The sequence below is a fragment of the Solanum lycopersicum genome, chromosome 12 (assembly GCF_036512215.1).
Source record: "Solanum lycopersicum chromosome 12, SLM_r2.1".
NCBI lineage: Eukaryota > Viridiplantae > Streptophyta > Magnoliopsida > Solanales > Solanaceae > Solanum > Solanum lycopersicum.
In genome coordinates, this window is record NC_090811.1 from 5,814,192 (window position 1) to 5,886,280 (window position 72,089).

General features: G+C 34.5%; 3 protein-coding genes, 1 long non-coding RNA gene and 1 other non-coding gene across 6 annotated transcripts; 2 read left to right on the plus strand and 3 right to left on the minus strand.

Annotated features, from left to right (window-relative positions):
* The first annotated feature begins 1,814 nt into the window (after positions 1-1,814).
* GPI (glucose-6-phosphate isomerase) lies at positions 1,815-15,669 on the plus strand. Of its 2 annotated transcripts, none has more exons than XM_010315325.4 (23): positions 1,815-2,022; positions 2,100-2,176; positions 2,257-2,338; positions 2,410-2,457; positions 3,104-3,259; positions 3,333-3,429; positions 3,541-3,583; positions 3,752-3,819; positions 3,917-4,001; positions 6,116-6,164; positions 7,358-7,430; positions 7,575-7,635; positions 8,198-8,264; positions 9,185-9,241; positions 9,321-9,374; positions 9,460-9,588; positions 10,475-10,538; positions 12,858-12,931; positions 13,029-13,100; positions 13,175-13,243; positions 14,339-14,428; positions 14,521-14,628; positions 15,401-15,669. In XM_010315325.4, exons 1-23 carry the CDS (start codon positions 1,972-1,974, stop codon positions 15,449-15,451), a joined length of 1,725 nt encoding a protein of 574 aa, XP_010313627.1. In that variant the 5' UTR covers positions 1,815-1,971; the 3' UTR covers positions 15,452-15,669. The 2 variants fall into 2 exon arrangements, with proteins under 2 accessions (XP_010313627.1, NP_001265881.1); NM_001278952.1 differs by having other exon boundaries at positions 1,912-2,022; positions 13,047-13,100; positions 15,401-15,650.
* Positions 15,670-15,912: 243 nt separating this feature from the next.
* LOC101244642 (50S ribosomal protein L13, chloroplastic) lies at positions 15,913-18,503 on the minus strand. The gene is made up of 4 exons (NM_001324045.1): positions 18,195-18,503; positions 17,883-18,068; positions 16,738-16,908; positions 15,913-16,215 (listed from the first exon to the last, which is right to left on the minus strand). Exons 1-4 carry the CDS (start codon positions 18,408-18,410, stop codon positions 16,099-16,101), a joined length of 690 nt encoding a protein of 229 aa, NP_001310974.1. The 5' UTR covers positions 18,411-18,503; the 3' UTR covers positions 15,913-16,098.
* A 5,960-nt stretch (positions 18,504-24,463) lies between these two features.
* On the minus strand, positions 24,464-25,755 carry LOC109119145 (uncharacterized). Its single transcript, XR_002026362.3, has 2 exons — positions 25,607-25,755; positions 24,464-24,844 (listed from the first exon to the last, which is right to left on the minus strand). It is a non-coding gene; the product is annotated as an uncharacterized lncRNA (long non-coding RNA).
* A 17,157-nt stretch (positions 25,756-42,912) lies between these two features.
* LOC101265516 (uncharacterized) lies at positions 42,913-52,125 on the plus strand. Its single transcript, XM_010315786.3, has 9 exons — positions 42,913-43,199; positions 46,423-46,494; positions 47,442-47,531; positions 48,051-48,093; positions 50,654-50,760; positions 51,030-51,125; positions 51,333-51,523; positions 51,640-51,709; positions 51,821-52,125. The coding sequence occupies exons 1-9, from the start codon at positions 43,122-43,124 to the stop codon at positions 51,923-51,925; spliced, it is 852 nt and encodes a 283-aa protein (XP_010314088.2). The 5' UTR covers positions 42,913-43,121; the 3' UTR covers positions 51,926-52,125.
* Positions 52,126-56,996: 4,871 nt separating this feature from the next.
* Positions 56,997-57,067, minus strand: TRNAG-GCC (transfer RNA glycine (anticodon GCC)). Its single transcript has one exon. It is a non-coding gene; the product is annotated as a tRNA-Gly (tRNA).
* Between the last annotated feature and the right edge of the window lie 15,022 nt (positions 57,068-72,089).

A 72,089-nucleotide genomic window follows, 5' to 3' on the forward strand; every position in this document is an offset into this window, starting at 1 on the left:
TTAGTGGGTTACTTTTGTCATCTTTTATACTTAATTATATGCTAATTAGGGTAAAAGAAAAAGGGTTTGAATAAGAAAAATAGAAAGAACAGAGGGAGGGAGAAACGATCGATCAAGAGGACAGAACGAAGAGGAAAGCAAAGCTTTGGAAAAGTAGATTTCTGGATCACGAATTCTTCGGTGGAGGTAGGTTATGGTTTATGCTATTTCATAGTAAACTCTTAATAGCGAATGATATGTATTTGGTAGTATTGTAAACCCTTCTATATGCTTAATTGTGTGCTTGCATAATGTGATTATATAATTGTGATAAAATAAGCATGATGAGGCTATTGAATCCTAAACTTTGAAACCTCTTTGTTAATGATGATGCTTTAGTATAAAAGAAGGCTTGATGAACTAAAAGAATGAGGTTAGTGGATCGGGTGTCACGTTCCGATACCAGGATAGTATTAATAGATCGGGTGTCACGTTCCAACACCAGGATAGAAATAGAGGATCGGGTGTCACGTTCCGACACCAGGATAGTATTAATGGATCAGGTGTCACGTTCCAACACCAGGATAGTATTAATGGATCGAGTGTCACGTTCCGACACCAGGATAGTATGATGAGGATCGGAGTGTCATGTTCCGGCACCACGATAGTATGATGAGGATCGGAGTGTCACGTTCCGACACCAGGGTAGTAAAGAGATGAATCTTGAAATATGTTAATATGCTCAATTTAATGAACCTTTTCCCAAATGAGTATGGTATGGAGGCTTGAGTCCTCATGGGTGTACTTGGCGTTATTATCAATGATTCTTGTACTTGTTGTTGCTACCGGTTGAGTATTGTAGTTGATTTTATGATATTATCTGATATATATTGCTTTCTATTTTGAGTTGGCCGATGATATCTACTCAGTACTTGTGTTTTGTACTGACCCCTACTTGTATGCTTTTCTTTGTTAATTGTGGAGTGCAACAAACGTGCCGTCGTCTTCAACTTAACCGCAACTCTAGCCAGTCTTCATCACACCAGATTTCAGGGTGAGCTAATGTTTCTAGCTTGGACTGGATCTTCTTCTTCATGTCTTGATGCCTTGAAGTTCCGGCATAAAATAGCTTTTTATTTATTTTAGCTTCCTAGATACTCTTAGATTTAGTATTTTGAGGATAGATGTTCTTGTGATGATGACTTCCAGATTTTGGGAATAATAAGTATTGAGTTTTAGAAGTTATTTAATTGATTTTGTTAATGAGTTTTAAGTCTTCCGCATTAATTTCTGTTTACATTGAATTGAAATGTTGGGGTTTAGATTGGTTGGTTCGCTCACATAGGAGGGTAAGTGTGGGTGCCACCCGCGGCTCGATTTGGGTCGTGGCAAGGTTCAAAAGTAAGGAGCCGAATGTCTTCCTTTGAATTTAGTTGATTATGTTCTTGTATAGACGTGGAGCGTGATTTGAGATTTTCTGGTCTCTTCTTCAATATTTGATTGTTGTTCTTCTTAACTTCTTGGAATTCAAAAAATTTCGTTATTTCTGACCAACTATTTCTATGGAGATTTTCTTAGACTTTATTCTTGTACTTAAAATCTCTCTATGACTCATAATTTTGTATAATAAAAATGAAAATTAAAAAAATATAGCACTTTAAGATTTCGAAGGAACACTTTGCCTTAAGATAAAATGTTTTTGCAATCAATGTATGTATCGAAAATACAAATCTTACCGAATGATCATATGTAAATTTAATAAATACAATCCCGTGCAAAGCACGAATAATTTACCTAGTGATCATATAAATAGAAATGAAATTAGTACATAATTATTTATTATTATTAATTTTTTTTAACTAAATACTCACAATTTTGAGGCCAATACTTTTTCCTTTTTGGGCCTTAAATCCCTACATTTATCTGTTTCAACTCAGCTCCCATTCATACTCTTCTCCTAATCGTCTCCAAAGAGTAAAATTTTATTCAGAAATGGCTTCATCTGCTTTAATTAGCGATACTCAGTCATGGAAGGATTTGCGAGTAAGCAATTTTCACAATTTTATGAATATGAATTACTCCTAGTTTGTTATTAATGTGAAATTTCTCTTCAATCGCAGGCTCATGTTGAAGAAATTAACAAAACTCATTTGCGTGATTTGTTGAATCACACTGATCGATGTCAATCAATGATGGTGTATGATACTTATTTGCTTTAATTCAATGTTTTTTTTTTGAAATATTTTTGATTTTAAACCTAATCAAATCAATGTATAGGGAGTTTGATGGGATTCTGATCGATTACTCGAGACAAAGAGCCACCCTTGATACATTGAAAAAGCTCTTCAATTTAGCTGAGGTTTGTTTGTTTTTTCTTTATATGAGTCACTTTCAGCTTAATTAGAAAGTTAACCTCGCATTTTGATGCAGGCAGCACATGTTAAGGAGAAGATTATTCGGATGTTCAATGGAGAGCATGTAAGCCTAGTGCAATCTTATTTATATTGAAGAATAGTTTGTGATAGTTTCAGTAGGATAAGATAACCTTCTTCTTCAATAAACTGGATTAAGCTCGAATTTTTGAATGTAGTATGCTTATTTTTTCTTATATGCCAAATGGAATCGTCGACATCTTGAATGTTGATTGAGGAACTAGAATAATTTGTCAATATATTAGATATAATTGAGGAACTAGGATATCTTCTAATTCACAAAGGCTTTTTTTTTTTTTGATAAAGAACTCACAAAGGCGTTTTTTTTGTCAGTATGTTTGGTCCTACAAAAAACCAAAACCTTTCATCAGAAAACTCATTAAGCACTTTGTATTAGTATTGTAAATTTGCATTTCCTCTATGTTACTAAACTGTATAAAGGATTTACTTGTTGTCTCCTGTCTACAAACAGTATAACAGGAATTTGTTAATTCAATTATTGACCATCAATATCGGTGTGCTCTAATGACTAGGGGACACTGACAAAGGATCCTTAGTTAATCTGATTTTAGCAACTCGAATCTCACATAGCTATGGAGAAATTACTAGTTCTTACAGCATTTAGATTCTTTTTAGTTATCCTGTCAGCTAGTGAGTGGTTTTCCATCATTATTATTTAATCTTTCTTGTAGATAAACAGCACAGAAAACAGACCCGTTCTTCATGTTGCACTGCGTGCTCCAAGGGATGCAGTCATAAATAGTGACGGGAAGAATGTTGTTCCTGAGGTTTGGCATGTACTTGATAAGATCCGAGACTTCTCTGAGAGGGTTCGCAGTGGTTCCTGGGTAATATCGATCATCAAAGAGATTAATTTAAGCAATACTGCTAAGTTTCTAATCAAGAGGCAATTCTTGATAGGTTGGAGCCACAGGAAAAGCATTGAAAGATGTTGTAGCTGTTGGTATAGGTGGCAGTTTCTTGGGCCCTTTGTTCGTACACACAGCACTTCAAACAGGTATGTCTATGACCCTCTCATCCAAACAAAAGCTATTCATTTGTTTTGCTTTCTTTGTTGTCTAGTTTTTAACTTGCCAAATGTTAAACTTTTAAACCTGGCATATTACAGAAGCGGAGGCTAGTGAGTGTGCAAGAGGGCGCCAGTTGCGATTGTAAGTGTGAAGGAATTATTTAAACCAATTTTTGTTGCCGCCCTGCATCTATTGCCATACATGTTGTGTCCCTCTTTAAATAGTCCAATATTTCTAGTTTAGAGCAAAGAAAACGCTCTCTTTCTGAATTGTGAGAATAGTTATATTTAAATTTCTTTGTGGTTGCAGTCTCGCGAATGTTGATCCAATTGATGTAGCCCGAAATATAACAGGCTTGAATCCTGAAACAACTCTAGGTAAATTAATATTTATTGGTGTTCTTTTCCTATAAATAGAGAACTGTAAATATATATCAGACTAATCCTTGATAATATCTTCTTGTTTTGCCTGAAGTTGTGGTGGTCTCAAAGACTTTTACTACAGCCGAGACAATGCTAAATGCCCGTACAATGAGGGAATGGATCTCCTCTGCATTAGGGTAAGTGTGACAATGTTTTTTTCCTACAACTAGAGAAACTTGTTAATATTTAATGTTATACTTCAGAACTATTAATTTTTATTCTGTGCCTTATTATGGGAAGTATTGACAGTACAATTGACGGGACCGTAGTCTGTATCTGTCTGAAACTGACTATCTAGCCTGAGGTGGTTACCTTGGATCAATTGTGCATGAAGTTAGATTAGCCTGCTTGACTTTCCTGGTTTCTAACAAAACCCACAGTAGGTTAAAGAGAATGTTGGTGTTGCCGCTTCCATCCGAAAAGATATTAAGATAAATTCAATTTTGGCATGTTGCTTTCTACCACATTGTTTCAAACGAAGTTTTACCATAACATTTGTAAGGTGATATGAAGCTACACAAAGAGAAACCCAGGTTCATCAGTTATGGTGTCACACATTAATTTAACTTTTTTCTAGAAGGCACATTAATTTAACCTTTTACTGACATATATCTTTAGTCCATTCTTTGTTGAGTTTTCCGTTGCTGGACGAATCTTAATTTGGTAAAGAAATCCTGATAATTCTGAATGATGACTGCGTTGCGACAAGCAGAAGAACTACAATATCTGGATCAGAAGGAGACAAAAGACAGTGAAGAAAGTGATGACCTTGAAGATAATTATGAGGATGCCATGATGGTCATTGAGGGTGGATGATGCAAAATTATCGGAAAAAGGGGGGTGGGGGTGGGGGGAGAGGGACATGCATATGATGATAATAATTGAGCCAGATGCTGATCGATGTGGAGGAAATAGAACCTCTAAACTCACTGGAGATTCAGGAGGGGAACGACAGAGACGTGGATACCACTCTCGAAGTGCAACAAAATATAATTAAGCTGAGCAATCAATTTGGTATTTGCTTTAAGGGGTGTGTCACCTCTTTTAAAAATATTGATAACAGTAGGCAGGCAAGCAGACGAGGCAGAAAAGGCACAACAATCCACAATTAAGAAGAAAGGCATGAATGAATTAAAAGGGCTGGTGTTTGATATGAATTCAAAAGCAATGGTGGTAGAAGCAAGGGGAAGGGAGATACTAACATGAATCAATGACATTAAAAGTGATTTCATGGAATGTTAGGGGATTAAAAATGAGCAATAAGCAAATGGATGGAGTGATTAGCAGTCTCATCCACAAATGGAAGGCTGATTTTGTGTTTTCAGGAGACAAATTGAGAAGGAAATATTGAAGATAAGGTTGAGTAATTATGGGGAAGAGGAGTATTAGATATGCCTAGTTTGAGGCAAGTGGCGATGGTGGGGGTGGGGTGGGGGGTTGCAGATTCTCATCCAAAACTCAGGAATTCCACTAGTACATGACTGGGTGTGTGCTCCCAATTGCAACAGGATGAGACAAGAGGTGTGGGAGCTGTTAGGGTCTGTTTATTGACCTTTGGGTATTGACAGGAGATTTTAATGTGGTTAGATACCCATTAGAGAAGAAAAGAGGACCTGCAACTGAAGCACCACTTCTAAGGCTGAATTTGTTGAATTCATTGATGATATGAAACTAGAGGAACCAACTCGGGAAGGGATAGTTGACATGCTTGAATGTGGAAACTAATACAAGCAAGATATACTTATGCTCATGTGTTCCCAAAATAATGCATTCTTTGGTTGCTTTCTTCCTTGCAATATCTTTAAACCTGAAAGATATTCATGCATAAAATTATACAAACAGCTAATTCAGCTGACAAGAAACTACTTTTGATATTTTGTTGACCAGTCCAATTCCTAGAAATTAGAATAAACCCGTGGAAAGGAAGCTTTGGAAAAAAACATGAACCAACCAAGCTTCCATCACCTGCTACGTGACTTATTACTGCTATTGTTATCACCAGCTAAAAAAGGCCTAGCAAATGAAATATGGTAGTTCAATTTTACATCAATCAGTATATATTGAAAGGATCACTTAGTATTGTTTGGTATACTGGTCGCTTGTGCACCTATTGAAGTACATCGACTAGTGCTTATTTATTTATGATGTTGGATCGGTGCTTATTTCTTTATGATGTTTAGTGTTGGTTTTGTTGTCACAAATATTTGTTTGACTCGAACCTCCCTTTTCTGGGTGATTCTTACTTTTTTAGACCTCAGGCAGTTGCAAAGCATATGGTTGCAGTTAGTACCAATCTTAAGGTGGGTTATCTCCTTTGCTCATCTTTTTTTGCGTCATTTGAACCACTTCTTGCAGTAAAATCATACTTATTCAATTTTTTTTTGCCTTTGTGGGATATAGTATCTTTGAGTTTAGCTTGATTTTGTTAGTGTATCTTTGTTCGAAACAAGGATCACAAGATTTCTGACTTGCAACTTGCAAAGTCTTTGACATGATATAGAGTTTTAGATGATAACTTGACATATATATTATATTAGTTGTAGACAAGGAAAATTCTATGTGATGATCGAAAAGTTAGTTTGATACAAAAAATATCACATCACATCCCATCTGAATAACTTTATCAAAAAAAAAAAAAATTAAAAAATATCACATCACATCCCATCAACTTCAAAATTTTGATATTCTAATGATTTTGAATTCTTGAAAGTTCTGAAAGTTTTATAGAAGTGGAATTCTATTAAACAATTATTAACTTTCCAAGAGTGGTATAAATTGGAGGGGGTATCAGAGTAAATCAAATTTTTACTCTAGATAAATCATGATGAAGTACTGGAAACAGCTCGGTTGTAGCTAAATCGGTCAATTTTTATCCCGAAATGTAAATGGATCCTGTTTCATCGCCAGATCAACATTAATGACTGTTAGAATTACAAGTCCTAAAAGGTTTTCCCCTAATCAGTGCATTTTGTAGAATGTCTTTTCTTTTTTCATCGGTTGCATTTTGTAGAAAGGAATAAGGATGCTGCATCTTCTTCTAGTTTGTCTTACAATTTCCCTTGTCTAGTGAGTAATTTGTTAATCTATTGTTCCTCCTACAAATTTAAACAATATGCTACTTCTTGAACGTTTGGGCTTTGTATTCAGGGAGACAGTGTAATTTTATTTAGGTGGTGCTTTGGCTAGTATGATCATGCATATTCAAGTGTTACTATTATATCTTGATTGTGTATACAACACAGCCCTTCTACTGTTTTTATTTTTAATTATCCATGTCATCTGTTATAAGCAGAAAGACTGGGCAACTTTATTCTGCTGAATTCATCTGTTGTATGGATTGAGGGGTACCTTTTTTGTTGTTCATACATTTTTTGTTGTTCATAATAAAGGATATCAGAGATTTCTGGTTTTACTAGATCTTGAATTTCATCACTGAAGATACATTATATATTAGCCCACGATTTTTTTTACTGAACGTATCAATTTGTAACAGCTCGTAGAACAATTTGGCATTGATCCAAATAATGCATTCGCTTTCTGGGACTGGGTAGGAGGTCGATTTAGTGGTAAGTCTTTTTAAGAGTATCATGGCAGATGCACACAGATTTTGCTATCAAATTTTGTTTTTCTAAAAAATATATATTAAATGATTACTTAACTAAAAATAAGGGAATTTATCAAATATATTTATTGTAATCCTTGTTTTGCAGTCTGCAGTGCAGTTGGAGTATTGCCTCTTTCTCTGCAATATGGTTTTTCCATTGTTGAGAAGTAAGTAATTTGCAGCTACCTTTGCACATTGATCCTTCATTTTATTTTACTATCTGATGCACCCTTGATGTTGACCACATACATCTAAACGTTATAGGTTTTTTAATTGTATACTCTGCCCATGATCTATCGACAGGTCAAGTATAAACCATATCTGCTGATTAGTTGTATCCATAAGATTGGTCTTTTTTATTTCATAATCATTACCTCGTGTATATGGTGAAAAGAAAGACTGGAAACAAATTGCCACCTTTTGCCCCTGGCCCTTAGTGATGGCAGGCTGCACTTCTTCTATTGCATAGTTTGGTGTCTCCATCTCTTAGCTTAAATATTAGGATGTTGCTTGCCAACTTTATTGGTTTGGCGGATTAACTTTCTATATCAAGAGAACAATATATATATGAAGGGTTTTGTTCTTCCAAAGAATTGGTTGTCATAGGGTAGCAGCTTCCTTAATTGTCATGTTGCATGTTAGAGGCGTTTCATTTTGCTACCCTTTTTTCTTTTACTTCTGCTTGTACTGCTTTAATAATTTTTTCTGACATGTTCTCTACGTGTTAAGATTTCTGAAGGGAGCTTCAAGTGTTGATCAGCATTTCCTCTCAGCACCATTTGAGAAAAATATACCTGTATGTCCCTGCTCATAGAAACTTATGTTTATGTTCTCTCTTATACTTAATTGTTCTGTTCTCTTATGCGTAGTGCTGTGATATTTCTGTAATGTTCAGTTCGTTACCCTGTGATGTAATTAGATCGGTGAGCGGCGCGTTCTGCCTTAGAGAGTTCAGAAGTCCAAACTGAGGGGCTAAGTGAAAACACACACTTCACAAACAATAAATATTTTGTCAGATTGTTTGATGCAAATGTACGTGTGTGCTTATATTGATGTATAGCCTGTCTACTTGTGTTTTCTCCATATCTTAAGACTGGTAGCTTCATTCTACTCTTAGCCAATGAGGTGCTTTGTTGATTAAGTTTGCATCTGTACCCAGATATTGAGCCAAGCCTGTACCCTTGATTCGTTGTCGGATTTAATTTTCCCAGAGCAATCAAACGGTTTGTAGTTTTAATTGCATGATCAGCTGTTATAACGATTGGGACAGTTCAGACTTCAGTGACTTCTAGCCTGGTCCCGTCTGGCATGTTTGCATTCTGATTGTTCTTACCAAGCTAGTGAATCTGAAGTTTTCCCTTCTGTGGTTAAGCCTCTTTCTCTGTTACATTTTTGTTTCATAAGGATCAAAGGTTTCCTAACTGCAGGCTCTGTTACACATTTTATACATACACTTTGTTGCCTCTTTATTTCTCTGCAATGAATCCTCTTTCGCTTTATTTTTCTATATTTCCCTCATTCTCTCCATACTTCGAACTCTTGAAGATTCTTTTGCAATTACTTGCACCTTTGGTTATTGGATTATTACACCTCAATCCCAAGCATTATCTGCTAAGAACAACTTTATATTCTGCTTTTCTAGTCAGATGTTTGATTTGCTTATATCACATCACTAAACTCTATTGCTTGATTCTTAATATCACATTCTTGTTTCAGGTGCTTTTAGGCTTGCTGAGTGTGTGGAATGTTTCATTCCTTGGATATCCAGCAAGAGTGAGTATATTATCATTCTGCTTCCATCTGGGGTATCTGGTTGACTCATCATTACCATACTAAACATTTGATATTTCAGGCAATATTACCCTATTCTCAAGCACTGGAGAAGTTGGCACCTCATATTCAACAGGCATGTTATTCTAACTTGCTTGCTTGCTTGTATGTTATTCCAGATGCCATACTTACATCCTTTACAAAAAATTGATTGAATTCAGGTCAGTATGGAGAGTAATGGGAAAGGGGTGTCAATTGATGGTGTCCCTCTTCCTTATCAGACTGGTGAAATTGACTTTGGTGAACCAGGGACGAATGGCCAACACAGCTTTTACCAATTAATTCACCAGGTAGCATAAATTTCCAGTTCCAACACTTCATGTTTTTTCCTGAAATTATGCCCATTCTGTACTTGATTTAGGCAGGTAACATGTGTCAACTTCTTCTTGTTCAAGATTGTATTAACACTTCCAGTTTGTTGACTACATTTTTGTCTTATATACTGTTCAACTTAATAAAAATGTAATTGTAGAAGCTTTATGTCGTTATTTTGCTGTTGTAGGTGTTGGGATTATGTCATTGAAATATTTTGTGCGAAAAGCGGCTCTTAGACAAGAGCATTGCTCTTTTGTTTGCATTAAGAATCTTCGAAAGCATATAAATGATATAATCTGAAGAAGACCTACAAGGTTATTAGAAAATTCCATTTGAATTCCTGTCCCACACACTATAGTTTCGACATGCTATGTAATATATTACGTGAATTAGTTTAGGAGATTGTAACTCTTGTTGTTATTAGGTGGTGCTTTGGTTCTTCATTTAATTATCTTTTGGGATGTGTCGGTGGAAGGATGTCAATTTGGGAGGTTCTAGGGATGGTTAGTGAGGACGATCCAAAACTCAACCACCTCCCCCTCAAACAACCACCCCAAAAGGAAAACTGAAAGAAGAAAGGGGTTCCAGGGTGTTATTTGAGTGGAATTAGTTATTTGTTTTCTATTTGCTGATGTTACCTCATTTTATCATTCTTCTTAACCTTATATATTTCAGCTTTATACTCTTTTAAGATAAGGTACAGATCAAATGTTGCTTGGAATGCCATGCTTTTTCCTTGAATTATTTTTTGTTCTGATTGTTGTTAGTTAAGCAAGTGCTCATGTATCTACACTTGGTATGTTTAGTTCTTTTTACAAAATCTCACTTGAATATTGAACACCATCTTCCTGGAATTTTCAGGGCCGTGTTATTCCTTGTGATTTTATTGGTGTTGTTAAGAGTCAGCAGCCTATTTACCTAAAAGGTACCAATTCCTTTTACTTTTTATCTTTTTTTTTTCGTCTGGTCTGATGAGCGATATATAAAGTAATCCTTGTTGTGAAAGATAGTATAGAAAAGTTTATCATTTCCACTAGGATTGGTACAAAAAACTATTCTTGTAGCTGAGGTGGTTATAAACCACGAGCTTTGCAATGGAAATCAAACAAGTTAAAGACTCATGACATATTCATGAAACGGGCAGTGAATGATAATTTACAATGGGACGAACTAGGGCAATCAACGAGATAGGTTATTCTCTAAGGATATACTCTTATTCAAGGTTCGCTTCTAGGTATTATTGAATCTTGCGAATTCGATAATTTTTTTTGGGAAGTAAAGATTTTGTTACCAGTTACCACCAAGTGTGATAATTAAAAAGCAAAAAAACTGGCAGGCAATGGGACAACCCCATGTCTGCATGCTCCAAAACTTCCTCTTCTATCCTATACAACCAGTACTATGTAAATACTAGCTAGAACAAGCTTAGGATAGTAATTTTCAAGCTCTCTAAAATCCTCTTTAGCCTACTATATATTGTACCTCTGTTATGTATCTCTTGGACCGCTCTTCTCAACAGAATATTAATTTCAGTTTTCTGATTTTGAAAGATCAGAACAGTCCTCTCATGCCACAAAGCATAGATACAGCATGCCAAGGAAAGCCTGTAGAGATCTGCAGCTGTACTACCACTGTTTGCATACATACTAGCCCATTGAAGCTCCTCTGTCCATCCCATAGCTCTTCCTCTGATCCCTTGCCACATTAATAGTTTTCCCATATAGTTCCTGGATACGAGAAATTAGATCATCCATTGCTAACAGAGATTCTTCTTTAGAATTAACTCAATTTACATTAGATAAAATAATGAAACCATAGCATACTTCTGCAAGGTGATGAGATTTGTTCAATGAGAACTTCATGCGGATGTTTTCTAACTTCAGTTCAGATTAATAATTTATAAGTACTTCCTATTACTTAGAAGGATTACTAAATATGAACTTAACCATGCAATGTGAAGATGTCACACCCCAAACCTGGGGAGGCGCGATCGGCATCAGGTGCTTCACTTGACTGGGAGAACCGACTGAAACCACACAATCAAGACTCAAAACCACAGGAAATCTGAGCTGACAATCCGCCATACACAACACTGGCTACAACCGTCGAACATCTTCATACATCACTCCCTTGGTACAATCACTCATTTGCAACATCATTCTACTGATATCTCATCCATGGGTGACATTAAGCAATAAGATTAGACTCGTGAGTCTTCGATGGCCTAATTTAAACACTATGAAAGTGCGTTTGTTACAAAAGATATTCATCAAAACACTTCTCTTTTGATTAACATGCAATAACGTTACTCCACAATTTCTTTAGAAATCCACGACAAGTTCTAAGCATTCAACAAAATTTAAAACTGGAAGTGATAATCATTATACCATATCCATCTATGTCTTATGAGAAAATTACTTCGTAGAAGAGAAGTACATTGCAAATAAGAATAAAAACCTAGAAAACACTACAACCAACTTCTCAATCCAAACTATTATATTTAATTGATCATCGATGGCAACTCTTCGAATCCTCATGTCTCCAAGCGAGGAGCCTTTCTCTACATCTTAGGTCAAAAGTCCTCCCAAGTTGTGCTTTCCATGTTTTTTTTTTTTTTGATAAAGTGTGTTTCCCATGTATTTATACCGTGTAGAAATGACCTTAATGAACCAAAGCAGGACCGCATATGCCCAAAATTAGCATAGCACGCTGTGCTAAGAGTAAAATCCTGAGACTGATTTCAACAACAGATGGCCCAAATTGATCTTGCACAAGAGGGATTTCCCAAGACCATAATTTCTGCAGTTCTGATCCAAAATTGCCCTGGCACCTTGGGCCATAAGGCGTTCAAGGGTAACTTTGGGTCTTTTATTTTTTCTTGTCAATTTTTCTCATGCACACTTGGTTCTCGACCCATGAGCTTGACTTTGGTTAATTTCCTAGAACTTCTATTCAGACTTCGAAGCTTCAGTTCATCTGTTTTTGCTCCAAATTAGTTTCACTGGGGAACAAGTCCTACACAAGACAACACACGTATTAATTATGTAATGCTCAGATTTTAGCTGAAACACAATTAAAGTATTCAATTTTAAGGCAAAAGGCAGCTAACACGCGACTTTTCTAGCCTAATATCATGGTCTCCCATTCCCATTTTACGGATTAAGACAAAATAAAATGTTGACACCTAGGTTACAGTCTGCTGCTTATTCCATTTTTTATCTAATTTTGGGCTACTCATTTTCAGATGAAGTGGTGAATAACCATGATGAGCTCATGTCGAACTTCTTTGCGCAGCCAGATGCCCTTGCTTATGGGAAGGTGAGACACTTTTTCTATTTTTTACAATATACCCACCGGCCACCACATACCTGTTTAGTTAAAATTAGGAAATATATCTCATTCAATTGATTATCAGTATCAACTTTCTTCACAGACACCAGAGCAGTTGCAAAAGGAGAATATTCCTGAGCATCTTGTTTCTCATAAGGTAATTCCTTCCTTATCTGATGATATTCTGCTATACTTAGAGGTCAATTCTCAAACTCCTACAATATCTTGCAGACATTTTCTGGAAATCGACCTTCTCTAAGTATACTACTTCCATCATTGTCTGCTTACAATATTGGACAGGTATGAGATATTAGATTTTAAAGTATTCTACAAGTGTTTCTGAGTTTTGAGTGACACAGTATGTCCTACGTGTGTACCATTGTATAAGTGACCTTGTGAAACTCACTGCTACCTTTCTATTAACTGCATCAATGATTTTCAATGAATTCTGTTTGTCACTGATGCAAGCTTAGTGCAATGGGGTGCCCATTTATTTATTTTTGAGTGGTAGAGCTTAGGGGTAAAGTGTGAGAAGGAATAACTTACTGCTTTTGAAAGAGACAATGAAGTGATTCCTTTGAGGTCGATTGATATTACATTTTGCCAAATAAATTTCTTCAATAAAATTACCAGATAAAATTAATTAACTGAAAAGCTAATAAATTGCTACTAACAATGACCAGTTGAATCTTGTACTCAGTGATTTTAATCTCTTTAAAAGTTCCATGTGAAGCTAGTCTATGTACATTTCTCCAATCTCTTCTTTTGCTTCTTTACCGTCAATAAATGACTTGATAGTATATGTCCCGTAGCTGGTATAAAGTCCGATGTTAGGACACATGCCTTTCTAATTTGCTCCTATAGAAATATATATAAATAAAGATGCAGAGGGAGAGATAGCTTATTGCAAGTAAAATTCAGAGCCACATTTCTGTTAGAAAACTAACTCATAGATCCCTGATGTTGGGATTATGCATCTCCTTTATCCTGAGATCTCTGCCGTAGTTCTTTGCAGTTGGAGAAGATGCTAAAAGTGTGGAATAATTATACTAGTACTACCAAATTAGTCTGTGAAAGAAGAGCTATATTTTAGACCACCTTTAATTATAATTTGACAGTTGATGAACTTGACACAGTGTTTGCAAGTAGTAGTATTGCCTGTAGGATGGTGAGAGATGGTCGTTATATTTTCTCAGACATTTCTTTGTCATGCTTGATTAAAGGAGATTCCTGTTTGATTTTGGTGTTTTCTCAAGATAATATCTTTCATCTTGACCTTTGTCTTCATTTTTGTGGCATGCTGCAAGTAGTGACAATTATCCTCGTGTAAAGACACATTCCTCTTCTTGTGATCCCTAATCTCATCTTAACGCTATCATCTTTCCTTTCTTTCAGTTACTGGCCATCTACGAGCACAGAGTTGCAGTCCAAGGCTTCGTATGGGGTATCAATTCTTTTGATCAGTGGGGTGTGGAGCTAGGAAAGGTACTTCTAAGAAAATGCCTTAAATTGAGTAATTGAACATTCTATAATACTAATATAATACTGAGTACCTTGTTTATTTATGTCCTCTGCAGTCTCTAGCGACTCAAGTTAGAAAGCAACTTCATGCATCTCGTAAGAAAGGAGAATCAGTTGAAGGCTTCAATTTCAGCACCAAAATGTTGATAACAAGATATCTCGAGGTATGACACGATTTCGTTACACCAAAAGTGGAAAAAACCTGGGTAACAAGGTTGCTTATGGTTGCCCAGCAAATTACCCAGATTGTTGCATGGAAGTTCTTCTCTCACTTTTGGAAATGCTACTTTAGAAAATGAGAGACAATTCCAAGCTTATCTGGAAAGGAAAAGAAAAGAAAAGTTGACTCCTTTTTTGAAGTAAAACAGGCAACATTCAGACATGTTTATGTGTTTCAGTTAGTAGGCAACACTAAACAATTTTCATAGCTGCATTGATCTCCCGCTAAAACTTCCTCTGGCCTCTTTTGGTTAACTATTTTATGCTTAAGTTCTATTTTTAAGATTTCTTTTTCTGGACATTAATTCCAAGAAGATTATTTTCCCTGGCTTCTGGTGCCATGGGGCAAGTGCAAGAGTTCCATGTACTAGCAAGAATACGGTGGTACAAACATATCGGATAGTGATTCATATCACTTGCAGGAGGGGTCGCTTGGTTTGGACCAAGGACGTCCCTGGGATTATAATTCCACATTGCATATGTGATAGATTTATATCGTATCAGCCAAGAACACTGACCAAACATGGATAAATGTAATTCTAAATTTTATACTAGGACCAAAAGACCCATTAGTGCCTGAGCCTTGACAACCCACCAGAGGATTCATTGCTTTTTTATGATAAGTAGTTTATTTCACAATTTTGATCTGCTATTGAGTCCTTAACACTTGGAGACTATATTCATTGGAGGTTTACTGGAGTTTTTTTTTTTTGGCAGGCAAGTGCTGATGTTCCTTCTGATCCTTCAACTCTTCTGCCAAATATATGAGGTATGTTAAGAATCGGGTTTGATGACCACAGATTAACGGAGGCCTCAACTTCACTACCAAGCAAAATGAACAAATTTTAATCAATCAGTTTTGAAGTTTACATAAAAGTTTTGGTGTTGTATGGTCACTCATCTGGGCAAACATATCGCTGCAGTTGTATCAATAAAATTCAAAGCATTTATTTCTGGTTTCATTTATAAAAATAATGGTTTTTTAACTTGCAAGTCTGTGTCAGTTAGTGAAAGTGAACTAAGTTTAAGCTGATTGTGAAAAAAAAATAAAAATTCAATTGAAAACAGATGTTTTTTGAATCTTCAACATTTCATTGTTGAACTTTTTCTTTTCCAGAAAAAACACAATTCAAATGCTAGCTCTCACCATACAGTGTCCGCATGGAACTTAGAATGCCAAATTGAATAACTTATAAAACCTCAAACACAAGGAAACGGAACGAAGGGAGTGCAGAAATATTCATTAGAACTGAAACCTAAAGGACATCAATGGCTTAGAAAAGGTGTAGGCAAATAAATTTGTAATGGAAAACCTCTACAGAAGAAAAGCAGGAACCCCAGGCACAATATGAAGTTAAACAGACAACTTATAGGAATATAAACAGCGAAAAATGAGATGTGGAATCACTTGGAGTTCACCGCTGCTTCTGTATCCTCTTGTCTCTAATGGGCAATTCAACAGGTTTCTGTGCCTCGTGAGGATGTTCAGGACCTTTATACACCTTAAGATGTGTAAATAGTTGTCTACCAAGCTGCATAAACAGACACTTTAGAATGTGGAGTGGAGTATATAAAATGTAAAAAAATGCAGAAATCTATCTTTTTTCTACTGATTGTAATCACTAATTCAAGACAAAACAAGTGCAATCACCACCAATTCTGAGATCCAATAAAATGACCTTGTCAATTTCATTATAGTGTAAGCCATACAGAAATGATGCAGGATTAAGGGTAAGGCATGTGTTAACCCATACAACCCTCCATTCGAAGAAGTAATACTCTTTTATGCACAAGTGTATCTAGGATCTAAAATCATTTGGTTTATATGTGTGTATAGAGATAAATACTACTACACACACACACACAAGTATATTGTAATTTAAGTTCCATGGATGCTATTGCTAACGGGAGATGAGAGATATTATTAATGGAGTCCCTAATAACTGATAAGTGATACTTGGTCCCCAACATTATATGTAAATTGCCAAACATCTTCTTTAGGTTAATCAACATAAAGAAAACTCAGCACAATACAAATAGTAAAGCATACTGACCCTCCCTTTGGGAAGCATGCCACGGACAGCATGCTCAATGATTCTTTCTGGAATTCTCTGTTGCAGTTGATCAAAAGTCTCTACTGTCATCCCACCTGGTCTGCCGGAGTGCCTCCTATAAAGTTTTTGGCTCCTCTTCTTCCCAGATACAACAACCTTCTCAGCATTAACCTTTTTTTGGTGTTCAAGTAAAAACAGAAAATGATTTACTGTTAAAGAGAGCTGGAAAGTGTCAAAGTTATATAATGCTCATCTTACGCGTCCAGATGTAGGGTCAAACAATCTAATTTTCTTATGTACCCAACTAATATGGCATTGACACATGCCTAATGTGTAAACCTTAGTTAAGTGATACAACGAGGAGTGATCAGACAGTAAGCAGCAGCAGGTCCCTATGCACACAAAGGATTTCATCTAAGTTGAACAAACACAAGTCTTTCAAATGTCAGCCTAGCTAAGTGATAATAGGAAGTAAAGTTCACTTGTATGTTTCTTATGCAACATAAAAGATTTCATCGAAGATGAATAAAGAACCATGCCTCAGGGAACTCGATGTCATGAGATGCGAAATAAAAACTGACCGTACTAGCAACAGGTATTCGTTCAAAATGACCACTCATAAAAAATAATCAAAACTTAGTGGATAACGGATCGCGTCTCTACAGTTGTCAGCTTAAATACCAATACCAGGCCTGCGTCTGCAGCAAGGTTCAGATCCATTTTTATCTTTCAATGATCTTCTATCTAAGACTACATAACATGGTCCAACATTCTTTAAGTATTGAGGATATTAAAGCTATAATTGAAAAAGTAAAGAGTAGGATGTTAAGATATGACACCTGGATCGCCTAACTCAACCCCCAAAAATTAATTCATGAGGGGTGTTTGTCCAAGTCCATATAAGGAGATCAAATTCCCATCCCTCTATCGGTGTGGGATATCGACATCGATATCTTAACACACCCACACACCCAGATCTCAACTGAAACGTGAACACTTCTAAATGGGTCTGACTCGTATACCATGTTAAAATATGATTACTTGAACTAACTCAATCCCAAAAACTAGCTCATTAAGGGAGGTTAGGAGACCAAATTCCCATCTGTTTGCTGACATGGTTAATTAACTTAGAGAAAAACACTTACCACTATGACAAATGCACCCATATCAACACTTGGAGTGTATGTAGCCAAATTCTTCCCTCTCATATGTATGGCTATAGTTGATGCCATTCTTCCAAGAATTTTATCACTGGCATCAATAATATACCATGGTTTATCAGTGTTCACATGGTCAGCAGCCTTGGGATACCATGTCTCATTCCAAATGTCCTTACACACAAACAAAGAAAAATCTAGTTATTTCCATATAAATCAATCAAAATATTTTTTCCCCAAAATTCGATATAACCTAAAGTTGCCATTTTTAATCAGTAAAACAAATAAAAAGAAGTTTACAGGGCCATCGATTTCAGATTCTTCAAACATCCATCGCTGGTCAAGAGGAATATATGCAGCTTTGTCTTGGCACCGAATTTGAGCGGTCCGATTGTTCCCGGAAAAGGTTAATGACGACGGCGCTGCCATGGAAAAACCCAGAAATGGGGTTTTGTTAGACAACGATTTCGGTGAAGGGCAAGTGAACATTAACGAACAATAGTAGTGAACTGCCATTCTTTGTTACTCTCTCTTTAGCTCCAAGTAGATAAGGGAACAATACATATAGAATTATAGAAATGCATAATAAGCAAAATTCTAATATCTATTTAAAAGTATATTTAAATGCAGATACTACAGCAATATTGCTCCCTCCGTCCACTAATAATTATCATATTTTTCTATTTTTAAAGTCAAACTATAAAATTACAGTATATAGTATTTTTTTCTATAATTTTTGAATATTTAAAATATTGAATTAACGTATCTAATTTAACTTTGGAAATTAATCAAATTGAATTTCGAAAAGCGCAACATGACAAATAAAAATGGACATAGGGAGTAATAAAAATAGAGTTGTAATTATCTATTTTTAATTTACCTGCTTTGGGGGTCGTTTTGACTTGAAAATGCACATGTTTGCCCCTCGGAACCAACTGGCTTCATCACTAAGATCTTAATAGACGTCCATAAAAAATTTCAGTCGAAATCTCCAATCACCAAAAATTCATGGATGATAGCTCACGGAGATTAGTAAAATCTGTTTTTTTACTTTAGGGCTCGAATGAACTTGAAAATGTGCTTGTTTGCCCCTCGGGATCAAGTGACTCCATTACTCAGGTCTTAACGAACGTTCATAAAAAAATTCAGCCAAAAATAAGTCAGAATCGTGAACCACCAAAAATTCATGGATTAACACACGAAAATCGATAGAATCTTGTTTCACCTGCTTTGGGGCTCGATTGAACTTAAAAATGTGTTTGTTTGCTCCTCGGGACCAACTAGCTCCATACTAAGGTCTTAACGGACGTTCATGAAAAATTTCGGCAAAAATTCACGGATTATAGCACATGAAAAACAAGCTGGAATCCCAAATTACCAAAAATATATGAACTATAGTACACAAAATTGATTTTTAAAAATGGTTTTACCCACTTTGGGGCTCATTTGAACTTGAAAATGCGTCTGTTTGCCCCTTGGGACCAAATGACTCTGTTACTAAGGTCTTAACGGACGTACATGAAAAATTTTGACAAAAAACAAGCCAGAATCCCAAATCACCAAAAATTCATGGATTATAGCACATGAAAATCGAGAAAAATTGTACATGTTTTAAGGTTCGTTTGAACTTGAAAATACATTTATTTTTCTCTCAAGACCAACTAACTCCATTACTAAGGTTTTAAAGGACGTCCATGAAAAATTTAGGCAAAAAACAAACATGAATTTCGAATCACCAAAAGTTCGTGGGCATTGACACAAAAATCAGCAAAAATTGGTTTTACCTGCTTTTGGGCTTGTTTGAACTTGAAAATATGCATGTCTGCCTCTCAGGACCAACTAGCTCCATTACTAAAGTCTTAATGGATATCCATGAAAAGTTTTGGCAAAAAACAAGTCAGAACTATGAATCACCAAAAATTCATAACCTATAGCACACAAAAAATTGAGAAAATATTATTTTACCTACTTTGAGATTCGTTTGAACTTGAAATTGTTGTATGTTTGCGCCTTGGGACAAATTAACTCCATTACTGAAGTCTTAACAGACGTTTATGTAAAATTTCGGCCAAAGACAAGCCAGAATCCCAAATTATTAAAAATTCATGGATTACAGTACAGAAAAATCGATAAGGTCTTGTTTTAACTTCTTTGGGGATCGTTTGAACTTGAAAAAATGCATATTTACTAAGGTCTTAACAGACGTCCATGAAAATTTTCAGCCAAAAACATGTCGAAATTTTGAATCACTAAAGATTCATGGAATATAGCACACAAAAATCAGTAAAATTTGGTTTTACCTGTTTTGAGACTCGTTTAGACTTAAAATGTGCTTATTTCTCCCTCGAGATTAACTAGCTCAATTATTTATATTTTAACGGACGACCATAAAAGATTTCAGCCAAAAACAAGTCTCGAATCTCAAATCACCAAAAATCAATGGACTATACCACACAAAAATTGGTAAAATCTTATTTTACCTGCTTTTGTGCTCGTTTGAACTTGAAAATGTGTTTGTTTTCCCCTCGAGACCAACTAGCTCCATTACTAAGGTCTTAATGGATGAAAAAAACAAGTCTGAATCACGAATCACCATAAAAATGTGGACTGCACACGAAAATTTGTAAAATTTAGTTTTACGTGCTTTAGGGCTCGTTTGAACTTGAAAATGCACTTGTTTGTCCCTCGGGACCAACTGGTTCCATTGCTAAAGTTTTAACAGACGTCCATGAAATAATTTAGCAAAAAACAAGCCTAGAATCTTTATGAAATAATTTAGCAAAAAACAAGCCTAGAATCCCGAATAACCAAAAATCATGGACTACAGTTAACGAAAAATTGGTAAAATCTTATTTTACTTGTTTTGGAGCTCGTTTGAACTTAAAAAATGCGTCTATTTTACCCTCTGGACCAACTAGATCCATTACTAAGGTCTTAACGGATGTCCATGAAATATTTTAGGCAAAATAAAACAGAATCTCGAATCACAAAAATCCATGGTTTGTAGCACACGAAAATCAGTAAAATCTTATTTTTCTACTTTGGGCTCGAATGAACTTGAAATGTATTTGTTTGCCCCTCGGGACTGAGTGGCTTCATCATAAAGTCTTAATGAACGTGCATGAAAAAATTTCAGGTAAAATCAAGCCGAAATACTGGACCACCAAAAATGCATGGACTAGCACATTAAAATTCGGTAAAATATTGTTTCACCTGCTTTGGGACTTGTTTGAACTTGAAAATGCGCATGTTTACCCCTTGTGACCAACTAGCTCCATTACTAAGGTCTTAACGGGCCTCCATGGAAAATTCTGGCAAAAAACTAGCTGGAATCACAAATCACCAAAAATTTGGACTATAACACACTGTAAATCTAGTTTTACCTGCTTTAGGTCTCGTTTCAATTTGAAAATATGCATGTTTGCCCCTCAGGATCAACAGACTCCATTACTAAGGTCTTAACAGGCGTACATGAAAAAATTCGGCCAAAAACAAGTTGAAATCCCGAATTACCAAAAATCTATTAAACACAGAAAAATTGATAAAATCTTATTTTACCTACTTTTAAGGCTCGTGTGAATTTAAAAATGTGTTTGTTTGCCCCTCAGACTAATTGAATATAATACTAAGGTCTTAACAGATATCCATGGAAAATATCGACCAAAAACAACCTTGAATCTCGAATTACTAAAAAAATCGTATATTATTGGACAGGAAAATTGATAAAAATGTGTTTTACTCGCTTTAGGGATCATTTGAACTTGATACGCCCGTTTACCTCATAAGACAAACTAGTACCATTATGACGGTCTTAACAAACATCCATGAAAAAATTTGGTAAAAAACAAGTTGGAATTTAAAATCACCAAATTTGTGGACTAATGTATAGGAAAATAAGTTTAATCTAGTTTTACCTACTTTGGGGCTCGTTTGAACTAAAAAATACGCTCATTTGTCCATCGGAATCAACTGGCTCCATTACTAAAGTATTGACATACGTCCATAAAAAATTTTGGCAAGAAACAAGACGCAATTAGGAATCACCTAAAATCCATGGACTATAGCACATAAATCAGTAAAATTATTTTACTTGCTTTCTGCTTCATTTGTACTTGAAAATGTGTTTATTTGTCCCTCGAGACCAATTGACTCTTACTACAATCTTAACGGATTTTCATGTAAAATTTCAGCCAAAAATTGGTCAGAATCCGAAATCACCAAAAGTCTTGCTTCTACAAGTGGAAAAACAACAACTCACACCAAAAAGGGCCATGAGTGTTGATCATCCAAAGAAAACATGAGCCAGACTCGTATTGTGAAACCTCATTACCATCGACCTATTCATTCGAGAGAAGTTGAGGAGAGAAATGTTGAACACCCTATTAAAACCCTATTAATATAGTAGCACATATAACAATAGGTCCTTTTTTTTTATGAGACCATTTTTGTTTGGTCTCTGTTAAGGAAAATTTAGCTAACTAGTCAAAAAAATCAACTTATTTGGTGATAAACTCCATACGTTAATATACTAGTAAACATGTCAAAAATGTCATTATTTTAAAAATAAAAAAATATTCCGATACAATTCATGTTTTCTCTCTCATAGATTACATGTGTCCCTATATTTCAATAATTGGCTAAATATTAAAGTCCTCTAATTATGTTTTTTTTCAATTTCTCTCTAAGATTAATCCAAATCAAATATCTCCTAATTTTGAGATTCAATATATCTTTATTTTCGATTATTTTCCTTTAATTTCGTTTCAAGATTGGATTTTGAAGATTAATATTGATTTCGGTATGCATGTTTATTATATTCTTTATTATTTGCTTACTGATTTTACTATTGTTTAAAATCTATTTTGATTTGTTGTTATTCTTAAAACCTCTTTAGGGATTGATAATTCAAATTCTCTGTTCAATTGATGATTTCAAGAGAGTTACTAGAGGTATCGGACAAAATAATCAAACTTCTACTGATTTTCCATCATTTAATCTATTTTTCACTCAAAAAATAAAGGATAATGTAGGTTACGCTTCTAAATCTATGGACGATAGACGGCAGAAAAAATTGCAGGACTCTGTCGGTGTGCAAAATCCCTCACAAATTCATAACGATGAAGATGAAGAAGACCAATTGTTGAAGAAGAGGTATTTTATTTTTTTTGCATGTTATGTGTCTTGCATGTTACAATGCGTTTTTACTATTATAGAATATACTTGGAAGTATATATGAAATTTTGATTTTATTATATTTAGCATGTATTTTTGTATTTCATAGATTTAATGTATTTTGTATTCTGATTTTTTTTGTGTTAGTTATGTCAATGTACCACATATTATGCGTTTGATTGTGCTATTAACTATTATATAATAGATTTAGAAGTGTATATGGAATTTTGATTCTGTTATAGTTAGTATATATTTTTGTATTTCATAGATTTAATGTATTTTGTATTCTTTTTTTTTGTTAGCTATGTCAATGTACCACATATTAGGAACCATATGTGTTTTTATTTTCCACATTGATACATATTAAGTAAATTAAGTGCACATTTACAATTTTAATTTGGTGTCTTTTTGTTCGATGGGGTGTGTCGTTGTAACTATGTTGAGGTTGTATTCATTAGTCATGTGTGTTTGTTGTGTTATTATAATTGTGGTTGTATTCCAGTATATTGAAAATACAATTAAAAATTTTACATTTCATTTGACTTATAACAAGTAGAGTTGCTCCTTTAGTGTTTTCATTTTTTTTATTTTAGTATTATTTAATTATTTTGAATTTAATATGTCAGGGGACAACTTATGCTTGCAAACAACTATCAAAAAATGTACCCCACATTCACTGCATAGTAAATCATGACATTAAAACACAGTTGATTGTCAAGCTTACACCGAAGCAGTATAAATAGTTTTGTGAGACAACATGTTTTGGTCAGTATATGAAAATCAGAAAATGTGTTGCTCAAGGTCAAATTCACAGGTGTTGTATGTCACTAGAAGTAGAAGCTAGTACCCTAGTAGTAAGCAGACTCTTGTCATCAAAGTTAATGGAACTATATTAAAGTTTACAATTAGGACGTTTGCGCTCATTACTAGATTAAATTGTGTTGGTATTGTAGATGATTTCAAGTTTAACACAGAAGAACCTAATGGGTTTATTGTTTAGTACTTTGGTAGTAATGAGTTAATACGTAGATTTGATTTGATTGATAGATTTAATGATAAAGTTTGAGTTGATAATGAAGATGATGCGATTAAGTTTGCAATATTCTATTTCATCCATATGTATGTGTATTCTGGCGAGAAGAGATCATTGTGAATTCCTAGAATTCACTTTGATTTGGTTGAAAGTAATCGATATATGCATTATCAGTGGGGTAGAAAAGCATTCGAGTGGTTGCTACATAGTATCAACAAGGTTTTGTCTTCTAATGGGCAATATTATAGAATATGTGGTATGCTTGTTGTCCTTCAAATATAGATATATGAGTGCATAGATAAGGTTCAGACGAATTTTGCACGGAAAATCAGTGATCGTATCCCTCGAATTCTAAACTGGCAAATAGTAGAAGAAAAATCTTGATTCAAAATATTGATGAAAGACACATTCTATGATGGTAATAGAGAGGTATTGTGGATAATTAACGAAAGTATACCGTTGTAATTGTTTTCATTTCATGTATATCCTTTATTTCATTAATTATTGTGTTTAATCTCGTGTTCAAATTAAACCAAAGAATATTGTCCCTTCTCTGATGGAAATTGTTGTTCTAGTTGCCACCCAAAGGTGTTGAAAATTCATACGAAGGTGTTCAATTAGAGCCAAATGATGATATTGATGAACAAAGCACTTTCTGGACAGAATTCAGACGATGATTTTGTCAACGAACCTCCAGCATCATTGAAGCTTACAGGTAAAAGAAAAAAGGGGCAATCAGTATCACCTGCCAAAAGGTTAAGAATGAAGCACTCAAATGTCGCAGATCAAATTGAATGGATTGAACAACTTGATCCAATAGTGAAACAAGCTGTGAAAAAAGCGGCGTTTCCAAAAGTTTTGCGGAAGAAACATAAATTGTGTACTAAGAATACAACTACTCGCACTTATGTGCCAACTATGGATTCTGAAATACCATCTGGAAGTGTGTCTCATGAACAACTTATGTCAACAATGCATATTCTTAGTTATAATTGCCTCATTTGCTTAATCAACATAACAATTATCTTCAGTCCAATGTCCAGAATGCATAATTATAAAACTAATGCTCCCCATATATGCTTTGTAGTAAAAAAAATAATAATACACAAAGTCAATACTAAATACAAAAATTAAGATGTTACCATTAATTTGTATCCAGAATACAAAACAATATAGTTACACTAGTAATTCGAATATATGATTCGAACATGATTCCTTTTATAAAATTGTGATGCATCACATATGTATTCTGTTGGATATACAATATTTTATACAAAAATTACAAAACAAATTCAAATCAGAATTGTTTTTATTTTTACAATAAATCAGTATATTTGTATTCGCAAACCAAACAAAGTCAACAAACCCAGAAAAATAATGATAATTGCATCGTTCAAAATACATAAAATTCAAAACGCAAATACATATGATTAATAATTATACAAAGAAAATCGCATCAGATTATAATCAATTACTAACATATAAGGATTAATTAACTAACAAATACCTGACTGTATGTATTTTTTGACTTTTCTATCGTGTTTCTTTTCAAAAAAGTTTTTCTCCAGTTGCTTTTTCAAAACATAAATCTCGCCAGAAATTTTTTGTAATTGATCACCATCATGAATAATGGATAGAGTTATTCCTCAATTTTTGAATATGTTGTAATTGATAGGTGAGAATTTTAAGCTTCTGTTACTTTTTAAAAAATTTCTCTCCCCTAAATCGCTCCTGTTTGTTATATAATTTCTGTATTCTTTATAATTAAATCAAATAATTAAAATATAATTAACATACATAATAAAATAAAATTTTGACATTATCACTAAATATTGAAATCGTTTACATAATACCTCCATTAAATACTAAAATATTAATATTTTGAAAATCCCCCCACCCCCACGCCACCCCACACCCTTTTTAATGCTTTTTCATTCTTTATGTTTCTGCCTTTTGGGCTTACTACAACCCAACCAAATATTTTTGGGTTGATTTTTAGTAAAAACAAGCCCCTTGTGCAATTATACTGGAAAAAATATATTGTGGAATCAATAGTTTTTTCAAATTAGCTTTAAAAAATTAAAGAAAAAGTTAACTAATAAATATGAATATCCTTATATATATATACACTTCAAGATCAGATTTTCTCGATTTGATATCTAGTTTATATGTGTTATTTCTCTTTATTAATAAATCTAATTTCTTATAAGAAAAAAATCTTATGCTTTGATGTTGAAAGATTAATCAAGTCAAAACTTGCACGCACAATTACAAATTATTTTTATGAATGTACTATTTTTTAATCTTATATTCAACTATTTAAGAGTCAAATAATTTTTATTCATTATTTTTTATTTATTTTACTTGCTTTTAGTTATAAATTTCTGCGTTAGGGTACTTCTTGAAATTTTTTAGAGGCTTTACTTTTAATTATAAATAATAAGAAAAATAGTAGACATAAAATTTGTCAACAACATCAAAATTTATTTAGTATTCAAGATACTAATTAGTGTTATCTTTTTCAATTCACCATCACATTTGAAGTGTTATAATATTTATCATAGTTAAAATAATTTATTATCAAAAATAATTTTATTTTGATCAACCAAACAATACAAAATGTTGACCAACTATAGCTATGATCATTCGACTCCAAAATGATATTAAAAGCTCATTAAACTGACCATCTATAAATTAATAACATGTAAGTTTAAGTGTGGAAATTAGTTTATAAATAAAATATTACTAATAATATGTAGTTGACGTAAAAATATATATTGATAAGTTGTTTTCATATTGACCCTAAGTGTCATTTTCGGAAATTTATGGAAATTATCATTTTATCGTTCTGTTAGTTCTATCGAGTTGTATTTGATTTGTTTATGAGGTTAATTTTGTGGTGAGATCGAAAAGTAGAGATTTTTGAAAGTTTTAGATTAAGTTGATACAAGTGACTTTAGTTAACATTCAAAGCTATTAATGTTGGAATATAATTCTTTCAGTTCCATTAACTCTAAATATGAAATTTAATCCCGGAGTGTTGTCGTTTTCAATTTCAAAGTCTTAATATGAATTTTAGTCCTTCAATTGGAGGTTGAAGTGAATTTAGGTCAAGAGTTGTCTTTAGTCAATATTCGAAATTCAGACGCTCATATTAAATTTTTATTGATTCTGTTGGATTCAAGACGTAATTTTAGGTTTAGGTAAGATCTTGTTTCAATTTTTGAAGTTTCCAAGGGCATTTTGATATTTTCGGATGAAAGTTAGTTTATTGTGGCTTAAATGGGTGTCGGATCAAGGAGACCTCAAATTCATATTTTTGATGGTTTCAATGATTCTAGAACGCCGAATTTAGTGGGTAGCATATCTAGTTTGTCTACATGGGATTCTGAACAAATTTCATTGGCCTTTTCGGTGATTTTTTTTACTCTTAATGTTTTGTTGATGATGTTTTGATATATTTTATAGTGATGTTTATGCACTTTAATATTAAAATAAAAATATTAAGTGCATATGTTATTAAGTATAAAATGACAAGAATGTGTTTATTATTCTTCTAACCATCGACTCTTCATTTCATCCATTATTCACTTATTATTCTACCTCATTATGTTTGTAACTTGTTTAACTTTTGGGTCATTCCTCTACCCAATTTACTATCTCATTATCTTCTTAGTATTGAAAGGAAGAATTCCTCACCTATAAATAGTGAAGGTTTTACTTTGTGTTGTGGAGAAGAGACGTACAAAAGAAATATTGTAAGGAAAGATGAAAAGTATTATATTGAGATTATTATACTGAAAAAGAGAGAGTTGAGACTAAGAACAATATTCGAAAGTTCGGAGCCTAAAGGGTACAAAATATTAACAAAAATTCCAAAACGGTATATAAAGTTTTATATTAACCAAAACGGCAAAATCGCTGCATCAACAGCGACTTACTCCATCGAAAAAAGCAAAATCGCTGCCTCTGCAGCGATTTTGCAAAATGTGATTTTTTTTAAAAAAAATCGCTGCCAAGTCAGCGATTTTATTTATTTTTTGTTTTTAAATAAGGTAAATCGCTGCCAAGGCAGCGATTTAACATTTTAATTTTTTTTAAAAATATGTTAATCGCTCATCGATTTATAATTTTTTTAAATAAAAAAACTGAGCGATTAACATTTTTAATTTTTTTTTAAATCGCTGCCATTGCCAGCGATTTCCATATTTTTTTTAAAAAAATTAAATCGCTTCCTTGGCAGCGTTTTATTTTATTTTATTTAAAAAAAATAACATTTTGCAAAATCGCTGCAGAGGCAGCAGTGATTTTGCTTTTTCCGGTGGAGTAAATCGCTGTTGATGTAGCGATTTTGCCGTTTTGGTTGATATAAAATTTTATATACCGTTTTAAATTTTTTGTTAATATTTTGTACCCTTTATGCTTCGGACTCCAATATTCGAAGTCTTCAACTAATTCACTATATAAGAGAGAGTAATAATATGTCGAAGGAAGGTGTTTTTTTTTTTTGTGAAGCTTTTATTTAAACTCTTCACCTAAACCTAGAGTTGCTTGAATTATATGACGTTGTTGAATAGTTGTATCCTGGAGGGGATAAGTCAAGAGTGATATTGCTGGATCGTTGTAGATTATATTGCAGTGGGCTTGAATCTCCTAAAAAAGGCGAGATATTCGTAGCTCAGTCTAATATTTTTACTTTTATATATATATATATATATATATATATATATATATATATATATATATATATATATACATTAAATAATTAAATGACATATTTGGACATTCTTAACATAACAAGTTGCTATTCTGGATACCCTTTGTTAAATTCCTGGATCTGCCACTGCTGAAATCTATGCTCTTTACTTTTGAATGCGTAAGTAGATACTTAAATTTGTATAAAATTAAACATTTTAAAACATTAATTCAAACTGTATGAGGGGATTAAATTCTCTAAAGAAACACAATTTTTTTATGGGCTGGAACGATAATTTTTCCTTTCAGTATTTTTTTTTTGTTTCTGGTTATATTTTGATTGCAAGAATAACATTATATATATTTACTATTTATATGATGTCTACTGTGTGTGCAAAATTTCAAAGAAACTGTTTGCATTTATTTCTTTTTATTTTTATACGTAGATTTCAAGTTAACAAAAATATAATATTTAGAATTCATTCGAAATAATTTTCTTTAGTACTCCTTGTAATCATTTAAAATTTATTAAATATAAATTTATAAAATGATTCGGATTATATTGAATTCATAAATATATTAATCCAAAAAAATATTGTGGATTGATATAATTGAGTTAAATATTTAAGTCCAATAAATATGGATTTAATTAAAGTCTAAATTAATTGATTTGGGCGGCATTGGATGAACCCAATTTGTTAAATCCAATCTCATCTCATTCTAGAGCCCATCTTGGCGCCACGTGTGCAGATGATGTGGCATGCCAAATCAAATAAGAAAACCAATAGAATCATGACATGCGTCAAAGATGACAAGTCCACTCCATAAAGCCCAAATGCCATGTCACTTAAATCTGATTGGCTGAACGGAATCCTATTCCAATCGCAACTCCTCTATTCTAAAACTATAAATAGGGGTCCTCATAATTCAGAAAAGGGAGAGAAAATTCTAAACGAGAAGCTAGAGAAACTCTGTGGTACAAACGCCATTTAATTCTCTACAAAGCTACAAGTTTAAGAATTCAAGCATTCAAGTTCAAGAACGATCAAGATCAAGACCACCGAATTCAAGAACAAGCTCAAAGCCCTTGAGTTCAAATAAAAGTCAAGATCAAGATAAAGTTCAAGTTCAAGTTAATCATAGATTCAAGAACAAGATTTAAAGCCCTTGAATTTATATTTGAAAAGGCGAATTCAGAGGAATTATAGAGATTGTAACACTCGCATTTGAAATAATAAAATTGATTGTTGCTATAATTTTCCGTTCTTGATTATTGTTTTCTTGACGCGGATTTTATTGTCTACAAATTCTGGCACGCCCAGTGGGACAATCTCTACCTCTCATTTCAACTTTTCAAACGTTAAAGAATATCAAGATGACTTCCATGAACAACAACTCTCAATCAATCGCCTCTAAGGTCACTAGATCCAAGTTCTCTACTGAAGTTGAAGACATCCTTGGTGTTACCTTTGGAAGTTTTGGAGTTGTTACGAGAAGCAAGGCTGCTACATTAGGAAAACAAACGCTTCAAGTGTCGTGTGCGTCAACTCCTATTTTTGGGTCTTCGACTCCAAAAGGAGCAAGTTCCTCCACAAATTCTCTAGAAAGAGGAAGTAGTGTTGCTGAAAAGATCAAGAAGACATTGGCTCTACTTGAGCAATATGGTTCTAAGAACTCTACCACAAGGGAGAACTGTGATTCAACTTGTGAATCATCTCCACGTATATCGCGTAATGTGAGTCCACTGAAAATTAACTTACACGACAATCCATGTTACTCTCTTGCATCTCCGATGATCATGCAAACGATGGTGACTGCTGCTTCCTCTTATGAGGAACAACTCACAAATCTGACGAAGTTGGTTGAAGGATTGACGAAGCATGTACAACACCAAGAATCTCGAATTGACAAGTTGATGGACAGGATAGAAGGACTTTTAGATGGAGATGCGAGCCATGCACCTGGAAAGGGCATTGAAGTTCAAGAAATCGAAGATCCTGCTAAGAAAGCCCCATTTGTTAAAGAGATGCCAGTTTCTTCTGAAGGAATGATCCCACTCGATCGCTTGAAGGAGTTTATTGAAGGAACTATCAAAGATAAGTATGAAGTCTCCACCAAGTCTTCTCATATGTATGCTAAGTCATACACTGCTAGGATTGATAATTTTAAAATGCATGTTGGTTATCAACCTCCCAAATTTCAACAATTTGTGGGAAAAGGAAATCCGAAACAACATGTCGCACACTTCGTGGAGACATGTAATAATGCTGGAACATATGGAGACTATCTTGTCAAACAGTTTGTCCGTTCTCTAAAAGGAAATGCCTTTGATTGGTACACGGATCTCGAACCTAACTCTATTGATAGTTGGGAGCAACTAGAACATGAGTTTCTCAATCGCTTCTATAGCACAAGGCGCACAGTGAGCATGGTAGAACTCACGAATACTCGCCAAAGGAAGGATGAACTGGTCATAGATTTCATAAATCGATGGAGGAACGCGAGCCTAAATTGTAAGGACAGGCTTAGTGAAGCTTCTGCAATCGAAATGTGTATTCAAGGAATGCACTGGGAACTCTTTTACATCTTGCAAGGAATAAAACCAAAATCTTTTGAGGATTTAGCTACTTGCGCTCATGATATGGAGTTGAGCATGACATCTGCCGGAAAAGATATGATTATTGTCCATGATCCTTGCAAAGGAAGGGACAAGTAGAAACCCAAAAGATGGAGCAAGTTTCTGCTAAGAAATGACAACAAAGAATCCATAAGTGTAAATGTGTCACCCGCAAAGTTCACCACGAATGAGGGCGTAAAACAAAATGTAAGAACGACTTTCCAAACACGTTCAAATCAAAAGTCGACGCTAAGGGAGATGCAAGGAAAAAAGTATCCTTTCTTGGATTCTGACGTTTCTGAAATTTTGATGAATTGCTTGAGTTAAAGCTCATTGACTTGCCAGAGATGAAGCGACCCGATGAAGCTGCAAAAACTGATGACCCAAATTATTGCAAGTATCATAGACTTGTGAGTCATCCTCTTGAAAAATGTTTTGTCTTTAAGGATAGAGTGATGCGATTGGCTAACGAAAATAAAATTATCCTTGATGATGAGAAGGCTAGTTCTAACCATACCTCTATCACGTTTGGGTCACTGGATCCGGTCCAAATATATATCTCTGAAAAGCATGAAGAAGAGCCGGTAGACCAGGACGTTGACTTAGATGGTGATGAGGGTTGAATTCTTGTAATTAGGCGAAGACGCAACAAGTCAAGCTTACGAAAAGAATTATCTGAGCAACCGGTTAGAGGAAAAATGGTGAAGAAATTAGAGAAGCAAAAATCAATTAAGCGCCCCAAAAGGGCAAAGGTTGAAGTGCATCACTACCAAAAACCTCGACCTCTTGTGACTCTAGAGGAATTCTCGCCAAGCTCATTCGACACAAAGTTTAATCAAGGCAATGTCGAGGCATCATGTTTCAATGTGGATAAAGAACAAACAATGAAGGTGCCTCCTACTGTAAAAGAAGGAACAACGAATGAGTCCTCACCAAAAGTGTCTCCAGGGGAAGAAGAAAAAGAAACAAGGGAAATCTCAGAAATGATGTCTCTTTCATCTTCTAAAAAATCTATTGAACTTTCTTCCCAAGAATCACATGTCTGTGATACTAAAATCACATTTACGGATAACGATCTTCTATTTGGTGAAACACTACATAATCGTCCTTTGTATATGGTGGGTCATGTGCTAGAGAAGAAGATAAATAAAATCTTAATAGATGAAGGATCTGGAGTCAACATTTTGCCTATCCACACATTGAAGGAACTTGGCATCACGACTGGGAACTTAGTGAAAGTCGTCTGTTGATACAAGGATTTAATCAAGGTGGGCAGAGGTCCATAGGCTCTATTAAATTAGAGATCCACATGGGAGATTTGCGATCAAGCACATGGATGCATGTGATTGACGCAAAGACATCATATAACATATTACTTGGCATGCCTTGGGTACATGAGAATAGAATTGTCTCATCTTCTTACTATCAATGTTTGAAATATCTTGAAGGTCGAATTGAAAGAAAGATAGTTGCAGATGATAATCCTTTCACCGAAGTGGAGACACACTTTGCGGATGCGAAATTCTATATGAGAAGTTATGTTGTTAAAGGGGTCAAATCCAATGACGTCAAATATATCAAGATTGATAATATCATAAGTAAAAGAATTGATGCAGCTATCGAAAAGGTGAAAATTGACACTAAAGACTCTTGTCCCATTCTTAATGAAGGGAAGATCCTGTCTTCAAAGAAGAAGCAGACTTCTAGGCTTTTCTATGTTTCAAAAAAGAAGAAAAAACAAGATCAATCATCTAAACTCTTCCTATCAGACGGATTGATGCAATAAACTTGTCTGCAAAGTTGCCAGAAAATTCAGTCGCTCAAGCTCAAGTGCTAGATATGGCTTTCCCTACAAAGCGCACAAGAGAAGGTTTTGATCCCAATGCCTACAAGTTATTTGTGAAGGCAGGATACAACCCTAGCGAGCCATCAGCGCTAGGGAAACTCCCATCAGAAGATACAACTAGGAAAGCGCGTGAAGGCCTAGGTTATAGCCAACCGTCGCCAATTCGCATTTCCATAAGAAGGGCCAGTAATAATCATATAACTTTTGAAGACGACGTCACTGCTCCCAATAAAAGGCCTTCTATCTTTGATCGACTTGGTGAAGCGACAACAAGAATTTTTGTGTTTAAGAGGTTAGGTCCTCTGAAGAAGAATAACAAGAACCTGAGAAGTTATTTGAAAGTTACAAAGCCTACTTCACATTTAATTCGAAAGGATTTCAGAAGTTTGATTACTTCTAGGATGAGGCGATGAGTGGAACTTATGGTTTCCTGTAAAGAGGAACTCAAGGCAAAGGTTCATACTGTGGTTTACACCAAAGAGCGCGAGGAAGATGAAGAAAGTGTAGGTTCTTCAAATCATGTTACAATCCAAAATGAGTACGATTCTTTGCCTCAAAAGAAGATTGTGGAAGAGGTAGAAGATATTGTCTCGTGTTGTCATATATCAATCAATGACAATGATCCTGTGGAAGAGGAAGATGCTAAAGATGCTCCACCAGAACTTGAAGAAGGAGTAAAGATCACAATAGATCCTTTGAAGGAAGTTAACCTTGGCACTGATGAAGATCCGAAGCTAGCTTACTTGAGTGTGTTTCTAGAAATTGATGAAGAAGTCGCTTACATGAATATACTCAAAGAATATAGAGATGTATTCGCTTGAAGTTACAAAGAAATGCCTGGATGGAATCCTAAAGTAGCGGTACATCAATTGGCAGTAAAAAATGGTTCTCGTCCAGTTAAACAAGCTCAAAGACGTTTTAGACCAGACTTGATTCCGTTGATATAAAATGAAGTTAACAAACTCATTGAGGCGGGATTTATTCGTGAGGTCAAATATCCTACATGGATTTCAAGTATTGTTCCTGTGAGGAAGAAGAATGGTCAAATTCGAGTTTGCGTTGACTTTAGAGATCTCAATAATGCATGCCCTAAAGATGGGTTTCCTCTTCCCATTCCAGAGTTGATGATTGATGCCACCACTGGTTATGAGGCAATGTCATTCATGGATGGTTCTTCTGGATATAATCAAATCCGCATGTCACCAAAAGATGAAGAACTCACTGCATTTCGCACGCCAAAAGGTATTTATTGCTACAAAGTGATGCCATTCGATTTAAAGAATGTTGGCGCCACATATCAAAGGGCTATGCAAAATATCTTTGACGACTTGCTCCATAAAAATGTTGAATGTTATGTTGATGATTTGGTAGTAAAGTCGAGGAAGAGGGGTGATCATTTGAAAGACTTAAGGATGGTGTTTGAGTTACTCCGAAGATATCAACTAAGGATGAATCCATTGAAATGTGCCTTCGGAGTTACTTCCGGCAAGTTCCTTGGCTTTATTGTGAGACATCGTGGAATTGAAATTAATCAAGCCAAAGTCGATGCAATATCAAAGATGCCTAAATCTCGAGATATTCATGAGTTAAAAAGTCTCCAAGGAAAGTTAGCCTACTTGAGAAGGTTTATCTCAAATCTAGAGGGGAGATGTCAACCATTCAGTCATCTCATGAAGAAAGGTGCTCCTTTTAATTGGGACCAAACATGTAGCGAAACCTTTAAAAGTATCAAACCGTATCTAGCGAAACCTCCGGTTTTGGAAGCCCCTATACCTGGAAAACCATTGATACTCTACATTGCAGCACAAGAAAGGTCTGTAGGAGCCCTGTTAGCTCAAGAGAATAGTGAAGGCAAAGAAAATGCTCTTTATTACATAAGTAGAACGATGACGCCAAATGAGCTAAATTATTCGCCAATCGAAAAGTTATGCTTGGCACTGGTCTTCTTAATTCAAAAGATGAAGCATTATTTTCAAGCTCATGTTGTCCGCCTTATTTCTAGAGCAAATCCCATCAAGTTTATTATGTCAAAACCTGTCCTTAGTGACCGACTAGCAAGATGGTACCTCCAATTCCAATAATTTGAGATTGTGTACATCCCTAAAAAATCTATGAACGGACAAGCACTAGCGAACTTCTTAGCAGACCATCCTATACCAAATGATTGGGAGTTAACTGATGAATTTCCTGATGAAGATGTGATGTTAATTGAAGTTTAACCTCCTTGGAAAATGTACTTTGACGGGGCTGCACATCGCGGCGGAGCTGGTGCTGGTGTGGTGTTCATCACTTCACAAGAAGAGATTCTACCATTCTCTTTTACTCTAAAACAATGTTTCTCCAATAATGTCGCTGAATATCAAGCACTGATACTTGGACTTGAAATGGTCATTGACATGAAACAATTACATTTACAGGTCTTTGGTGACTCTCAATTGGTGATTAATCAACTCTTAAGAAGTTATGAGGTAAAAAAGCCTGAATTGCGACCTTATCATGATTATGCTCAAAAGTTGATAAGATGGCTTGGGGATGTAACCCTTCAACATGTGCGTCGAACAGAGAATAAGAAAGTTGATACATTGGCTACTCTAGCTTCAACGCTAAACCTTCTCGATCAAACGCAAGTAATTGTCTGTAAAAAATGGATAGTACCACCGTCAAATGAGGAAGAATATATTGAAAATAAGCTTGATCCTATCGTCGCCATTGTTGAAGCTGCGAAGGAAGATTGGAGACAACCCATCATTGACTACCTATGTTATGGGATACTTTCAGAAAATCCAAGAAGAAGGACTGACATACGTCGTCGTGCACCTCGTTTCCTTTACTACAAGGATACATTTTATAGAAGATCATTTGAGGGTATGTTATTACGATGTTTGGGAGAGGAAGAAGCGATTCAAGCTCTGCAAGAAGCATACTTAGGAGTATGTGGATCACATCAATCTAGAACAAAACTTCATTTTCACATAAAGAGGATGGGGTATTACTGGCCAGCCATGGTGAAAGATTGCTTATATTATGCCAGGAAATGCGATGCTTGTCAATTTCATGCGAATTTCATTCATCAGCCACCAGAAGTATTGCACCCAACCATCGCATCTTGTCCATTTGACGCTTGGGGACTGGATATTGTAGGACCATTACCAAAGTCTTCTGGTGGACACTTGTACATCTTGGCCGCAACTGATTACTTTTCAAAATGGGCTGAAGCTGTCGCTCTTAAAGAGGTGAAGAAAGAGAATGTTGCAAATTTTATCCAAGTAAATATTATCTATGCTGTGGCATCCCTCGCTATATAATAACAGACAATGGCAAACCATTTGATAACAAGCTAATGAACAAGATTTGTGATCTTTTTGACTTTAAGCAGCGTAAATCTTCTATGTACCATGCTGCCGCTAATGGTCTTGCTGAAGCATTCAATAAGACTCTATGCAACCTGCTCAAGAAAGTTGTCTCCAAATCCAAACGGGATTGGCATGAAATGATGGAAGAAGCTTTGTGGGCATATAGGACAACACATCGCACACCAAATCAAGCAACACCATATTCACTTGCTTTTGGAGTTGAAGCAGTCCTGCCACTCGAGCGTCAAATACCCTCCTTAAGACTTGCTATTCAAGAAGGGCTCACTGAGGAAGAAAATGCTCGATTGCGTCTTGCTGAGTTAGAAGCACTTGATGAAAAGAGGTTAGAAGCCCAACAAAACCTTGAGTGTTATCAAGCTCGTCTATCTCGTGCTTTTAATAAGAAGGTTCGCTTGAGGTGCTTTCAAGTAGGAGATCAAGTTCTCGCGGTAAGAAGACCAATCATTACTTCGCACAAGTCTGGGGGCAAATTTACCTCAAAGTGGGATGGACCATATGTCGTACAAGAAGCATATTCAAATGGTGCTTACAAGCTTGTTGATGCTAATGGCTTAAGGATCGGTCCTATTAATGCCAAATTTCTAAAGAGATACTATCCTTGAAGGAAGATGATGCTCCTTAAGGTACGAGCCTAAACTGCATGTCACTCCTGGCCCGCAAGAGTATAAACTGTGTACGGCACAATTAAAAAGAAGAATAATCACTCAAATTCCCAGAACTACATTGTGACTTGATCCTCTTTATTGAGGTACGTAGGCGCTTAGAATCATATTCTAAGTTCAGTTGCATGAGTTTCAAAAAAAATGTTCCCACTTGATCTATTGCATGAAAGTCAAAGCGATATATATTTTATTTTTATCTTTTGTCTCATCAAACTTAAGACTTGCACGAATGGGTTTATGGAAGGGGCAAACCCTTACAAAATATGAATCTCTTATTAGTACGGTGGAAGTCTTTAAATTAGATCAAGTATGAAATTGGAGTCTTTATATTCTTCGAGTTTATTATTTGAAGTATCCAGATTCTCTAAGTATACAGGTTGAAGTATTCAAATACTCTAAGTATGAAGGTAAGACTTCAAGCATATAAGTAGAAGTCTCCAAATGCGTATGTAATTGAACTCCATGCCTAAAGGTGCACGAGATTTGTCCCTTCGCACCTTAAGCTAGCTTTGTTGCGGATTATCCCTCAATAGATCATCGAATTAATATGTTTCAAGGTGGACAAACTTTTCCCTTTGCACCTTAAGTTGACTTTTTCACTAGTGTATATTTAAAAGGATCTTTAAATGTTTCATGCCTTAAGGTGGACGATATTTGTCCCTTTGCACCTTAATCTATCTTTCTTGCGAGCTTATCCTTCAACGAATCTTTAAATTTCTATGTCTTAAGGTGGACAAACTTGTCCCTTTGCACCTTAAGCTAGAGTTCCGACGGATTTATCTTTAAAAGGATCTTTAAATTTCCATGCCTTAAGGTGGACAATATTTGTCCCTTTGCACCTTCAACTGGTCTTTTCACGGGTTTATCCTGTCTCAAGTTGGTTAAGCATTCAGGACCTTGTAACACCTTGAGTTTATCTTCAAGGCGGGAGCGTTACACGGTATTCTAGTAAAGCTTCATGGTCAAACATTCAGGACCTTGTAACACCTTGAGGTTATCTTCAAGGCGGGACCGTTACATGGTATCCTATAAAAACTTCAAGTTGGTCAAGCATTCGGGACCTTGTAACACCTTGAGTTTATTTTCAAGGCGGAAATGTTACACGGTATTCTAGTAAAGCTTCATGGTCAAACATTCAGGGCCTTGTAACACCTTGAGGTTACTTAAAGCTTCAAGTTGGTCAAGCATTCGGGACCTTGAAACACCTTGAATTTATTTTCAAGGCGGGAGCGTTACACAGTATTTTAGTAAAGCTTCATGGTTAAGCATTCGAGACCTTGTAACACCTTGAGGTTATTTTCAAGGCGGGGGCGTTACACGGTATTTTAGTAAAGCTTCATGGTTAAGCATTCGGGACCTTATAACACCTTGAGGTTATCTTCAAGGCGGGAGCGTTACACGGTATTCTAGTAAAAGCTTCAAGTTGGTTAAGCATTCGGGACCTTGTAAAACCTTGAGGTTATTTTCAAGGCGGGCACATTACACGGTATTCTAGTAAAGCATCAAGTTTGTTAAGCATTCGGGGCCATGGAACACCTTGAGAGTTTTATTTATTTATTTTGTTAAGGCATGGACCATTTTTATGTGATAAATCCTTCCATTATGTAGCCTCCATAAAATATAAAATTCCCTTGGCTGATCTACAAAAAAAAAAAAAAGAAAATACAAGTGAAGGAGAGATTGTTACCCGTCAAGATGTTTTAGACTCGAAAGGTATTAAATCTTGAATCTTGGATGTGTTGTAGACCTTTATGTCTAGATTAAGAATCACCAAGTGGATTGTGATTTCGCTGTTCCAACGTCAAGACACGAGATTTTTAGTAAGGCACACAAATCTGAAAATTTTTAGCATAGCAGAATCTAGAGCTAACTTTAAAAAATCATCTAGAAAGATTCTGAAGGTGTTAAATTTTGAATTTTGGATATGTTAGAGATCGAAAAGTCTAGTTTCTGAAAAATCAAACGTTTCATGATTTTGATTTTTCTATAATGAGATATGAATTTTCTACGACGAACATGTCAGGCTGTAAAAAAAGTGACGAATTTTTAGCATGACAGAATCTAGAGCTAACTTCAAAAATCATCTAGAAAGATTCTGAAGGTATTAAATTTTGAATTTTGGATATGTTATAGATCAAAAAGTCTAGTTTCTGAAAAATCAAACGGTTCATGATTTTAATTTTTCTACAATGAGATATGAATTTTCTACGACGAACATGTCAGGCTGTAAAAAAAATGACGAATTTTTAGCATGACAGAATCTAGAGCTAACTTCAAAAAATCATCTAGAAAGATTCTGAAGGTATTAAATTTTGAATTTCGGGTATGTTGGAGATCTAAAAGTCTAGTTTCTGAAAAATCAAACGGTTCATGATTTCGATTTTTCTACAATGAGATATGAATTTTCTACGACAGATATGTCAAGCTGTAAAAAAGTGACGAAAATAAATAAAAAAAGATGAAAAATTACCTTGAGTATGCCCTTTTCGTCGTAGACTTACAATCTGTAATTGAAGATAAAATTATGGAGACAATGTATCTATTTATAGATGTCATGTGGTGGGATAGAATCATTCTCCTAGTTCAATTACAATTTCTTTTTTTGCTTGGGCAATAAAACATAATATGAATATGAAATTGAGTAGGATTACAATTCCTAGTTCAATTACAATTTCTTTTTGGCTTGGGCAATAAAACATAATATGAATATGAAATTGAGTAGGATTACAATTCCTAATTCAATTACAATTTCTTTTTGGCTTGGGCAATAAAGCATATATATGAATATGAAATTGAGTAGGATTACAATTGTTAATTCAATTATAATTCATTTTTAACTAAAGTGAATTTAGTAACCAGTTAATGCTTCAAGCCTAGTCTCTAAAAGATAAAATATCTCGACAAGACTTGAAGCAGGGGGCATTTGTAATCATTTAAAATTTATTAAATATAAATTTATAAAATGATTCGGATAATATTGAATTCATAAATATATTAATCCAAAAAAATATTGTGGATTGATATAATTGAGTTAAATATTTAAGTCCAATAAATATGGATTTAATTAAAGTCTAAATTAATTGATTTGGGCGGCATTGGATGAACCCAATTTGTTAAACCCAATCTCATCTCATTCTAGAGCCCATCTTGGCGCCACGTGTGCAGATGATGTGGCATGCCAAGTCAAATAAGAAAACCAATAGAATCATGACATGCGTCAAAGATGACAAGCTCACTCCATAAAGCCCAAATGTCATGTCACTTAAATCTGATTGGCTGAACGGAATCCTATTCCAATCGCAACTCCTCTATTCTAAAACTATAAATAGGGGTCCTCATAATTCAGAAAAGGAAGAGAAAATTCTAAACAAGAAGCTAGAGAAACTCTATGGTACAAACGCCATTTAATTCTCTACAAAGCTACAAGTTTAAGAATTCAAGCATTCAAGTTCAAGAACGATCAAGATCAAGATCACCGAATTCAAGAACAAGCTCGAAGCCCTTGAGTTCAAATAAAAGTCAAGATCAAGATAAAGTTCAAGTTCAAGTTAATCATAGATTCAAGAACAAGCTTTAAAGCCCTTGAATTTATATTTGAAAAGGCGAATTCAGAGGAATTAGAGATTGTAATACTCGCATTTGAAATAATAAAATCGATTGTTGCTATAATTTTTCGTTCTTGGTTATTGTTTTCTTGACGCGAATTTTATTGTCTACACTCCTATTTTGATTGTTTGAATTGTAGAATGGTGCTTTTCCATATATATATATATATATATATATATATATATATATATATATATATATATATATATATATAATAAAGAAACTCAAGTGATTAGGTAAGAATTTACCTAATTTTGAATGATATTTTGATGTCAATTTAAAAAATAAAATATTTTTTACGACAAAAATAATAGAATGATTATTATTATTTATACCATATTATCTATAATGAAAACCTTAATTTGATTAATTCAATAATTGTATTGTCATTTGTTAGATTACACTTTACACCTTAATGTGAGATTTTTCAACATGAATCTAAATTTAGTTTGGTCCAATATCAAATATCGGTCCTAATGTGAGACTTCTAATGTGAATTCAAATTTAGTTGGTCCAATACTAAATTTCACAAAGAATATCCAGAAATAGCACAACAAAAAATCTTTTTAAAAAGTAGAACTAGTAAGAATCGAACACACAATACTACATCATTCCAAGCATCACAAACTACTAGGCTACAACAATTTGTTGTGTTAATAGTGTAGCTACGAGAAAATAATACTCCCTCCGTCCGTCATTGTTTGTCATATTGCGCTTTTCGAAAGTCATTTTGACTAATTTTCAAAGTTAACTTAGATCATAATAATTTGATATTGTAAATAAAAAAGTTAGATATTCTAAAATTATATGAAAAGTACTATAAATTGCAATTTTTTTGCATATACAGTAAAACCTCCATAAATTTTATACTCGATAAATTAATAATATATCTAAAATAATATTTTCCTCCAGTCACGACTTAGGCCAATGAAAAAAATCACATATTTCGATAAGATAATAAGATGATCTATTTTCAGAAGACCCCTATATAAATATATGGTCTCATTAATATCATAAATTAATAATTCTTTAAAGTACAAACATATCTAAGACAATTAAGTGAAATCTGATTATATTGTGTTCTGTTTTATCTTAAAATTTAAATAAAGTTGAAGCTCATCTTTAACTTTTCTTATTGCTTTTTAGAACTCTGGTGTTGTCTTTTCTAACTACATCATAAGATGCGATAAGTGTTTCTTTACGCGTATCTGGTTCCAAATGTACAATATCATCTTCAACTTCATCATCAACATTGTTTTTTTCGATTATATCCACAATTTCTTCAAAACTCTAGACCTCTGAACAAGTATCACTTTCACTCGGATAATCCAATAGGTTATTGACATCCATTTTATTATGATAACTGAGATCATTAATCATGACCTCAAGTTCATGAATGATATTTTTACAAGTAGGTTCGTTCAGATTCTCTGAAATTGCATATCCCAAACGATTTTTACAGTATCAAAAATAATTTGCTATTGTCTCTTGTTGAACATTTGTTGTTCAAACAAGAATTGCATAATTGACATCATCCAAAACATTGATCTTTGTTGGATCATTTTGTCCCACTCCATATCCTTCTAATATCCTACGATAAATTATGTTCGATAATACATCTTGAATGTTCTTATTATCACAACATCACAACATTGAAATTAAAAAGATACGATGATTATGATGTATTCGTTGTGCTTTATGTATGATATATTGATATTTTTTTAATGTAAAATTGATAAATATGATACATAAATTAGTAAGATACAATAATTTTGAGATAATCAAAATTAACCTTCATCAAATCCTATTCTAATTTATTGATTAAATAATATTTCTATAAAGTATAAAATTTCATGGTTTCATCTATATTAATTATAGTGTTTTTACTGTAATATGAAAAAAAATATTTTGTACTGTTAATCAATATTTTTATAGTTTCATATTAAAAAAAATTATGACAAATAATATGAGATGAAACGAATAATAAATTTTTTTTAAAAAGTGCAACTTGTTGAAGCGTTACAAAGCAAAATTCATGTGTCATCCAAAATGTCTTTTGTGCATGATGTCTCTTTCTATATGATTTTACACGTGTTTTTATATTAATAGAATAGTAAATATTGATAGATAGAGGGGCATTTAGGCAATATATCTATCTCACAGTACATATATCTGCTGGTCGGAGAACCAATTTCAGTATTGGGAGGAGTCGCCGGAAAAAAATGCAGTCAGCAGAGCAGCTTGTGCTTGAACTAAGCAATCCCGATCTTAGAGAAAATGCTCTTCTTGAACTCTCTAAGGTATATAAATTTGACCTAATCTTCTTCTGGATTTTTCTTTTTCATGAATTTCGGAGAAATGTAAATTATGATTTTTTTGTTTGCTGTAGCAAGGTTTTCTGGTAGAGTAATCAATATGATATGTGTGATATACAAAAATTGTCACGGAAGTGGGGGTGGTGTTAAGTTTTTTTTTATGAAGTTTTGCGGAAAGGGCGAGTATGGGTTAAAAGTTAAAAACGATGATCAATTTTTTAATCCAGTGATTTTTACAATAGAAGTGTTAGGGGTATCGTATTGAATTTTTCGTTTTCGCCTAGCTTGTGTAGTTGGAAATGTGATCAACAAGTTTTGTTCAAAGAAGACAAGAGGTCAAAATTGTGATTTGAGTGAATGGATATAGTAGGTTTCTGAAAACTGTTTTGGATGGCAGTTAGTCAGACAGTTTAATTTTGGAAATAGGAAGGATTTTCCTAATTTAGAGTTCGAGCACTGATCATGGGAATAATGCTCTAATGAAAGCAATTTAGGTTTTGGTGTGTGAGCTTTTATATCTTGTTTCTAGAACTCTAATCTTTTCTACCGAGAGAAAAACCCTTAAAAAAGTTGGTAAAGAATGTGCATAGTTATTCGAGCATGTGCTAACACAAGTAGCTCCTATGACTGTAGCCATTCTCTCGAAATGGGGCTCCCTAATCTCCTATTGGTTGATTGAATCATGAGCTTGAATAAGGGGCTAACTAGCTAACTATCCTACTTAATTAATGTATTGCTGTTTATGGTTGAGTACTTTCTATCTTCGCTAATTTTTTTTATCACGTAGAGTCTAAATCTACCTTTTTGGGTTGTTCAAATTACCTGGCTTGTCCCATTGGTGACAAGATCAATAAGTTTTGCCTAAAGGGAGAAAGCGGTGTCAAAAATTAAGAATTGAGTGAATTAGATGTAGTAAGCTTCTGAAAACTATTTAGAATGGTTGTTAGCGAGACAATTTAATTTCAGAAATATGAGGGATTTCTTTTTATTTTAGGATTCTAGCACTGGGAAGGGGAATAATGCTAATGAAAGCAATTTAGGTCTGGTGCGTGAGCTTTTATATCTTGTTTCTAAAACTCTAAATCTCTTCTACCGTGAGAGAAACCCTTAAAAGTTGGTTAAGAATGTGCTATTCGAGCCTGAGCTAACCCTTGTAGCTCCTTTGAAGGTAGCCATTGTCTCGAAATTGGGATCCTAAATCTTCTTGGTTGATTGAAGATTATCTTGAATAAGGGGCTAACTAGATGAAGTATCCTACTTAATGTATTGCTGTTTATGGTTGACTAATTTGTGTCTTTGCTACTTTTTGTATCACATGGATTCTAAAGCTACCTGTTTTGGTTGTTTAAATTACTTGGCTTGTCCCGTCGGCAACACACTCAAGAAGTTTTGCCTAGAAGGGGCATATGGGATAAAAAGTTAAGAATTTGAGTGCACAGATAAAGTAAATTTGTGAAAACTATTAAGGATGGTTGTTAGTCCGAGAGTGTAAATTTGGAAAATATGAGGAATATTTCGTTTTAGGATTCCAGCACTGGGAAGGGGAATGATGCTAATGAAAGTAATTTATGTTTTGGTGTGTGAGTTTTCATACCTTGTTTCTAGAACTAGTATCTTTTTATTGTGAGAGGAGCCCTTAAAAGTTGGATAAGAATGTGCACCACTATTTGAGCTGGTGCTAACACTTGTAGCTCCTTTGATGGTAGCCATTCTCTCTAAATTAGACTCACGATCTCCAATTGGTTAATCGAGGATAAGCTCGACTACGGGGTCTAACTAGCTAAAGTATGCTACTTAATATATTGCTGTTTATAGTTGACTACTTTGTGTCTTTGCTACTTTTTGTATCACGTTAAGTCTAAAGCTACCTGTTTTAGTTGTTCAAAGCTCTAGATCACATTAGTTAGATTTATCATCTTTGGGGATTTATCTGTTGCTTTTGTGATAGAAACATATATAAATTTTTGGGTATGCTACCTGTTTTATGTTTATATGTATATATATTAAGGAGTAACAAATATGCATGATTACAAGTTATGGAATTGCCATGTTAGCTTTCCTATATTTTCTGTCTGTTGAGGAGTTTTGATTCGGTGAGAAAGGAACGCAATCGGAATTTTTTTCGACAAATAAGAATAATTTTTTTTTGTTGGTAAAACTTCAGTATCAAGATTTACTGAGTTTTACAAAAGTTTTCTGGATTTTATCCCTTCATAACAGTAAAGATTCCAGGAAATTCAGCATGATAGAACATCATTAATAGAAGGTTTAGACCATAGTTTTAGATATTGGATACATATATTCATCACAAAAAGCAGCATTTCCTTCTTTCCCTCAAAGCTTCTACTGTTTCTGTCTGACCAAACAGTCCAACAGAATGCATAAAGGAGTGGTCTTCATTATCAGATTCTGTTTCTTCCTTATCTTCTGGTCCTGCCAGCTGGACAATGCTTCGTTTAAATTCTGGCATTACCTCGTGAATTCCATGTAGATTCAGGAACATGCACCTAACCAAAACATGTTTGCAATGTAAGAATAATTGAGTCAGTTTCAGAATTTCTTCGAATAGATAGCACCAACTACATTAATTAAACCCTTCCTTTGTAGGTTTATCTGTTCAGACATGGAATAATTACAGCTTCCCTGAGCAAATCTATGCACCAATTACATAAATTAAAACCCTTCCTTTGTAGGTTTATCTGGTCATACATGGAAAAATTACAGCTTTCCATGAGCAAATTGGGAAATTTTGGATTGCTGAAACCTTTTGTTGGTGGAATTACCATATAAATTCTTCCATCATACTTGTAGGTAGTGACTGAAGACGTGCTTACATGCACATAATATTCTTCCTTCATGAACACTGGTGATATGAATTGGAAAAATTTCTGTTCAAGCATTTCCCAACTGCACAGCATTCTTCTGTCAGCGAATTGAGCAACATTAGAGCTTGCTTTGACTGCAACTGATACAATAGTGTAGAATAATCACTAATTTCTTCTTTCATACAATATTATCAGCGAATTATTTAGTATTGCTCTAGTGATTTATTTTTTATCTCTTTTTACCCATCTACATATATTTTTGTGCAATGTGAGTAATGTTTGACGTTTTGTGCTGGATAGTCTTCTGTTTTCTTTTTCTTTTCTTTATTTCTTGATTTTGCCCTTCAAAGAGAAAATTGTTAAATCTTGTTTTCCTTTTCCAGAAGAGGGAATTATTCCAGGATTTAGCGCCATTACTATGGAACTCATTTGGTACAGTTGCTGCGCTCTTACAGGTAATCTTTGAAGTGTTTCATTCTAGTTCTTCAGATTATACCAACCTATACTATTACACTGCCATATTCCTCCATTTGTCTGTACAAAATTTCTAGTGCCTTACTGTTTTATTGGTAGTGATTTACACTTCGTAAAAATTGAAAGGAAGGGCTCGGTGAAACATCTGAATGGCCTTGTTACAGACCGAAGCCTGGCTTGACACTTTCTGAACAAAAGAATGAGCTAAAATCATAGGGAATCAAATGAAGGGGTGAAATAGCGGCGGAGCGATTTAGAATGCCATTCTGGAAAGCTGTTATCAATTAATTTAAGCTGTAATTCAGGAGTAGAACTTTCATGGTATCTTTTGCTTTGTGGATAAAGTGAAAAATAATGGATGGTAAAAACTGATTGCTCATGTGAAATCTTGTGATGATAAAAGAGGTTGTGAAGTTTTGGAGGGGTTTGGGGGGGGGGGGAATATTTCTCTCACTGGTTCTTCCGCTCCTGTAATTTGTAATCAGCTGATGGCGTTTTGCTTATTTTAGTGAAGGAAACTGGATAATGAGTGACAGTTCAGTTGAATATAGAACTGGATTACCTTCTTATTGGTGGGAGAGGAGAGGAACAGAAAAGATGGTATGGTGAAAACTGGAATGTGTGTATTGTGAAAATACTAAATGATCATCTTGATGCTTTTTCCTTGATTGTCTGAGATAAATGACAAGAAATGAGCTTCCTTCATGTGCAAACAATCTCATCTTTGTTGAGTGTCCAACACTTCCGACATCCTAAAGCTCCAGCTAAGAAGATACTTCAATGTGAAACTAAGCTTACTCCTTATAATAGAAAATGGATCCCAATCGTATGAATTCTACTTCTTAAAGTTTTTCTTGGAACTTGACAACTGTTTCTCTATATTTGTTTTCCTTTGTGCTGTAAGTTTACATGCATTACATGCTTGCAGGAGATAGTTTCCATCTACCCTGTTTTATCACCGCCAAACTTGACTCCAGCACAATCGAACAGAGTTTGCAATGCTTTAGCACTTCTTCAGGTATAGAAATTTCTTTTACAATGGAATTCTTTTAGTTGATTCCTTGTGCTGTTTTCCTTACTCATGTCTCATCAACAATTTGTAAAGTAATGAGTACTGTCAGCTGTCATGTAATATTCCATCATGATGAATAATAGATTTCTGTTAACCGAAAAAGCTTTTTCCATTCTCCATTAGGATTATTTGTTCAGCAGTAGGATGTCGAAATTAGATTTGTTTGGGGGTTTTATGTATCAAGAGGAGAGGGAGGAAGGAGAAGAGCATCCTGGGGGACTCACATTAATCCAGTTGCGTGTTGCATATTGTTCAAATCCTATTTATGGTAGCTTTTGCACTTGTTAAGAGAAAAGAGCAAACTTCTTTCAATGACTATTAATACTTGGAACACTTGGCATATCAAGAGTCAAATATTTTCATACATGTACTTTTAAGGAATTGTAATCACTATAATTCTTCATTTAATTCTTATGTGGGTCAAATATAACTAATGGCTCTCTTTCCTCCCATTTTATTTTGCAGTGTGTAGCCTCTCACCCTGACACGAGAATGTTGTTTCTCAATGGTAATCTTTTTCCTTCTTTTATGGGTTTTGCTCAATGGTGATCATGGTCTTTTTGTATGCAGAACCTCTTTGGCTTTACTTTAAGTGGAAGGCTTTATTTTGTGTAGGGTTATCAATGGTACGGTTTCAGAGCTAGACTATGTAGAACTAGTAACAATGAATTGATAGACTATGGAAACTTATACCATATCAATTTTTTTGGTTATTTTATTTTGCATAACCTCCTTCCAGGTTTGGGGTAAGATTTACATACACACTAACCCACCCTCCCTAGAGCCCACTACTGGGATTACACTGGGTATGTACAACCAAAATCAGACTTTTCAAAACCATCCCATCATCTCTGTTTCTCTTCAATATTAGTACTGTTCGGTTAATTGTTGGTACTTATAGAAATGTCATGTAGTAGTTACAGGTAAAAATTAGAACACGATAACATGCATACTTTTGTAAGACTTTTGGCAAACAATTTCTAGACATTTTTACCTTTAGAAGGTATTGAATCAAGGGAACATTCTTTACAGTGGTGTAGAACAAAGTTAAACTAAGACAATTTAAATCAAACAAGAAGGAAAAATTCAGTCAATATGTGGTACTGAAAAACCAAGTCTACTAAGATTGAGTATCCAATTAGAGAAATTTAAGATCATATAAGAAGAAAGACTTGTGATACCCTGTAACTTGTTGCTCAAGACAGTTGGAATAACTTAGCTTATTAGTAGAAGTGCTAGAATTAATGTAGTTTTATAGGAATAGCATAATAGGTTTCGTAGTTGGGACTTTGGGTGTTAATTACTTGTTCTTGTTCCTTCTCAAAAAACTTGTAGTCATACAATTCAAGTCAAATTTTAATTTTTTATTATTTTAGTGCTTAAAATAAAATACTTTTCACAAACTTATTCCGTAAGGATGCTCTAAGTGCGGAGATTTGAGATGTTAGATGTGGATGGTTTTAGTAGAGATAGATGTAGACTGAACAAGTATTGGGTAGAGGTGATTAGATAGGATAGGACGCAATTTCAACCTACCGAGGATATGACCGTAGATAGGAGGTTGTGGAGGAAACAAATTAGGATGGAAGATTGGTAGGTAGTAGAGCATTGTCTCGCTTATCTTTCCACACTAGTAGTTTAGCTTTATTGTAGGAGTTTTTGTCCTTTGATGTATGTTATTACCTGTCGTTTCTTGCACACCTCGATTATCATATTACATTGTTGTAGTTACATTTCTTTTTTGTTAAAATGATTTGACACGCTTTCTATAGTATTTTGTCAAGATTCCTTCACTCTTATTAGTTTTTTTTTTTTTTTATTTTTTTATAATCTGCTTCGAATTTTTTTTCTCTTGAGCTGAGGGTCTATAGGAACAACCTCTCTACGAGCTAGGGGTAAGGTATACATTCTACCCTCCTCGGACCCCACTTGTGGGTTTACATGGGTCTATTGTTGAAACTTATTTAGTACTGTTCAGTAATTTTTGGCTTTATTTTTATAAAATTTAAACCCTACTAATTATTTGGTACGGTTATGAATTTGATAAAAACCTTGGTTTTATTAAAAGAGACCTAATAATCGGTTCAGTATTGTTCGGTTAAGTCGGTTAAGTTGATTTTTAAAAAATCATTGGCACCCTAATTTAAGGGAAAGAAAATGCTATATCCTTGTACATCTATTTTCTTGAGCATTGTAGTCGACATCTTAGTTTCAGTTGAATCACGAATCATAAATCAAGGCAATGAAAAATTTCTCTGACTGCATTGAATTGTCTTATTACATTATTATAAAGAGTGCTTAATTGCTAGAAAATCGGTTTTTACTTTCATTTGCAGTTGTACTCCAATGTAGTTGTTGCTTTCACGAAAAATGGCGACATAACACCTGGCTAAAATCATTGATATTCTTTTGATTTCTTCCCCGGAGATCAAGCAATAGATACCTTCCTTTCTTGCCTATTCTTCAATTTTACTGTCACTTCTTTGCTGTCTTTATTTTCTTGCCTGTCCTATTTTATTACATATGTTTTTAGTAGATGACCTATCAGAGACAACCTCTTTATGCCACGAAGGTGGGGGTAAGTTCTGGTCCTTCCTACCCTCCCCAGACCCATGCACTGGGTATGTTTTTGTTGTATTTTCAGTCCCATGCTGGTCAGGTTTTGTAATTTCTCCTCAACTTAGGGATCCCAAGTTGGAGGAAAATAGATTTGTTTTTCGTATAGGGCTTTATCGAGGTTAGTCATGTGGGCATGTGATGTTGCAAATCATTAAGTTTCTTATCCATCAGGTTTGAGACGAGAAGTGCTGAACCCTTACGTACTTGGAAGATTATATCTGTGAAAGGTGATATCAGATGATCAAGTTAGTTGATGTGTGATACTCAGTGGACTATATTGGTGAAAGCACGTGATTACTACTTTCACTTGATTTCACGAGATACATCAAACATTTTTCTACTTTACGATGCATGTTTCAAGATCTAAACAACTTTACTGTGATGATAAGTGTTCTGATTTGAGTGTGTTCTTACTTTCTCCTAATCTGGTAAAATGTTCCAAACTGCAGCACATATTCCGTTGTACTTGTACCCTTTTCTGAATACAACAAGCAAATCAAGACCTTTTGAATATCTGAGGCTTACTAGCTTAGGTGTCATTGGTGCCCTTGTGAAGGTAATACTTATACCGTATTTCGCTGATATCTTCTCTTTCAGTATAACCATAATCAGTGCTTATTTGGAAATCTGAAGATGCTATTTATGGTACCTAGAGATATCGTCCAAATATGCAATATATATTTAACACGTGGCACATACTTTTTGTAGCTCGACCTAGTGAAATTTCATGTGGTAAAAGTGCAACGTTCATCATATGAATCTGGTTGTTTTTTGTTTCTCCATTTTGGATGACTTTAAAATAATATTGGTGTGATTTCTTTGAAGGTTGATGATACTGAAGTTATCAGTTTTCTACTATCAACTGAAATAATTCCCCTGTGCCTGCGCACAATGGAGATGGGCAGTGAACTGTCAAAAACGGTTGAGTGCTTCCTCAAATCCCTTTTCTTGTTTATTTTGGTCATACAATCATAATATTGTCGTCATATTCTTCCGGTACCAAATGAAAGACAACTGATGCTGCATTATATTCTGTTCATGACTAATTCTGTTTTGATTATTTCCAGTTACATCTTCGTTGAGTTTATATCAAGTTTCGCTACATCTAATTTAGAGTCATCCTGACAGGTTGCAACTTTCATTGTGCAAAAAATACTTCTAGATGATGTTGGTTTGGATTACATATGTACCACAGCAGAAAGATTTTTTGCAGTTGGGCGAGTATTGGGGAATATGGTTGGCGCACTTGCTGAACAGCCTTCGTCAAGGTTACTGAAGCACATAATTAGGTGCTATCTTCGCTTGTCGGACAATCCAAGGTGAGACTTCTACACTTCAAATATCCCTTCAGCTTTGTTATGTATAAAATATCAGGTCTCATGCCTCGTCTGGTGGACGCCTTTGAGCTAATGCTGATGTGCATTGTTTACGTCAGGGCATGTGATGCACTAAGAAATGGTCTCCCTGATATGCTTAGAGACAACACCTTCAGTACCTGTCTTCGTGTATGTACATTTTCAATTCAAGTTCTTCATCTGTTCCGATAATCTCTTAGCTTTCTCTCAATCTTCCGGTTGTTATATGATATATGATATACCGTTGTGCTCGCTCAACAGGACGACCCTACAACTAGGAGGTGGCTACAACAATTGATCAACAATGTTAATGGTGCCCGTGTTGCTCTACAGGCAGGTGGATTTGATCATATGCTGATGAACTAAGTGGAGACAATAATTTAATCTTTACTTTCGTTGTCCCGGAATTGATTAACAATGTTCAGTTAAGAATTCACTCTCTGAAAACTGTAGTGTGGTAGAATCTGTTTTGGATATTTGTAGTGTAATTTGAGGATGCTCAACTTTGCATCTTCATTGGAGCAAAGATTCGTATAATTTATCGGTAAGTCTGCAGGTTCATGTAACTATTTGTAGTGTGCATTTTAGCAATTCGTCTATGGTTCTCTCTTTTAATAATTCGAGGGAAAAGGGCTAAAAATATCCTGAATTGGGTCAAGTTTATCCCTCCTTGCGTTTCTGGGTTTAAATGCCCTTCTTGTTACACCTTTGGCTAAAAGTGTAATAGCAAAGACATTTCTAATCTAAACAAATGACAAGATAAATTTGACCTATTTCGAATAGTTCGGGTATTTTTATCATACGTGCTTAGCTTCATTTTATATCAGAATTTTCAATGTGAAAGATTTTGGAAATTTAAAGCTATATACATAAAGGACTACCTACCAATAACTAGTATTATCAATTTTACAAAGAAAACTAAAACAAGATATAATATTCTAATTTCTAGTTCACTAGGACGTTTGGTAGATCGTATTATAGAAGATAGTGCCTGTAATAGGATTGTGTATTGCTAATACTTTATTTGGTATGTTTTTTCTTGTTACGCATTGGTTATACACTTTATTGTATATTGAGGAGTGTACTATCTATATAATAAATTTCTAGGTATTTATAATGCTAAGAATTTAATACATGCATTAGCATAGTTAAAGACTCAATTATCCCTTAAAATCGCGTTGAACTTCCAAAGAAAGCTCTACTGGCTTGGGACAAAGCTTGTCAACCTATAAATCAAAGCAGCAACAGTAAATGCTACCAAATTTGCGGTAAAAGTTATATTTAGAGCTTGTTTGGGTGGATTTAAAAGTCGATTTTTGACTTTTGAAAGTGTTAGGTAAATATTTAAAAAAGATAATTTAAAACAAGTCAAAAATAACTTAAAAATCAAAAATATAAAATAGTTCTCCCCATACTTTTTATTTTTTAACTTAAAAGTCATTCAGTTTAACTTATTATTTTTAACTTGAAAATTAATTTTTTAAATCAATCGAATCGGATTCTTAACAGAGCTGAAATACATGAGATGGAGTAAAGCTTTGAGGCAGTTACCTCTAATGCTATGAGTCTAGGAATTGCACAGTAGTTTGCTGAAGTAATGGGGCTCTTTGTCCCTTTACTTAGTCTTTTTGCTGTACTCCACTGTTCAATTTTAGTTGGTAAAATAATGCGTGATATACTTTATTTAGTACTATTTTATACATTTTATAAAATAAACTTTATCGAAATTGTTATTACGGTATCAAAGTTTGAAAAGGAGTTTTTACTCTTTATTTAATAGTGTATTTTAAAGGTATATATATGTTTATATGGATATAAAAAATATTGTATAATTATAACCAGTAATGTATTCATGTGGATATATATAAACTTTTAAATATACTATTAAATAGTTCAGAGTAAAAGGGCCTCCGTAAAATTTGATATTGTACAACAATTTCGGCCAAAGTTGAAATATTTTCAAACCATTTTCCCTGTTTTGTTTGAGAAATACTATATTTTAAAAATTTTAGAAAATACATTATACGAGTAATTGTTTCAAAATATTTTTTTTGTATGTGTGATACATAACACCATAACACAAAGTTTATGTATCAAGTATACATTTATATTGGACATAATAAACAATAATATAAGATTCAACAACATTAGAGTTATCTATCAGTATCTTAAATATGAACATGATACATTGTATAAAAAAAGGTTATTATAGCAGTGATATATCGAATCAATAATAACACTAACGAAGATTAATTTAAGAATTATATAAATGAGACACATTAATAATATGTGTCTTTGATAGTGATGATCGTGCAATGGTAGATTCAAATTTTTTTTTCAACAATAGATGTATTAAAAGAAAATAAATATCTTTCTAGAAAAATTTTCAACCACGATATGATTAACTAAAATTGCAAAAGTTCAATCAGAATAGGGGGCATAGGTAATTTATTTATTTTTAAATTGAAAAAAATAATAAAAGAAATTAAAGTGATGGAAAGAAATCATCATTAATTGAAAAAATAAAAGATTTGAAATTGAAAAATAGATTAGTTAATGTAATTATGAAGATATTTGTGGCTGAAAGAAAATCATACGAATGCGATTCAAATTCATTTATGGGGATGATGGGAGGGAAAAAAAAGAATTTTTGATATTTTTTTAAATGGTGGAGAAAAATAAGCAAATATGATAACAAATAGTGTGTAGTTAAGTAATTATCCCTAAAACTTAATACTCCTTTCATCCTTTTTTACTTGTCCAATTTGACTTCTTATTTGTTATTTTGACAAATTAAGAAAAGACAATATCTTTTACTCCTATCGTACTTTTTTTTCATGTAATATCTTTCTATAAATAGTTGATTCATAATATTCCTTTTCTCCCTAATTACTTGTTCATTTTTTCTTTTATAATTGTCTCTAATTACTTGTTTATTTTGACAAATCAAGAAAGAAATAAATTTTTTTATCTATTATATCCTCAATTAATTATTTTGAAAAAGATATAGCTTTTTGAAAATCTTAAATTTTTTATTAATTCACTTCATAATTAATAGGGATAAAATAATAAACTGACTATGTCAATAATTATTTTCTTAACAAGTGTGTCAATTCAAAAGTGGACAAGTAATTAGAAACAAAGGGGAGTACTCGTCATTTCATAAAATCAATGCATAAAATATCTTATTCTTCCTGTTATACCCTTTTTAAGTAGTTAATCAGTCTTAAAAATATATACTTTGACCAACTTAGAAAACTAATAAATAATTAGTATCAATTGGAATACTTCATATATTGGTTAATTACTTTCTCCATTCACTATTTTATAAATCCGATTTTCAAAAAGAAATCTCAACAAACCAATTAAAAATAGAAGATCGAGAAAAAATAAAAAAATAATCTTGAAAATTGAAGCTTCAGACATTTTTTTAAATTTTTTGGATCAATTGCTGAAAAAATTTGGCTTAAAAAATAAACTGAAAAATATAAATAGTCATCCAAATGCATTTTAAATTTTTTTATATCTAGCATATTCATCATTTATTGAAAAGATGACTTGAGAAACATTCAATAAGGATAAAAGAGTAAAATATTTAATTTCTTAATACAAGTGCAATATGAGAAGATGACATATAAAAAGAAACGGAGAGACTATCTACTGTACCCTCAATTTATTTAGAAAGTTAGTAATATTTTTTGGAAAAAGTATAACCTTTTTTGGAACGGAGAGAGTATATATTAGTCCCTCCGTCCAATTTTATATGTCATCTCTTTCTATAAGTTATTAGTCCTCTTGTCATTTCATAAAACTAATACATAAATTATCATACTCTTTCTTATTTACACTTGTGAATTATTAGCCTTGAAAATATACATTTGACCAACTTAGAAAAGCTAAGTAAGTAATTCATGTTAATTAGTTAAATTATTTATATCAAAATAAATTAATTCATAATTATTGATTGAAAATTTGAGTTCCAAAAAAATTAAATAAGTGTAGAAGTATAAAGATATATTATTTCTTAATTCAAGAGCAAAGTAAAAAGATGACATATAAAATAGGACGAGGGAAGTATAATCTCAATTTTGAAATTCTATCAATTAATAGGAGCAAAATGATAAACTAACTATGTCAATTATTAAGTTCTTAATAGATGTGTTAAATAAAAAAATAAATAAATAAAAACATAGAAAATGTATTTTTTTAAAAATAATTTCTTTTTATATTATCTAGCTGCCAACATCACAAAATATTCAAATTTCATCACTTCAAATTGATCAAAATATACCTGCTGAATTGAAAATAGATAAGAAAATCATTATCTTAATGTAGTTGCATATATGACTATACTGACATGAATTTTAGTTGTATTACTACATGAAATTTTTCTCTATCTCTTTTAGTTGTATTACTACATGAAATTTTTCTCTATCTCTTATTTTTTAATTATTTATTGAGATATCTTTTTTAAAAACAAATTTTATAGAGAATTGTAACAATAAGAGTAATTAAATGATGTATAAAGTAATTACAATTAATATTAATTACTTATTAGTTTTTTTTAATTTGGTCAAATATTTATTTTCAAAAATAATTGACTACCAAGGACACAGTAGAAACAATATTATAATTTATGCATTAACTAGTTTTTTTTTTCATCCAAAAATTGTCATATATTAATTTATTATGGACATAATATATCAAAAGAAAAGTAGCAACCAAATTAAAGGTTGTCTTTACTTTATAGTCCGAGTTCTCTTGAAATTTGTACTTGAAAAATTTACAAGCACAATATCAAGATATTCATTATATTCAAATAAAGCTTTTGTCATTGTGTCTAGAAGGTCGCTTAATTCCTTATTTAAGCTCACTACCTCACAAATGTCTTTATCAATTATCTGCCAATTCTTTTGAGAAAAAAATAAAAGGGTCATGCCATCAATTCTTAGTGCTTTTAAGGGATGCTTTAAAAAACAATCTTCTTCATTTCAGCATCTGATACTTCTCTAACAAGTCTCCTGTTCATAGACTCATTAAGTGAAATAATTACCTATAAGATAATCTCTGTAAACCCTGTCGGCCTAGATGATCTAAGGAAGTTGTCATACGAACACTCGATTATCCTCATTGTGTCTACCGTATTTCACATCCATTTTTTATTGTTTAATTGAAATTCTTTAATAGCATCTTTTTTTCGCCTCTAGATAGTCATCACAAGAAAAAAATAATGAATTTCTATCATCTGTCTTTAATCATAGAAACACCCCTTTCACAAAATTAAAATCATTTCATCATATACTTACTAAACGAAGTATATTACCACATCTCAGGAAAAAACAATTGAGGCTCAGATGCAACATTTAATCGTCTATATCAGAATAGGTAGAGACCCAAACCCCACCAATTGCGCATTTAATCATCGCACTCAAATGATTGCACCAGCCGGGAATCGAACCCGGGTCTGTACCGTGGCAGGGTACTATTCTACCACTAGACCACTGGTGCATGTTGTTTGTATAACTACAATTTTATTTATTAATATTGTATAGTATATGCTACCATTTCAATTATTCATATTGTATAAAAATAAAACCAGGTTGACCTAGTATTCTTTTTAATTTGCAGTTCTAGATAATATATCTAATGAATTGATTTGACGGAAATAAAAGGAGAGATAATCTACTTCATTAACCCAAGTTTTTTTTTTCCTTTTTTGAGAATTTTGTGTTTGTTGGCTTGAAATAGAGTTGTGTATCGATTGATTCAGTTCGATTTGAAAATTTATCGATTATTGATGTGTAGAAATGTTAATTCATTATGGATATTGATTAATCAATTTAATACACAAGTTTCTCTTTTATAAAAAAATATTTTGAAATAAGATGTCAAACTAAAATACCATGCATATGAGTATTGAAAAATCGTATCTTGCTCCATATCAAACACCGACACGTTTTAGAATAATTAAGAGCTTGATACCATTAGAAATAAATTATATTCTATGTTAAGGACTTTATGTATGGAAGGAAATAAATATAGTTTACTAATTTACTATCGGGTTATCAGTTAAGAGTTTGAATAGCCCTGACTCAAAATTCAACTTTGTTGTGTTGTACGTAAATTTTATGTTTTTTTTTTAATAAAAGAGTTCTATTATTATATTTAAGAGATATGAAAATAATAAATAAATAATTTATGTTAAATATAAATTTGTCAAGAGTCACAACAACATACATAGTGAGGTATGTCACTAAGTGGGGCCTGATATTATAGAGTGTATGCAGATTTAATCAAGTTATCATTATTTTGTATGAGATAGAGTATAAACTTATAGGTCTAAATTGAGCAACAAATGTAGGAATTTTAATTTTAGGATTAAAGTAATTAAAGTTTGACTCTATTAGCAATGCTAAAGAGAGGGGAAAAAAACTCTTTACTGTCTCATAAATGTATTTATCAATTATCTGTCAATATTTTTTAAAAAAATATAGGGTTCATGCCGTCAATTTCATGTGCTTTTTAAGAGATGCATCGAAAAAATAACATTTTTAGTCTCATCATTCAATACTTCTCTAACAAGTCTCCTTTTCATAGATTCATTAAGTGAAATATATACATAAGAAATAATCTCTTTAAGTCATGTCGACCTAAATGATCTAAGCAAGTTGTCATAAAAACACTCTATTATCCTTATAATGTCTGTCGGATCCAACACCTATTTTTCATTGTCTAATTGAAATACTTTAATAACATTTCTTCTTCGCCTCTAGATACTAGTCATGAAAAACTATGGATAGAAATCATATGGAAAAAGGATGAATTTTTGTCACCTTCTTTTAACTATAGAGCTCGAAATTTTTGTTTCCGATATATAGTGCGAACACCCTTTCATAAAATTTAAATTATTTCATATACTAATTAACAATATTAAAATATCTTCCAGATCCTTCAATCAATATCAACTATATAGTGCAAACACTTTCACCAAATTAAAACCATTTCATATACTATTAACAAACTGTGATATCACATCTTAGGATAATCGTTTTTATGATTTTTCTTTTTCTAATGGTTCTCAATCCTTTCTTATTCTTCAAGTATATTAAATCACTAGGGAATTTAGCCGCGCTTCGCACGATTTTAATAATAAATATTAAAGTATTACTCTTTTCCAATCAATTATATAGTTCCAAACATAATATTATTACTTTATTTTTTTTAATTATATTAATTATGAAGATCATTTTGAGATGACAATTGAAATGAAACTTAACAAATTTAACATCTATAATATATTAAATGAGAGATTGTACATTATTGATAAATATGTCAAGATATATTTTCTTACTAATTTTTTTGTTTGGACATGTACTTAATATGTCATTTTATACATTTTATTGGAATATCAATGAGTTTGAATCTTTATATTAAACATATACTCATGTGTACCTTTTTTTTAGTATTTAAGAATTACTCCCTCCGTCCCATTTTATGTGGCACCATTTCCTTTTTGATTAGTCCCAAAAAGAATGTCACATTTCCTTATATGGTAAGTATTTAAACGTATAATTTATCTTTTACCCTTATTGGTCCACTTAATTTTCTAATACATTTATGAAGAGAGAGAAAACTGAGTTACTTTTTTTAAGGACAATCTGGCAAGCATTTCGAACTCTTGATTATTTCTTAAACTCTGTGCCGGTTCAAATGTTGCCACATAAAATGGGACGGAGGTAGTATATTATAAAGTAACTGAAAAGTACTAGTGAAATACATCTACACGTCTTATTATTTTTTTTCAAATTGATATGATAAAACTCCTTTGAATATTTCGCTTTTCAATCGTTCTTGTTCCTTTTTCAAATATACAATTTAAATTTGTATGATTTTTGCATAAATCACATCTATTGGTATTTTAGATTCTTTAGTTGCATTTATATCAAAATATGTAGGAATAATGTACAAGTACCCCCTTAACCTATGCCCGAAATCTCAGAGACACACTTATACTATACTAAAGTCCTATTACCTCCCCCCCCCCCTGAACTTATTTTATTAATAATTTTCTACCCCTTTTCTGCTTATGTGACACTATCTTATGGGCCCAACGCTGGTTGACCTTTCCTTTCAAGATGAAGTCTTCAAAATCTCCAAGTATCCAAGTTGAAGTCTTCAAATTCTTTAAGCCTAGTCTTTGAAAGACAAAATATCTCGACAAGACTTGAAGAAGGAGGCATTTGTAGTTACTTAAAATTTATAAAGTTGTTCAGATTGTATTAAATTAATAAATATATTAGTCCAAATAAATATTATGGATTAATATAATTGATTTAATTATTTAAATTCAATAAATATAAATTTAATTAAAGCCCGCTCCATAAAGTCCATATGATATTTCACTTAAATTTAATTAGCCGAAGGGAGTTCTGTTCCAATCACAACTCCCTTATTCTAAAACTACAAATAGGGGTCTCATAATTCAGAAAGGAGGACCAAGAATTCTAAAAAGAAGCTAGAGAAAACCTGTGGATCAAAAGTCATAAATTTGTCTACAAGTTTAAGAATTGAAGGATTCCAGAATTCAAGTATTCAAGTTCAGGATTTGAAGAAGTCAATATCAAGTTCAAAAACGATCAAGATCAAGATCATCGAATTCAAGATCAAGCTCCAAGCCCTTGAATTCAACTAGAAAGTCAAGATCAAGATAAAGTTCAAGTACAAGATCAAGTTCAAGATCATGTTCAAGAACGATCAAGATCAAGACTACCGTATTCAAGATCAAGCTCCAAGCCCTTGAATTCAACTAGAAGGTCAAGATCAAGATAAAGTTCAAGTCAAGATCAAGTCCAAGTCCAAGTCCAAGTCCAAGATCAAGATAAAGTTCAAGTCAATATCAAGGTCAAGTCCAATTCCAAGTTCAAGTCATAGTTCAAGTTTAAGAACAATCAAGATCAAGACCACCGGATTCAAGATCAAGCTCCAAGCCCTTAAATTCAACTAGAAAGTCAAGATCAAGATAAAGTTCAAGTCAAGATCAAGATCAAGTTCAAGTACAAGATCAAGATCAAGATAAATTAAGTTCAAGATCAAGCATTAAATCCCTTTGTTTACAATAAATTTTAAAGTGACAGAAAATAAACTTCGATCACAATAAAATAAGTAGAAACATAACTTTATTGATCAAGATAGATTGCGGGTACAATTCTGTTGATCCCTTGATTCTACTCTCTTAAGATTTATCCATGATTCGAGGCTGTTGGTGACATATTTCTCAAACTAGGATGATTTAGATTTGGCCTCTCTATATGAATAATCCATCAATTGCGGAGTATTCAAGATCTTGATCTCTTTATGGAATTTATGAGATGTCTTTAAGAGAATTTAGTACCCTTTATATAAACAGAAACTAGGATTTAAGGTTGAGTAGACTCGAAGAATCATAATCTGAGTTGAACACAATTTTTAGAGTCCCAACTCGAATTGAACGCATCTTGTGGAGTCCCACAAAATTTCAATGTCTAAAAATGTCCCCTGCTTCAAGTCTTGACGGAGTGTAGACTTGATGAAACACAAAAATGAGACTTGAAGTACTTATTCTTCCACCTTTGCAGCTTCAGATTTTCAGACTTAATTTAAGAGAGAAGAGATGAAAGACAGATCTGGTCCCACTGGGCATGCCAGAATCTGTAGACAATAAAATTCGCTTCCAGAAAACAATAATAAAAAATGAAAGATTATAGCAACAAACGATTTATTTTTTCAAATGCGAGTGTTACAATCTCTATGATTCATCTGAATTGGTCTTTTCAAATGTAATTCAAGAGCTTAAAAGCTTGATCTTGAACTTGGGATTTATCTTGATCTTGAACTTGATCTTAAACTTAAATTTTGACTTGGACTTGATCTTTACTTGAATTTTATGCTGAACTTTTTCTTGATCTTGAACTTAAACTTTATCTTGATCTTGACTTCTAGTTGAATCCAAGGGCTTCGAGTTTGATCTTGAATCCGGCGGTCTTGATCTTGATCGTTCTCGAAATTTGAATTCTTGAACTTGTAGAGAAATCTGCAGCTTTTGATCCACGAGCTTTCTCTAGCTTCTTGTTAAAATTTTTGGTCCTCTTTTCAGAATTATGAGACGCCTATTTGTAGTTTTAGAATAGAGGAGTTGTGATTGGACAGGACTCTCTTCGGCCAATCAGATTTAGGTGAAATATCATGAGCTTTATGGAGCGGGCTTTAATTAAATTTATATTTATTGAATTTGAATATTTAAATCAATTATATTAATCCATTAATTTAATATAATCAGAACAAATTTATAAATTTATTTTTAATAAATTTTAAGTGACTACACCCTTGAATTTATATTTGAAAAGACGAATTCAGAGGAATCATAGAGATTATAACACTCACACTTGAAATAATAAATCGATTGTTGCTATAATTTTTTCGTTCTTGATTATTATTTTTTCGACGCGAATTCTATCGTCTACGGATACATATACGTACTAATAGTTTTTTATTATGTAAATGTTATTCCGCTTTCTACACCTATATTATTTTGTTAAAATGACAACTTCTATTTTCATCATATCTTTGTTGCGACAAATATGAATGAAGGTTAATTATTTATATACATGATTAAAAGATAACATAACAAGTTAAAATAAATGTTAAAGATATATTTAAACATATAATAAAACTAACCTTTCGTTATTTTTCTACATTCAAGTTCTTTAAATAACATTGCTAATACCATGTATATGCTTTAACATATTCTTTATCCTACAACAAGTAAAAGATATTTTCAACATTTAGTACAAGTAATGAAACTAGATTTCATCATTTTTCATCTTACAGAAGAAATTTATAACAACTTTTCTTTATGAGTTATTTGTCACGACCCAAATCGGGCCGCGACTGGCACCCACACTTACCCTCCTGTGTGAGCGAACCAACCAATCTAAACCTTAACATTTCAATATAATATCAACAGAAAATAATGCGGAAGACTTAAACTCATTAATAAAATCAATAACTATTATTATCCCCAAAATCTGGAAGTCATCATCACAAGAACATCTATGATCAAAGTACTAAACTAAGAGTATCCTAAAAAGCTAAAACAAGTAAAAGCTAGTCCATGCCGGAACTTCAAGGCATCAAGACATGAAGAGGAAGATCCAGTCCAAGCTAGAAGCATTAGCTCACCCTGAAATCCGGTGTAATGAAGACTGGCTAGAGTTGCGGTTGAGTTGAAGACGATGACACATTTGCTGCGCTCCACAAATAACAAAGAAGAAAACATAAAAGTAGGGGGTCAGTACAAACACAAGTACTGAGTAGATATCATCGGCCAACTCAAAATAGAAAATAGTATATACCAAGTAATATCATAAAATCAACTATAATACTCAACATGTAGCATTTATAATTACCATAACCCTTGGTTACAACTCCAAGTTCATCAATGAGGACTCACACCTCCTCATCATACTCATTTGGGATTTAGGTTCATTAGATTGAGTATATTAACATCTTTCAAGATTTATTATCTTTATTCCTCTCGTGTCGGTACGTGACACTCCGCTCCTCATATACTATCCTGGTGTCGGAACGTGACACTCCGATCCTCATATACTATCCTGGTACCGGAACGTGGCACCCGATCCATATTCTATCCTGGTGTCGGAACGTGACACTCCGATCCTCATATACTATCCTGGTACCGGAACGTGGCACCCAATCCATATTCTATCCTGGTGTCGGAACATGACACTCCGATCCTCATATACTATCCTGGTACCGGAACGTGGCACCCGATCCATATTCTATCCTGGTGCTGGAACGTGACACTCCGATCCTCATATACTATCCTGGTACCGGAACGTGGCACCTGATCCCCTAATCTCCTTCTATCAATTCATCAAGCCTTCTTTCTTACCAAGGCATCATCAATCTCATTATTTTAGTTCATCACGCCTTCTTTTATACCAAGGCCTCATCATTAACAAAGAGATTAGGGTTTTTTCAAGATTTGGGATTCAATAACTTCATCATGCTTATATAATCACAATTATATAATTACATTCATGCAAGCATACAAGTAAGCACATAGCAGGGTTTACAATATTATCAATACATATCATTCTCTATTAAGAGTTTACTACGAATATCGTAAGAGAAACCATAACCTACCTCCACCGAAGACTAGTGATCAAGCAAGCAAATTCCCAAAGCTTTGTTCTTCTTCTCTCCCTGTTCGTTTATTTTTTCCCTCTCTTGTGCTTTCAAATTTTCTTATTCAAACCCTTTTTCTTTTACCCTAATTAGCATATAATTAAGAATAAAAGGTGACAACAATAACCCACTAATTAACTTAAGGTTACCTCTTTTAACCCCCAAGAAATTTAGTTATTAATATAAACCCACGAAATATATAATTATAGCAGGAATAGTCCAAAACGCCCCTTTAAAACTTAACCAGAAATCCGACTCCGATTGGGATTACGCAACCTGTGACGGCCCGTCGCGCCCGCGACGGTTCGTCATGTAGGTTCGTCAGAGACTCGATTTTCTTAAGGAGTCTGTGACGGCCCGTCGTACCTACGACGGTCCGTCCTGCACTTCCGTCACGACGTTCAGAGAATCGTTCCCTGTATCAAATTCTCAAGAGTTGAAGTGTTTTGAAATGGTGGATCACGACGGTTCATCGTGCCTGTGACGGTCCGTCCTGTAGGTCCATCACAGAGTTCAGAGAGTCGATTTCAGCACCCAAATTTTAGAATTTCTAAGTGTTTTGGGACGAGACACCCTAGACGGTCCGTCGTGCCCATGACGTTCCGTCGTGGGTTCCGTCGTCTCAGCCTGTTTTTCCAGAAATAAAATCTGCTGCTCAAAACGACTAAACAGGTCGTTACATTAGATACCAATTTACCCATCGTTCGTCCCCGAACGATCACAAGAAGGAAAATAAGGGCGAAAAGGAGTACCTGAATCTGTGAACAGGTGTGGATATCTTTCTCGCATATCAACCTCCTTCTCCCAAGTGGCTTCTTCAACGGGTCGATTCTTCCATTGAACTTTGATGGATGCAATCTCTCTTGATCTCAACTTGGGAATTTCTGTATCTAGAATAGCAACAGGCTCCTCCTCATAGGACAAATTCTCATCAAGCAAAACTGAATCCCAACGGATAATGTAGTTTCCATCCCCATGGTATCTTTTCAACATCGACACATGGAATACCGGATGTACTCCGGACAGCCCTGGAGGCAAGGCTAACTCATAAGCCACCTTCCCTACTCGCTTAAGTACTTCAAAGGGACCAATGTACCTTGGGCTTAGCTTGCCTCTTTTACCAAACCGCATCACCCCTTTCATTGGCGAAACTTTCAACAAGACTTGTTCACCCTCCATGAACTCTAAGTCTCTAACCTTCCAATCTGCATATTCTTTTTGCCTACTTTGCGCCGCTAGAAGCTTTTCTTGAATAGATTTCACTTTCTCCAGCGAATCCCTCAAAAGATCAGTACCCCAAGGTCTAACCTCAAATGCATCAAACCAACCAATGGGGGACCTACATCTCCTACCATACAATGCTTCAAATGGAGCCATATCAATGCTTGAGTGATAGCTATTATTGTATGAAAACTCCGCTAAGGGTAAGAAGTTATCCCAATGGCCACCAAATTCTATTACGCACGCACGAAGAATATCCTCCAACACTTGAATCGTTCGCTAACACTGGCCATCGGTCTGAGGATGGAACGCGGTACTAAGGTCCAACCTAGTACCTAATTCAGCATGCAATGTTCTCCAAAACTTAGAAGTAAACTGCGTACCTCTATCTGATATGATGGAGAGTGGAACCCCATGCAACCGAACAATTTTTGAGATATAGATTTTGGCTAACTTCTCTGCATTGTAAGTCACCTTGACCGGAATGAAATGAGCAGACTTAGTTAACCTATCAACAATCACCCAAATAGAGTCGTACTTACCCATCGTCTTTGGAAGACCAACCACGAAGTCTATTGCGATTCTCTCCCATTTCCATTCCGGAATGGGCATTCTCTGAAGTGTTCCTCCGGGCCTTTGGTGTTCATACTTTACTTGTTGACAGTTTGGACATTTGGCAATAAAATCCACAATATCACGCTTCATACAACTCCACCAAAAGTGTTGCTTTAGGTCACGATACATCTTGGTTGCACCAGGATGTATAGATTACCTTGAACTATGAGCCTCTGTCAGAATAGTGTTGATCAAATCATCGACGCGGGGTACACATACCCTTCCCTTAATCCTCAAAACATCTTCCTCATCGATTTGTGCTTCCTTAGCCTCTCTTCTCAATACTTTATCTTGGATTCTGCGCAGTTTCTCATCATCAAATTGTCTTCCCTTAATCTTGTCAAGGAAGGATGATCTTGCCTCCACACAAGCTAAAAATCCTCCCTTCTCATTTACTTCTAATCTCATAAGGTCGTTAGCCAGAATCTGAACTTCTCTAGCCAATGGGCGTCTAGAAGCTTGCAAGTGAGCTAGACTTCCCATGCTTCCCGCCTTTCTACTTAAAGCATCCGCTACAACATTCGCCTTCCCCGGATAATACAAAATAGTGATGTCGTAGTCCTTCAGTAGTTCCATCCATCTCCTCTGTCTCAAGTTCAAATCTTTCTGAGTAAAGACATACTGTAGGCTACGATGATCCGTATAGACCTCACACTTAGCCCCATATAAATAGTGTCTCCATTGCTTTAATGCAAACACTACCGCGGCCAATTCCAAATCATGAGTTGGATAGTTACGTTCATGCACTTTTAATTGTCTTGAAGCATAAGCAATCACATTCTTCTTTTGCATTAGCACTGCACCCAAACCCGAATAGGATGCATCACAATAGGCAATGAAATTCTTACCTTCCACTGGCAAGGTAAGGATTGGTGCGGTAGTCAACAAAGTCTTGAGCTTCTGGAATCTTTCTTCATATTCTTCCGACCATACAAATGGAACATTCTGCTTAGTCAAGTTCGTCAATTGGGAAGCAATGGAAGAGAATCCCTTGACAAATCGGCGGTAGTATCTAGCTAACCCAACAAAGCTCCTTATTTCTGACACAGTAGTAGGTCTTACCCAATTCTTCACTGTCTCAATCTTAGAAGGATCCACCATCACTCCATCCTTAGAAACCGCATGCCCCAAGAAGGTTACTGCATCTAGCCAAAACTCACACTTGGAGAATTTGGCATAAAGCTTTTTCTCCCTCAACATTTCCAATACCATTCTCAAATGCTCTTCATGTTCCTTCTTGCTCTTTGAGTATACCAATCTGTCATCAATGAATACGATCACAAAACGATCCATATATGGCTTAAAAATCTCGTTCATCAAGCTCATGAATGCAGCAGGGGCATTCGTAAGGCCAAAAGACATCACTACAAATTCGTAATGCCCATACCTGGTTCTAAAAGCAGTCTTTGGCACATTCGTTGCCCGTATTTTCAATTGATGATAACCGGATCTTAAGTCAATCTTAGAGAAGACACAAGCACCTTGTAACTGATCGAACAAGTCATCAATGCGAGGAAGAGGATACTTGTTCTTTATGGTTACCTTGTTTAGTTGTCTGTAGTCTATGCACATTCGAAAACTCTCATCCTTCTTCTTCACAAACAAAACCGGAGCACCCCAAGGAGATGCACTTGGTCTAATGAAGCCTTTGTTCAACAACTCTTGAAGTTGGGCTTTTTAACTCTCTTAACTCTGCGGGAACCATTCTATAAGGGGGTATAGAAATGGGGCGAGTACCCGGTTCAAGATCGATACAGAAGTTAATATCCCTATCTGGTGGCATACCAGGAAGATCTGTAGGGAACACATCCAGAAACTCATGGACCACCGAAACCGACTCAATCGAAGGTACTTGGGTAGTGTCATCCTTGAAATGTGCCAAGAAAGCTAAACACCCTTTACTAACCATTTTCTTAGCACAAAGGAAGGAGATGATACGCACAGGATTGGAAGTGTAGTCCCCCTCCCACACTAACGGATCTGTCCCAGGCTTGGCTAATGTCACTGTTTTAGCATTACAATCCAAGATCGCAAAATTCGGAGAAAGCCAAGTCATACCCAGAATTACATCAAAATCAACCATTTCTAAGATAACCAAATCTACATAAGTGTTGATCCCCACAAAGTTCACCAAACAAGACCTATATACCTTCTCAACTACCACAGACTCACCCACCGGAGTAGAAACACGAATAGGCATATCAAGTAATTCACAATGTAAATTTAGACCATTAGCAAATGTGGAAGATACATATGAAAATGTAGAGCCAGGTCAAACAATACAAAAGCCATGCAATCACAAACCGAAAGATTACCTGTGATGACAGCATCTGATGTCTCCGCTTCTGACCGCCCAGGGAAAGCGTAACAATGGGCCCTCTCGTTTGTTTGTCCGTTGCCCCTACCATGTTGTGATGTAGTGGCTCCAGTTTGCCCATCACCCCGACCGTTTTGGTGACCACCATTACTTCGACCACCGCGTCCTCCAGAATGACGGCCTCTTCCATAACCACCCCTACCTCTAACATTTGGAGGTCTGTAACTCTGTTTTGGACAATACCTCTTAATGTGTCCAATCTCCCCACATCCATAACACTCTCTGGGTTCAAGCATAGGTCTCTCAGAGAAGTGTTGACCGGTCTGAGGTGGACCCCCAACTACAGTCTGTAGTGAAGACTGAACGAGTCGAACTGAGTAACCTCCGGAACCCTGTCCTCTAGAGTAAGAACCATTAAACTCACCTCCCTTCCGAAACCTATTTGATGTCGATGCCATGGTGAATTCATCTGGCTTCACTCCTTCCACCTCTACTACGAAATCTACCACTTCTTGGAAGGATTTTACCGTAGCCGCCACCTGTAAGGCTGAAATCCGCAACTCTGACCTCAACCCCTTCACAAAACGATGAATTCGCTCTTGTGGACTGAAACAAAGTTGGGTGGCATATCGGGGTAATGCATGAAACTTAGCCTCATATGCAGTAACCGACATCCTACCTTGCTCTAGGCTCAAAAATTCATCTCTTTTCCTATCCCTCAAAGTCCGGGGGATATACTTCTCCATAAACAAGCTAGAGAATGATGCCCAAGTCATAGGTGGTGCCTCTGTTGGTTGACACTCAACATGTGACCGCCACCACATTTTGGCGTTCCCTTGAAACTGATAAGTCACAAACTCCACTCCAAACCGTTCTACTATACCCATCTTGTGTAGTAGCTCGTGACAGTCAACCAGAAAGTCATAAGCATCCTCCGATTCAGCACCCTTGAAGACTGGAGGTTTCAATTTCAAAAACTTACTGAAAAGTTCATGCTGATCATTTGTCATTATAGGCCCAGTAGTCAGACGTGGAAACGTGCCTATTTCCAATGGAACATCCATGCGGGGAGCCGCAGTAGCCGCATGTTGTACCTCTAGAGCCTGAGGTGCTGGTGCAGAAAACACTGGAGGTGTCTGGCCTTGATCAGATAACCCGCTAAGATAAGCGAGAACCTGATTGATCATCTCTGGGGTAGGTTGGGGTGGCAATTCCTCATTTTGCACTCGTTCATTCTCCCCATCCTCCCCTTCTCTTATTACTTCCTCAGTCGGTGGAGGAGTCACCACCCTAGCATCAGATGGGCTAGGTGCTCGTCCTCTTCCTCTAGAGGACGTCCTTCCACGACCTCTACCACGGCCTCTTGCCGTTTTTCTTTCTCGAGCCACAACCCTAGTGGCTGACTCAGACGCACCCTGTGCCGCCGGTGCTGGTATTGGCGTGGTTGTTGCTCTAGTTCTAACCATCTGCGAAATAGAGTGAAGATGGTCAGATACCAATTTGGATCACCTAGATACCAATTGGACCCAAGTAATAGCACGGAAGAAAGAAAGAATGAATGGAATTTTCCTAAAGTCTTATAGCCTCTCAAAGAAAAGTAAAGGCGTGCCCCCTACCGTTCCTTAAGACTCTACTAGACTCGTTCTTGTGTGATGAAACCAACGAACCTAATGCTCTGATACCAAGTTTGTCACGACCCAAATCGGGCCGCGACTGGCACCCACACTTACCCTCCTGTGTGAGCGAACCAACCAATCTAAACTTTAACATTTCAATATAATATCAACAGAAAATAATGCAGAAGACTTAAACTCATTAATAAAATCAATAACTATTATTATCCCCAAAATCTGGAAGTCATCATCACAAGAACATCTATGATCAAAGTACTAAACTTAGAGTATCCTAAAAAGCTAAAACAAGTAAAAGCTAGTCCATGCCGGAACTTCAAGGCATCAAGACATGAAGAGGAAGATCCAGTCCAACCTAGAAGCATTAGCTCACCCTGAAATCCGGTGTAATGAAGACTGGCTAGAGTTGCGGTTGAGTTGAAGACGATGGCACGTTTGCTGCGCTCCACAAATAACAAAGAAGAAAACATAAAAGTAGGGGGTCAGTACAAACACAAGTACTGAGTAGATATCATCGGCCAACTCAAAATAGAAAACAGTATATACCAAGTAATATCATAAAATCAACTATAATACTCAACATATAGCATTTACAATTACCATAACCCTTGGTTACAACACCAAGTTTATCAATGAGGACTCATGCCTCCTTCATCATACTCATTTGGGATTTAGGTTCATTAGATTGAGTATATTAACATCTTTCAAGATTCATTATCTTTATTCCTCTCGTGTCGGTACGTGACACTCCACTCCTCATATACTATCCTGGTGTCGGAACGTGACACTTCAATCCTCATATATTATCCTGATACCAGAACGTGGCACCCGATCCATATTCTATCCTGGTGTCGGAACGTGACACTCCGATCCTCATATACTATCCTGGTACCGGAACGTGGCACCCGATCCATATTCTATCCTGGTGTCGGAACGTGACACTCCGATCCTCATATACTATCCTGGTACCAGAACGTGGCACCCGATCCATATTCTATCCTGGTGTCGGAACGTGACACTCCGATCCTCATATACTATCAAGGTACCGAAACGTGGCACCCGATCCATATTCTATCCTGGTGCCGGAACGTGACACTCTGATCCTCATATACTATCCTGGTACCGGAACGTGGCACCCGATCCCTTAATCTCCTTCTATCAATTCATCAAGCCTTCTTTCTTACCAAGGCATCATCAATCTCATTATTTTAGTTCATCACGCCTTCTTTTATACCAAGGCCTCATCATTAACAAAGAGATTAGGGTTTTTCAAGATTTGGGATTCAATAACTTCATCATGCTTATATAATCACAATTATATAATTACATTCATGCAAGCATACAAGTAAGCACATAGCAGGGTTTACAATATTATCAATACATATCATTCGCTATTAAGAGTTTACTACGAATATCGTAAGAGAAACCATAACCTACCTCCACTGAAGACTAGTGATCAAGCAAGCAAATTCCCAAAGCTTTGTTCTTCTTCTCTCCCTGTTCGTTCGTTTTCTCCCTCTCTTGTGCTTTCAAATTTTCTTATTTAAACCCTCTTTCTTTTACCCTAATTAGCATATAATTAAGAATAAAAGGTGGCAACAATAACCCACTAATTAACTTAAGGTTACCTCTTTTAACCCCCAAGAAATTTAGTTATTAATATAAACCCACGAAATATATAATTATAGCAGGAATAGTCCAAAACGCCCCTTTAAAACTTAATCAGAAATCCGACTCCGACTGGGATTACGCAACCTGTGACGGCCCGTCGCGCCCGCGACGGTTCGTCATGTAGGTTCTTCAGAGACTCGATTTCCTTAAGGAGTCTGTGATGGCCCGTCGTACCTACGACGGTCCGTCCTGCACTTCCATCACGACGTTCAGAGAATCGTTCCCTGTACCAAATTCTCAAGAGTTGAAGTATTTTGAAATGGTGGATCACGACGGTTCGTCGTGCCTGTGACGGTCCGTCCTGCAGGTCCGTCACAGAGTTCAGAGAGTCGATTTCAGCCCCCAAATTTCAGAATTTCTAAGTGTTTTGGGACGAGACATCCTCGACGGTCCGTCGTGCCCATGACGTTCCGTCGTGGGTTCCGTCGTCTCAGCCTATTTTTCCAGAAATAAAATCTGCTGCTCAAAACGACTAAATAGGTCGTTACATTATTTTTTTTACATGATCATTTAGCTTATGAAAATATTTTATTAAAGTCACTTTTGTTTTTTTTAGAATAAAATAGTAACACTCAACTTATGGAATATCCAACTAAATCACTCAAATATTGCTTTTGGCTTAGAAAATAAAAGGCATATATTATTAAAATCTTTTTTTGTAAATAAAACTTATTTAACCCATGATTATTTTCTTGTAACACCTTGTCTAGACCTTGAAACCTCTTTTATAGCATACATTTACTCTTGATGGTGAAACAAAATAACTATATATGTAGGTAAACTTCTAATTTATTTAGATTTAAATAAAAAAATATTTGAGAAAAATAAC

Excerpts from the sequence above, each read along its gene's own strand:
- GPI (XM_010315325.4), top strand. The coding sequence starts at position 1,972 with ATGGCTTCATCTGCTTTAATTAGCGATACTCAGTCATGGAAGGATTTG. Across the intron at positions 6,165-7,357 it reads CAGTTAGTACCAATCTTAAG|CTCGTAGAACAATTTGGCAT; the intron begins GTGGGTTATCTC and ends AATTTGTAACAG. Across the intron at positions 13,101-13,174 it reads AGCATCTTGTTTCTCATAAG|ACATTTTCTGGAAATCGACC; the intron begins GTAATTCCTTCC and ends AATATCTTGCAG.
- LOC101244642 (NM_001324045.1), bottom strand. The coding sequence starts at position 18,410 with ATGGCAGTTCACTACTATTGTTCGTTAATGTTCACTTGCCCTTCACCG. Across the intron at positions 18,069-18,194 it reads AATCTGAAATCGATGGCCCT|GACATTTGGAATGAGACATG; the intron begins GTAAACTTCTTT and ends TTTGTGTGTAAG. Across the intron at positions 16,216-16,737 it reads GCATGCTTCCCAAAGGGAGG|CTTGGTAGACAACTATTTAC; the intron begins GTCAGTATGCTT and ends CTGTTTATGCAG.
- LOC101265516 (XM_010315786.3), top strand. The coding sequence starts at position 43,122 with ATGCAGTCAGCAGAGCAGCTTGTGCTTGAACTAAGCAATCCCGATCTT. Across the intron at positions 47,532-48,050 it reads ATGCTTTAGCACTTCTTCAG|TGTGTAGCCTCTCACCCTGA; the intron begins GTATAGAAATTT and ends TTTATTTTGCAG. Across the intron at positions 50,761-51,029 it reads TCATTGGTGCCCTTGTGAAG|GTTGATGATACTGAAGTTAT; the intron begins GTAATACTTATA and ends ATTTCTTTGAAG.